We start from the raw sequence: 72,089 nt of genomic DNA, 5'->3' as shown, positions 1-72,089 counted from the left end.
GAAATGAGGGGTGGGGAGATATAAGATAAAACACTTGGCCTGCATATCTGATATTATCTCCAGCTAGGTGATATTCTCTCCGGATAATTTGCAATAGAATTAAGTTAACTTGAATGATACTACAGGATACAAAGCTAATGTCTCAAGAATTGTTTGTTGACTATGTGTGGGAAACCACTCCTATCTTAAAAACTTGTTTCACAATAGCACTGTAACACTGTCCTCCTGTTGTTCGATTTGCTCGAGTGGGTCCGGTAACATCTCCATTGTGAGACTTGTTACTGTGTTTGGCATATAGAATACACCACAAGGAGCTTGCCAGGCTCTGCAGTGCGGGCGGGACACTCTCTGTAGTTTGCCGGGCTCTTCAAGAGGGACGGAGGAATCAAACTCAGGTTGGCCAGGTCGGCCACATGCAAGGCAAACGCCCTACCCACTGTGCTATCGCTCCAGCCCAGTTTCACAATACCTATTCTATTTCATACCACACAACTGTGGAGGGTTGTGGCATGCAGCACCATGAAGCAGTGAAATATAGAGGTGGATTAATATATATATATATATAAATATATATATATATATATGGGCTGGAGCGATAGCACAGCAGTAGGGCGTGTTTGCCTTACAAGCAGCCAACATGGCCGACCCAAGTTCAATTCCTCTGCCCCTCTCGGAGAGCCCAGCAAGCTGCCAAGAGTATCTCACCCAAACGGCAGAGCCTGGCAAGCTACCCATGATGTATTTGATACGCCAAACACAGTAACAACAAGTCTCATGATGGAGACGTTACTGGGCCCGCTCGAGCAAATCAATGAACAACTGGAGGACTGTGACTGTGAGATATATATATATATATATATATATATATATATACATACATATATATACACACACACATATAGACAGAGATCTAATACTACCAATATAATTATGTAAATACCTATATAAATATTTTTAAATAAAAGTTTTGACTATGATGATGTGATCAATTCTGGTGCATGCAAAGCCATGTTTAAAAACATCAAAGAATAGAAGCAGGAAAGATAGGGCAGTGGGTAAGGCACTTGTCTTGCATGCAGCTGATCTAGATTCTATCCCTGGCATCTCATGTGGATTCCAGGAGGCATTGCCAAGAGTCATTCCTGAGTGCAGAACCAGAAGTAATCCCTGATCATTGTTGGGTGTGGCCCGAAAACAAAAAACAAAAATCACAGAATAAAAGATAATCTATTTCCTTTGTTTTTATCCCAAACTTGATAGATATCAAAAAACCCTCTTTCACAGAGAATTGCTTGCTCAATAGAAGCATACAATCTACAAAAGCAAAGCATCCATTCACATTTGCCTGCTGTAGAAATTCCTAATTAAGAATGGATCATTTCATTTCATGAAAATATGTCCTCTTATGCATGCTGAAAGTAGATAAAGAACCAAACATGATAGCCTCTCAGTATCTGTATTTCAAACCATAATACCCCAAAGTAGAAAAAGAGTATGGGAGGAACTGTCTGCCATAGAGGCAGGGGGAAGGTTGGGAAGGGGGGGTGGATACTGGGGACATTGGTGCTAAAATATGTGCACTGGTGGAGGGATGAGTGTTTTATCATTGTAAGACTGAAACTCAAACATGAAAGCTTTGTAACTGCATCTTACAGAAATTCAATAAAAAAAGAAAAGGAATAAAATAGGCCCTCTTAAACAAGTTAGAAAAATTTACACTAACTCAATAACCTAGACTTGGGACATTCGACAACAATACTTAACTCCATGTTCAAGCAAGAGACTACAAGAGGATTGACCCTGCTGCTGTAACCTGGAAGGAGTCATGCTAATCCGCAGCCTGAGAACAGAAAGAGAAAAATCACTAAAGCAGGTCCTCTCTCAAGGTGGTGGCAAAGCTACTGTTCTAAAAAGGTCCCAGGGGGATTTGAGTGGATGATTCCTTCCACATGCAAATGAGTGAGCGCATTGATGGCTCTCTGTGTCACCAGGTCCTAGTTTTCCTCTCATATGCCTCTGGTGTCCAGTTGGTAAGTCTCCTGTGGAAGCCTAAGAAGCTTAGGGCAGCTTTAAAATAATGAAACATTTCATCTATTAAGCAACACCTGAAAAGAAAAAAATGAAGCCATGGGTACACAGAGAGCACATGAATGTTGCACAAAGCCTCCAGCTTCCCCATATTTTTATTGTTGTTGTTGTTGTTGTTGGAGCCGGTGTGGGGAAAACCCTACACATCATACAATGCCTTCTTTTGACACCCAGGTGATGCAATAATGATTCTAAAATAAGTCAAGACTACTTCAATTTAGAGCCAAGACCTTGACTCTTGACTTATCAATAAGAATTGTCAGGAAATAGATGTTGAAGGTCACTGGCTTTCTAAGTACAAGTTTTGAAGCAATTGATTTACTTGAGGCGGAAAGCTTTACCTTTCTTAAGCAACTGGCAAGGTCCATTCTCAGACTGATTTGACACAGATGGATTCATTCATGACTTGAGTGAATTGATTGGCATCATTGGCATTCTGAATGAACTATCACTTCCGACTCAAGGTCTAGAAGATCCCATTATAGATGCTGCTGAAAATTTTAAAGTCTCCTGATCAGTCTTCCATTGTAGGTGTTTGAAGAAGACAGCTGTGTGCTCTTGTATTATTGGAGAAAGGGCACCTGGAAGCCAGAACCAAGAATGGAAATAGTTTGCTGGCTCTTATACACATACAAAGAAGCAAAGCAAACCTTGAAGATTACTTTTTTTCTCTCTGTACCAGTCTCCTGCATGTAAGGTGGCACTTTACCACTGTGCCACATCCCTGACCCTACTTCTGTTAAACGTCCTTAAAACTGAAGTGTATGGGGACAGAGCAATAATATAACAGACAGGCAGCTTTACTTGCTCGTGGCTGACCCAGGTTCAATCCCTAGCATCCTATGTGGTTGCCCGAACACTGCCAGAATTTAATTCTTGAGTACAATGCCATGAGTTATCCCTGAGAAGTGCTGGAGTAAACAAACATACAAAAAAAATAAAATAGATGGTACAGATTATGTTGTTTTCTTGTCACATTGGTAGTATACAAGGACTACTCCCATATCTGTGCTTGGGAGTATCTCCTGATGGTACTGGGGGACCATAGGTTGCAGGCATTAAAACCAGGCCGACTGCATGCAAAGCATGTGCAACATCCCCTTTTGCTCTCTGCTCCCTCAGATAGATTCTCAATGACAAAGACAACACTTAAGATTAAGATATTGATAAAGCTGACCCCATTAAGTGAATGACAAATAAATTAAAATTGCATGAATAAACATAAGTGTTTTAAAGAACTCTCTGTTCTTTGACATAAGCTTCCTCTCATCTTTGGAAACAGTTTTGATAACAAATACCACTGTAAATTAGAATTTGCTTTCTTTATCACCACTATAATGAAAAGTCTAGCCTCCACATCCTGTGCCAGGCTGAGTCTCACCCAGAGGCACACCAGAGTGGGGTGAACCCACCATCTGCCCAAAGAGAGCCTCAGCAGCCAAAAACCCTCCAGAATCTAATCACCTCCATGTTCCTGGCCAATCTCCACAGACTCTGGATGAGACTCAATAGTGAGTGAATCTATTTTTTTAAAAAAAAAAAAAAAACAACCCTCAGCCGTGAGGGTTTGGTGACCAAAATCTTCAGCTCTTATTGGATCAGGAATGGGTGACCTCCCCCCTTCACTGTTCTTCCAGGAACCTGACAGTCATGTCCATGAACTGCCTCTAGCACCATATAAACTCATTAATGTCCATAATTTGAGAGTCTCTGGATTATGGCACTTTATAAACTCATTAATGACCATAATCCAGAGACTCACAAATAAATCTTGGAAGAGATCAACAAGCTGCAGAAATGCCTTAGACTCAAAGTCATCATCCAGTTAAAAATTTAACTCTGGTTGTATCACCCTGTTTTAAATTTTAGGATTTCTGAAATGACATCTCCTACTCTACACCACTGATTTACCAGGAGTAGCACATCACATTGGATGGGGTGTAAAGTAGAAGGCAACCGATCTAATATACATATATATATATATATATGCACACAAGGCTCAACCTATAATAATATGCCAATAATCTCTATACAACAAGCTTAATGGCTCCAGGGTGAGATACAATGGTCTTCACACACTTTCTTTAAGAAAACTTTTTTTGTTCATTTTTACTTCACGCCCGACCGAGGTCACCAGCTGCCCCCCACAAGCGGCTCTCCGGCACGGCCACGGCCCCGGAGGCACAAGGACTTAGTACAGAGAGCTACCTGCTTGGAGCAGAAAAGCAAATGGACTATGTGTTAAACCGCGCCACCATGCCTGCCCGGAGGGGAAAGGGTGCTGGCCCACTCGCCAGCTCCTCTCTGGAAAGAAAGATGGCGGCCGCACGGGAGCCTTGTGGACAGCAGGTTTGAGCCGGGCTCGGCGGGAGCAGCGGGGACCTCATGGGAAGGGGGGCTTTGTGGGCCGTCCCCCACGCCCCACCGAGGTCCCCAGCTGCCCCCCACGAGCGGCTCTCCGGCACGGCCATGGCCCCGGAGGCACAAGGACTTAGCACAGAGTACCAGCCGCTTGGAGCAGAAAAGCAAATGGACTATGTGTGAAACCGCGCCACCAAGCCTGCCCGGAGGGGAAAGGGTGTTGACTGGCCCGCCCGCTCCTCTCTGGAAAGAAAGATGGCGGCCGCACGGGAGCCTTGTGGACAGCAGGTTTGAGCCGGGGGTGGTGGGAGCGGCAGGGACCTCATGGGAAGGGGGGCGTAATGGGCCGTCCTTCACGCCCGACCGAGGTCGCCAGCTGCCCCCACGAGCGGCTCTCCAGCACGGCCACGACTCCAGAGCACAGAAACCAATCTCTTTTTTTTTTTTGTTTTCCCTTTATTTTATTTTATTTTTTTTTAAAGTTGTAGATTTACAATTTTTTGTGCTTTGATTTCAATTATACAATGATCAGATACCCATCCCTCCACCAGTACCCATTTTCCACCACCATGGATAATATCCCTCCCACCCCCATCCCCCCATCCCCCCTGTCTCTGTGGCAGGGCAACCCCCTGTGTTCTCTCTCTCCTTTTGGGTGTTGTGGTCTGCAAAAGAGGCATTGAGTGGCAAACATGTTCAGTCCATAGTCTACTTTCGACATGCATCTCCCCTCCTGGGAGGATCCTCCAAACATCCTTTATTTGGTGCTCCCTTCTCTATCTGAACAGCCCTTTCCTCTAGGATACCCTGATGGCCTCTAAGTTATGGAGTAATCCTCCTGGTGCTGATCTCAGCTATTCTTGGGTATTAATCTCATACTTTGTTACTTTATATCCCCCAGATGAATGCAATCTTTCTATGTCTATCCCTCTCTTTCTGACTCATTTCGCTTAGCATGATACTTTCCATATTGTACCACTTGTATGTAAATTTCATGACTTCATCTTTTCTAACAGCTACATAGTACTCCATTGTGTAGATGTACCAAAGAGAAACCAATCTCTTAACTATCTAACTTCTAATAGAAATACTTCCAGGGTTAATAAGTAAAATAGCAGAAATCCAAAACTGCGCGGACATCATTTTATTCTTAAACCAAGTTGTAGAAAGCAAATCATTTCACAACGCTGTTTCAGCATGTCTGATTGGGGGGGGGGGGGGGGTCGTAAACTCTAAACAATAATTGTGCATCTTCTATCGAAACAATGTATCTAGTCAAAGTAGATAGAGTATTAACTAGAACTCATCTGCCTCACAGAAATTGGGAGGGGTAGGAGGTGGGGTTCTATTGGGGTTTGCCGTTATAAATAAGTATTGGTAAAGGGAAATGTGTTTGATATTTACATGACTGAGACCTAAACCCGAAAGCTCTGTAACTTTTCCCACAGTGATTCAATAAAGAAATAAATTATTAAAAAAAAACTTTTTTTGTTCATTTTTAGTGAATTATTCATAACAAGCAATACTAAATAAATTATTTAAGGCCTGCTCTTAGGAAATACTTGAGTGGTGGTTTGGGAAAATTGAAAATAGTGGTGGTGGGAAAGTATAATGGCGGTAGGATTGTTAGAATATTAAATGTGATAAATTGTTGTGAACAACTTTTTTTAAGAAAATAAGAAGTCTAAACTGATTGGATGTGAAAGGTATCTGTATTATTTTTGCTTATCAAATTGATGTATAATTTAAACATCTTGTTTTTCAAAAAAACAGAAATTTTCTTACAAAAGTTACTTTGCAGTTCAATTATTTTTACACTGTTTTGGCTGTTTTGGACATTTTGACCTACTAAAGATTTTCAGGAAATACTATTCAGATTCAGCACATCATAAGTCTTGTTTTATTTTTTTATTTTTTTCTTCTTATATTTATTTATTGAATCACTGTGGAAAAAGTTACAAAGCTTTCAGGTTTACGTCTCAGTCATACAATGATCAAATACCTTTCCCTTCACCAGTACTCATTTTTCACCACCAAGAACTCCAATATGCCCCCCAACCCCTCCCAATGCCTGTGAAGCAGATGATTTCTTCTTAACTCTTTTCTACATTGATTACATTCATTATTTCGACAAAAGATGCACCATTATTGTTTAGAATTTCCCCCCCCCCAACAATCAGAACTGCTGAAAGGGCATTGTGGAATTCTTTGTTTTCTATAGCTGATTATGAGAATCATATAATGTCATGCAGCCGCGATAACAGCTGCATGATTTTGGATTCCTGCAAAGAGCCAGATAATTACGAGATTGGTTTCTGTGCGTCTGGTGTTATGGCCGTGACAGAGAGCCACTCGTGGGGGGGCAACTCGTGACCTCAGTAGGGCGTGAAGGACGAACCGGTACCGCCCCCCTTCCCGTGAGACTGCTGTCGCCCCATCACAGCCGGCTCATACCTGGCTTTCATAAAAGCTCTGAGGCGGTGGCCACCTTGCTGCAGTAGGGGGGAAAGGCAGAAGGGAGCAACACCCTTTCCCTCCCGGGGAGGCATGGCGCCATAATTTAACTCATGGTCCATTCACTTTTCTGCTCCAAGCTGCCAGGTTCTGGATTAAGTTCTTTTACTTCTGGAGCCATGGCCATGCCAGAGAGCTGCTTGTGGGGGGCAACTTGTGACCTCAGTAGGCCGTGAAGGATGAGCCAGTACCGCCCCCATTCCCATGAGACTACAGTTGCCCCATCACTTCTGGCTCATACCTGGCTTTCCTATAAGCTCTGAGTTGGCGGACATCTTGTAGGCGGTCTAGATGCATTTCTGCCAAAAGCTGCTGGGTTTCAAGATTTGTTTCTGGGTCTCTGGGATCATGGCCATTAATTAACTTGATCAGGAGTCAGAGAGGCCGTTTGTAGGTGGTGACTTGGGGTATCTCTGGGATGGGGAGGAAAGGGCTGGTTCCACCCTCATCTGGTGAGGCCCCACGTGTCTCGTCACTGCAGGCCCAAACCTAACTGTCCAGTGGCCTCTGGAGGATGGCGGTCACCGGGCCGCCAGGGGGAACAGGCCAAGACACGAAACCTATTCCCACCTGGAGTGGCCCAGCGCTGGTAACATACTGCAGGGACCAGATGCATTTCTGCCAAAAGCCTTTGGGTTCCGAGATTCATTTCTGAATCTCTGGGATCATGGCCATTAAGCAGTTCGATCAGGAACCAGAGAGGCCATGCCTCCAATTATATAGCTGAGCTGGAGGTGGTTTGTGGGTGTGTCTCCCACATACCTAACTTTTGGCCGTTTACTTTCTTGGTAAACTTTGGCCCAAGTTTTTGGAGTCTGGCCAAAGGCACAGCAGTGATTTTGGGGTATCTGAAAGTCTGACGGTGCCATCAGGCTGCTGATGCACTTGCCTCACAGGTACAGAGTGACCTGCTCACGGCACCATACCCCCCGAGTCTTGTTTTAAAGCATTGTTTTAGCCTAACTATGTCAAAACTAGGTTTGACGTACCTACACACAAAACAAACTGTGTAATGTATTTATATGCATTTTTCTGAAGAAGTCATATATATCTTTGATCAGATTATTAAAAATCACCCACTCCTTCATACCTATCTAAGAAAGATTTAGAATCACTCACCTTGTTAGGAATGGGCTTTGTGATAGTTTCTAAATTACCAAAAGGAGCAATACCAAATTCATGTTGTTTTGTCATAATGAAATGGACAATCTTTGGTCAAATGTCAGATTAAAATTAAATTCTTATTCATTTATTTTCCTTCATTGCCCTCAAATGTATCTTTGAGGTACTTTGAGGTTCAATACCTTTCAGTAGTTTTACCCTCAAATAAAACATACGTAAATGGATTAGACCTGAAACCAAACAGTGGAGTGTGATAATATACCATCTTTCCCCTCTCCAGAAAACTCATCACTGAATAAAGAAAAAGAAAAATACTTGAAGAAAATAAAGACAGACAAAATAAGGCACAAGAGAAGACCTTGGCTAGGACAACTTTCCCAGGGGAACAAGCACAAGTGCAATCATATTTGGGACAGACCATGTACATGAGTGTGTGGATTTATTTGTATGAGCATGCGAAATAAGCAAACAGCAGTGATTTCTTGCAACTAAAAGTGTATCTTTGAAAGTGGAGAGTCAGCCCTGGTGATGCTAATGGAATGGATCATAAATATTGGATAGCTAGTTGTCAAATAGGGACTTTTAAAGGTTGGAATTTTTCATGGAAAATGTTAACTGCAATTAAAGGGCCAAAGCAGTCTTAACCAGATCTCAGAATCTAGAATTCCACTTCAAGTTCTAAATTCACAGGGCTTGGGCTATATTTAAACTTCCCAGCTCCGACACTGGCATTTTGGAACATTTGGTCCATAATGATAAATCAGCACACTTGCTGAATACAGGGTAAAAAGGAGACTAGCAGACATACCCAATTAATACATCAATCTCCCTCCAGGCAGCTGGAGAGCAGACCAATAATGAAGTGTTTTGCCACACTGCAAATGGCAAGTACACTGGCCCTGACCAGACCTCCCTGATCCCACACATGTGGCACGTTTGCTTCTCACCAGTTTACGAAAAGTACTACGATCATCCCAAGTTCCAGTTCACTACTTACCTTCTTAGGGCTTCCTTCACCAACTCCCATAATGACCTCAGTCTCCATTTTCGTTCAACTCCTTTCCATTCCACTCATTTGCTACCCCAGGTTACTATCTCTCCTATGATACAGCTAACACTGAAGTTTTGCTACTTACCATACACTATGCTAACTTTTTTCCAGGAGTGACCTAATTTAATCCTCATTTCTATCCTCAACTACATCCATATTTTTATTATCATTCACAGAAGAGAAATATTCACATGAGGAAACTAAACCTTAGAGAGGGAAAGCAACTTTCCCAGGGTCAACATCTAATAGTCAGCCATCAATCAACCTGGTTATCTGGCTCCAACACCACTACCCCCATACCCCACCTCTGCTAAATGGCAAATACACAACTGCTCATATCTGCTGTGCATGCACTCTCTACCCAACCTGATTGTATACTCTCAGGGCAATGAGATCACATTTCCTGCGTGGGATTCTCAAGGCTGACATTACGGTATATCCACAACCAATCAATTCTTTTTTTTAATTTTATTGATTCATCATGAGATATAGTTACAAGTTTTCATGTCTGAGTTGCAATCACACAATGATCAAACACCCATCCTTCCACCAGCGCACATTCCCCACCACCATTATTCCCAATGTACCCCCACCTTTCCCACCCTCCCACTGCCTCCATGGCAGACAATACTCCCCACACTCTCTCTCTACTATTGGGCATTAACCAATCAATTCTTATCGAATTAATTAGTAAATAGAAATCAATATACCTTCTGTAAAGCTAAAAATATTATTTATTCGAGCTTCCAAACATTACACAGAAGTTGCACAAAACGTTGCTGTTTACTCCATTTGGCAAATAAATCGCAGACTTGATGCCCTTGTGGTGAGCCTAGTTGGAGCCAGGAAATAAGGCTCTAGGAACAACCATGACATCTTTCAGTTCTGTTCTTGGAAGCCCTCCAAACTCCTACTTCCAAGTCTATACTGATTTCCAAAATTCACAAGACTCGTCACAAGGTGAGGGAGAAGAGCATACACCTCTCTCTCTCTCTCTCTCTCTCTCTCTCTCTTTCTCTCTCTCTCTCTCACAAACACACACACAAACACACACACCTACACTTCAATAAATGAATAAATGTTTATTAAATGTCTAGCCAAGAGAGTCACAAACTTGGCTGCACAACACAATGATCTGTGGATTTGTGAAATTGCCAAAATGTGGAACCCTCCCCAGTGCAACTGTCTCAGAGCCCAGCACTAGATCTATTTGCAATCACATGTGTGAATCTAATGTGAGGGTGGGATTTTTAAAAAAGGTTCTAACATCCATACCCAGAACTGTGTGTCATTTGAGTCATAGAAATCTAGGTGTAAAGGGGAGAATCACAGGTCCATGAGAGAACCACCAAGTCAGTTACAACAAAACCCCCCTGGGGAATTGATCAGAACCAAGACACCAGAAATTTCTCAGACAGGGCACACAAGGGTCCAGCAGAGGAGTACCTACAGTCTCTGGGGATTGCTGGCAGGAGGAAAGGAAGAGTGCACATGGATGAGGAAAGTGTGTTTTTCTTGGATGAGGCAGAAGGGTCTAGTGGAAATCCTAGGCTTCCCCAGAGTTGAAGGTCAGAGCCCTGTAACCTCCACTGAGACGGCACCTCTGCTTACTCCCTGGAAGCAGCCATGGCTGCCTCTCAGAAATCACTGATCCCTCTGAACTTCTCTGAACTCATATACCTATACAAGACAGAAATTATAATTTGGTCCTTGTGATTTAATGTTAATTAATTTCTTTTAATTTTGGAGTCTTTAAAAAAATTTTCAGGCCACATCTAGCTATACTCCGAGATGATTCCTGGCTCTGAGCTCAGGGGATTCTGGCATTGCACAGAGAACCATATGTAGTGAATATCAAAACTGGGTCGGCTGCAAACAAAGCCAGTGCCTTATCCTCTATACTATTTCCCTGGGCCCCATTTTTGAAACTTTTAAACAGCCACCAATGAAGGTAAAAGGGTTTTATCCTTAATGTGTTTGTTTTATAAAACAAGTCAATAGCTATAGGCTGTCAGTATGAAGATTTAGGTATTCATTCAATAAATTTATGGAGTCCCCTCTGTGTTTGGGGATGGTGAAAACTACACAGATGCAATGAGAAACACAGAGATTGACTGAGGTGCCATGTACTTAAGGAACTCCTGGTGGAGTAAGATATTGAGGAACTAATCACACAACTAATATGCTGTTACCTAGACATAAGTCTTGAGATGAAAACAAATCCCTAAATGCAAGGGAGTCTCAAATTGAGGAACCTGGCCTAATATGGGAGGTCAGGGAAGGACTCCTTGAAAAAGCAGCAGAGGTTAAGAGCAAACTAGATGAAGAAAGAGACAGTGTAACTCATCAAGGAGGACCAAGGGAAAAGACTGTAGCACAAGTTAACCTACCACAGAAATTACCCAAACACAGTTGAAGGTGGCTGAAACATAGAACTAGAGGGAGGGCATATACCCACATCATTGATGAAGGCAGGCCCATTAGACACATCTTCATCCTCAAAGCACAGGGAGGTTTGGGGAGGCTTTCAGCCTGTTTCGTGATCAAACATGAAGTTTACCAAGTCTCTCTCGCTGCCAAGTGGAGACTAGATTGGAGGGATGAGAGTGGATCTGGATAGACCAGTTAAGTGCTTATTGAAATAGTCCAGACCAGATGTGACCAACTTGAAGTACCAGGTATCAAAGAGATTGGGATTTCAGAGAGCATATGATTCATTTGTAGTTACTAATTAGCTAATGTTATATAGATATTACAGCATTTAGAGACAAGACTACTGTTTAAAAAGGGGCAATTTTGAAACTTTAACTTCTACCAACTTTAATTTCCACCTTCCTCAGACATTTTGAGTGAGACTATCAGTGCTAGAAATTTGAGCCCTGATCCTGGGTGCCCCTCCAGAATGACTCAGGAAGCAGTTTGACTCATGGGAAGCAGTCAAGGAAGCTTCTCATCTGGGGTCTGCTGCAGGCATGCTTCCCTTGAGCAGAAATTTGGAAGAGAAAGAAATTTGCCTCTGTGTGGTTATTACCATTCCAAACCGACTACGAAATAAATATTTGATATTCAGAAATTCCTGACTGATCTGACTGAAAGAGATGAGAAGGACAGAGGTTATCATGCCTGGTCTAGATAGATTTGGGTGAGAAAGAATTAATAATCATCAAGATCTTTGAGACCTGCCACATGATCAAACAGGAGTGTTCCAGAAGACCTGAGCAGAACCCATTTCTCTTACTAACTTGTCAGTCTTCTCATAACAAACTTTATGTTCTTGGAAAGGTGATTCCATAAGGTTGTGAATTGAGGCACCCACACCCCACAGGGGGTTTATTACACAGGAGCTGTCAGCAGAGGAAGATAGAGAGCCCAGAGGCTCCTGATACAGTCACCATGGCAACCAACCAGATCTGGTCCATTTTATTCACAGACAAAAAACCCAGTTGAGTGAACACTGTAGGGAAGTAGGAGCAGCTTAGATTAACCAGGCTATCTGCTGGCCCCAAGCAATCTGCAGGATAAGACCTTGCATTAGGCAAAGGTCTTCACTGTGACAAAGCAGAGGATTTGTTAAGCTCTTTGGATCTCACTGGGCCCATTTAACTTCTAGTGTGGGATAAAAAAAAAATTACTCTTCTCCAGATAGGAAACCTGAAGTTTCACATGAACTCCGTTTGAAGAGGCAACGGTCACGCCACAATAAACAGTCGTTTAGAGCCATCTGCTTTCTCATCATCTGGAAGGTCAAGAGACAGTACAATTAACAACTTCAGATCCCTGGTGTATCAAGGAAGAAAATGGGTCATGTTTTATAAGTAGAGCACTGTACTCTTGTTGTTCATCGATTTTATCGAACAGGCACCAGTAATGTCTCCATTGTGAGACTTGTTGTTTCTGTTTTTTTGGCATATGGAATATGTCACGGGTAGCTTGCCAGGCTTTGCCGTGTGGGTGGAATACTCTCAGTAGCTTCCGGGGCTCTCCAAGAGGGGCAGAAGAATCGAACCCAGGTCAGCCACATGCAAGGCAAATGCTCTACCCGCTATGCTATCACTCTGGCCAATAAGTAGAGATATATAAAAATATATGTATAATAATATTAGCATGTAATTCATGGAGGTGGAGCTTTAGTACAGTGGATAGGACGTTTGCCTTGCATGTGGCGGACACAGGTTCAATTCCCAGCATCCCATATGGTCTCCCGAGTACCACCAGGAGTAATTCCTGAGTGCAGAGCCAGGAGTACCCCTGTGCATCACCGGGTGTGACCCAAAAAGCAAAAATAAAATTTTTTTTAAAAAATTATGTAATTCACATGTCCGGCTTCCCTTTTCTTTTAATCTCCTTAGTAATGCGAAGTCTTTCTAAGACTTGAGCTAGGAGATGCAGTAAGGCTGTCTTTAGATAAACTTGCAACTCATTCATTCATTTCATTTATGTTTCTTATAAAACTCATTCCTACCAAAGGGCTACATTGGTAACTAATCACCAAGGGATCTGCCCAAAGTTCAGTCAGAGAGAACTTATTATAAAGAAGCAACGACTTCACTATGTTAGAGCTGTATAAGGTAAGCTGCAGTTATTCAAGCAAAATGGAGGCTAAATATTTCTCCCTAGTCCAGGGAAGTTGGTCCTCCATCACACTGACAGAGGGGTGCACTATCTTCATTATGTCTGTCACATCACTCCCTTAGCTCTTCAGTGGCAGGCCTCATGGCCAGTAGCACACATTATCACTGGAGAGACTGGAATGGCCACCTATTCAGAAAGAATCTGGGAAAGGTAGTAGACTTGGGCATTCATACACAGTGCTATGGTCCTATTGTCGAGGAAAAGGAAGAGAGTGGAATTTGAAGAAAACTTAGCCACCTATATGTACAAGATTTTCTGGAAAAAGAGAAGAAAACCTAACAATACTTATCATACTCAACTTTTTTAAATATCTGTGAAATAAACATTTAACATTATTAGTAATTCAACAAATGCAAATTATGACAATAATCAAATCTCATTTTCCATATTTAATACAGATATGCAAGCACTCACTGTGAAGAAAGCACCAATCAAAGCAGTATTTCTAGAGGGCAATTTGGAAGTGTGCATGTAGCAAATATTGTTAAAGATGCAGCAATAAAGAAAATTGCATACATAATTATACAACATTCTCTATTCGCCTATATACATATGGGGGATTCAATAGTGTTTGGTTATCTTAGAATATTCACAGATATTTATGAATATCATCAAAATCAATTGTCACAAACTCTTCAAAATGCTTTTTCAAAGAAAATTTTGATAGTGGCATTATTGCTGGAACATAGTATGTCTAAAACCCAACTATAAAAACTTTTTAAATCATCACACTTTAATTTAAAAAATGAAGACACTTTTATCATATTTAATTTTTAAACTTTTTATTTGAAGTAGGGCTGGAGCAACAGCACTGCAGGTAGGGCGTTTGCCTTGCATGCAGCGACCCGTGTTCAATTCCTCCATCCCTCTCAGAGAGCCCGGCAAGCTACCGAGAGTAACCTCCCTGCATGGCAGAGCCTGGCAAGCTCCCCGTGGCGTATCTGATATGCCAAAAACAGTCTTATGATGGAGGCATTATTGGTACCGGCTCAAGCAAACCAGTGAACAGTGGGAAGACAGTGCTACAGTGCAATAGTGTTTTATTTGAAGTGACATTGATTTATAACATTTGATGGGTTTTAAAGTACCTAGTTTTATATTTTCATCTAGCTTATGAACTCCCATTTTACTAAGAAGGAAAATTACACTAGTTTATTCAAACTAACAGTGATTCGCAATTAAAACTCAACTCTTTCAGTGTACGAAAATTAGCTAAATTCAGAGATGCTCTATAGGTGGTCTCTATAAACTAGAAGTAGCTTCTCCCCTGAAGCCTCCAGAGAGGTTTTAAGACCTAACAATATGTTTGATATCCTCCAGAACTCTAAGAGATTAGATACTTGTGGTTTTAAGCCACTAAGTTTGTGGAAATTTGTCATAGCAGCATTAGGAAACCAATGCATATTTCAGTACCTGAAAGTAGGATTCTGCTATAATAAATACATAAAAATAAGGAAGCAACTTTGGAGTTAGGTTGTGGGCAGAAAATTGAAGAATTTTGAGAATTTGGTAGAAAGAGCCTTGATTTTTTTTTCTTGAAGAGGGGAGGTGGGAATTTTAAAATTTTCATTATAATATCACTTAATCACTTAATCCCCGTTATTCATCGATTTATTCGAGCGGGTGCCAGTAACGTCTCCATTCATCCCGGTTGCGTGCTAGCGTAGCCCAATGGTATCTGTTCGTTTTAGGAACATGTAGAGCCTCAAACCGATCATTTAGGGTCTTGACGAAGAAGTCTGACCATCTTATAGGTGGGCGTCCACGTGATCTTTTGATGTCTCGTGGAATCCAATCAGTAATGGCTCTAGTCCAGCGGTTGTCTGTAAACCTCATTACGTGTCCAGCCCATCTGATTTTTGATGTCTTGGCAAATGAGACAGCGTCCCTGATTCTTGAGCGTTGACGAAGATCAGAACTCCGGATTCTATCTCTCACTTGAGTGAATCGTGATATTCCAAGCATAGTTCTTTCGATTCCTCTTTGAGAGACCCGAATAGTGTTCTCATCCTGTTTTCGTAGGGTCCAGGTCTCTGAGGCATATGTTAATGCAGGAAGAATAGTGGAATCAAAGAGATGTGCTCGTAGCTGGAGGTTCTTTGTCCTTTTAGTTATTTCTTCAATGCTCTTGAAGGCATTCCAAGCCGCTCTCTGCCTCCTGCACAACTCAGGTGCCAGGTCATTCATCATGTTGATTTCTCGACCTAAGTATATATAACTGTTGCATTCGGAGATGGTGGTTCCGTTGAGAGTGAATGGAGCGTCAGGAACAAGGCTGTTTCTCATAAACATTGTCTTCGTAAGATTCAGCTGTAGTCCGACCTTTCCACACTCACGGTCAAAGTCCGCCAGCATTTGTGCCGCTTGGCTGATGTTTGGTGTTATTAGAACGATGTCATCAGCAAAGCGGAGGTGGTGTAGTTGCCGACCATCTATCTTCACTCCCATGTTTTCCCATTCTAGTCGTCGCATGATGTTCTCGAGGGTGGCACTGAAGAGTTTTGGTGAAATGGTATCACCCTGCCGAACCCCTCTCTTGATATGGATGATTACTTCTTTGTAGAATGGTGAGATCTTGGTAGTGAATCCGCAATAGAGCTCACGAAGGATCCTGATGTATTGAGTTTGTACGCCCTGATTGGCTAGGGCTTCCATGACCCCTTCCGTCTCAACAGAATCAAAGGCCTTCTTTAAATCAATGAACGTTAGACAGAGCAGCATCTTGAACTCCCGAGATACCTCAATGAGCTTGGTTATTGTGTGGATATGGTCAATGGTACTGAATCCTTTTCGGAATCCAGCTTGTTCACATGGTTGTCCTTCATCTAGTGTTCTGCTAATTCTATTCAGGATGACTCGAGTGAAGAGTTTGTAGATGACAGACAATAGGCAGATTGGGCGATAGTTGCCAATGTCGTGGATGTCTCCTTTCTTGTATAGTAGTACAGTCTTGCTGGTTTTCCATTGGGATGGAACCTTGCATTCAGACAGGTAGCGTGTGAAGAGTCGAGCTAATGTATTGATGAGTACTGATGGTAAGTTCTTCAGGTGTTCAGGTCTGATCTTGTCTGGACCAGGTGCTTTTTGTTTCTTTACCGACGAGATGGCATGTTGGATTTCGGAAGGGAGAACATTGGGAACGACATATCCATCATGTGGTATGTGGTATGTGGGTAAGTGGATGTGGCTATTAAAGAGATCTGAGTAGAAGTCATGAATAATCTTCTCCATTGCCCTTCTGGAAGATGTGATAGATCCATCATGATGTCGGAGGGCAGTCATCTTGGTTTTGTAGTTGGTGAAGGACAGGCGGGCATTACGAATGTTTTTCCCAGCTTCTGCTGCATCTACCAGTACTGCTGCTCTCCTGTTTTTGAGGTCATCCTTGATGGCTTTTCTGCACTGTTTTGCCAGTTCGGACGTTTGCTTGTGGTTGCCTGAGGCACGTGCCACGCCACGTTGGCGAATAAGTTCAAGAGTGTTCAAAGAAAGACGGTTTTTTGTGGTTATCTCTCTCTTGGCATTCCTTGCACAATCATGGAGGTGCTGAATCATTCGATCGTATTCCTCATCAATGTTGTCAATGACGGCATCTTCCCATGTTGCTGCAACAGAGCCGAAGAGTTCCCAGTTGGTGGTTGTTCTGGGAGTCCTCTTCTTAAACCTTGCATTCTTTTCTCCTCATTCTGTGAGGTAGAATTTTGCACGAAGAAGACGGTGGTCTGATCCCGTTTGGAATTTTGGGACAACAGCAACATCGGTTAGGCAAAACCGCCGATTGAATATGATGTGGTCTATTTCATTATAATATATTTTAATTAATGTTGGAGTACAAGGAGCTTAGGTTTATCAGGTTACACCCATCACAGTGCTCCCGAGTCATTCCCATTACTTTGTCTATAACTACTTCTTTGTGCTCTCTTCCCCAACCAATTTGTAAGGTCAGATCCTTCTAGGACACTGAACTTGTACTGTAAGTTAATATTGTCTTAACAATATTAAGAAATATTGTTAATATTTCTCCTCTCCTTATGTCTTTTGAATAGTTTACTTTAATAGTTTAATTTAATGCAATGTCCTTTTTGTATAGATACAGGAAGACAATATTATGCTTTATAACTTAGGATTTTATTGGCCTTGAATATTATTCACTCCTGGGCACCTGCTTTCTCAACTTAAGCCTCAGCTGCCCTCACTTCCTAGCACCCCAAGGGTAGGGTCCCGACGAAGGACTGGATGGAACCAAGGCAAACTGGTAAGTTATGTGCTATTCTGGCATCGAGATGGGCCACGCCAAGGTGCCATGATTCTTAACTATAGGTTAAGAGTTTGATCATAAGCAAATGCTGTCATGATCCAAAAGTAACAATGAGACTAGCACCCTGCTAGGAATAGGAAAGATATCTGGCCTGAGCACTGCAGTCTGAGATCAAGATGGCCCTAGGAGAGCAATTCTATAAGCTTAAAGTATTTCTTACTATCACGATCATGATCACGATCATCCTGTTGTTCTTCGATTGCCTTGAGCAGGCCCCAGTAAAGTCTTCTTCGTTCTAGCCCTAAAATTTTTTAAAGTGCCATATTCAAGGCTCTTTTAGGGTTAGGAGAATAAGACCCATCATTGTTACTGGTATTTGGCATATTGGGTATGCCACGGGGAGTTTGCCAGACTCTGCTGTGTGGGCAGGTTACATTCGGTAGCCTGCCAGTTTGTTGAAAGTAAGAATGAGACAATAAGATGTCGCACGGCCGCATTCCCGCTTCCAGCAGCTGGGTTTTACAGTCTCTGGGTCTTGGCTGTTGATGGGATTACATGGCGCAAGGGGGCCAGTTGGTGGGTGTGACCCCTGCCTACTGGAAAATGGAGGCTCTGGCTGTGTCCCTACAAAATGATTTATATTATGTATGCTTATATGTTGGTGGGACAAGGAGAGGAGAAACACACCCAGGGAATTCTGTTCTAGGGTGGGTTGATCTGCTAAATAAGAATCTGTCCTAGAAGCAGCTTTCCCATGTGTACTGACTAGCTTGGATGAGACTGAACATTTCTCCCCTTCAAACTGCCTTCAGTAAATAATTTCAGTATATTGTAAGAGGCAGCTTCCCTTTTCTCTCAGTAATCTCAGGTGCTAGCCAGGCCTGATCTTTGGGATGTAGATTCCCAGCTCTAGGCAGGCTGGTCTTTGGGATGCAAAGCTCAGATACTTGTCTTTGGGATATAGATTCCAAGTTCTAGCAGACTGGTCTTTGGGATGCAAATCCAAGTGCTTGTAGCTTGTGAAAGTGCTTGTGAAAGGTTTCAGTCTTGGTTTTGTATCTTCTTTCTGGAAGCCAAATTTACTGGCCTGCAGATAACAATATATGTATAGAAACAATGTATGTTTTGCCACCTCTATGTTCTTTCTGTAACTCCTTTTGATGACATCACTGTATTGCGCCCTTTAGAGGTACCATGATCTATATAAGGGAGATTTCAGGGCTCTCTGGAGAACATGTGCGTTAGAGAACCTGGGAAGATGGGGACAGAAGCTGAGAGAACAAGGAATCACATGCTTGAGAGATCCTGGGGCCTCTATGACATATACTTCTTTCATGTAATAAACTGCTGCTAAGACCAACCAGCCTGGCCCTCGTTTCCTTCCTTCACCTGACCATCGCCATCGACCTCCCTGGAGTGAGGAAATGGCCTGAGACTACCAAACACGGGCGGCGGGAGAGATAGGCCGCTGCTGTCCCTTTGCCCGTCTTTTTGTGTGTTTACACAAAATAAGGCATCGTGGTTTACCAAGCTATTCATAATAGTTTCAACAGACAACGTTTCAGCACCAACCTGTCACCTGAGTGACTTTTCCTCCACCAGTGTTCCCAGGCATATTTCTAAATTTAGCTATTATAGTTTTATATGTCTGAATTTCAGAACTGTCAAATAATAAATGTGCTTTAAGCCACAAAGATTGTGTTTAGTTTTTTTTAACCATAAAATTATGGCAAAAGTTTGTTACAGCATCAAAAGAAAACTAACATAACTTTTCCCCTCTTTTCCTTCCTTCTGATGTAGGCAGGTAGATAGGGAAAGGCCCTTTGCAATGAAACAAAGTTTCATGGAAGAAGAATTCTAGGAATGACCCACCTTGTGGATACAGAAAACAGACCATCCACAGACCCAGAGGACATAAGCTTCCTCTCCCGAAGTTTCTCTTTTTGGACCTCCCTGGTAACCTCCTTAGCAACAGACTTTTACCTGGAAAGAGGCCCCACGTAGGGTCAGGCTGGAGAAACCCTATAAAGGCCACCTTGAACAAAGGAAGGGCATGCATATGCTGTCTGAGCCCATGTGTGCTTATGCCCACGTGGCTGAGCACATGTGGTGCTTGAGCACATGTGTCGCCGGCATCTCCCCTCTTGAAATGTGTACTTTCATGCTTTCATGTCTAATGCTAGGATGCGTGTAGGGGCTCTCTCTCTCTCTCCACCCTTGGAGAAGCCCATGTTCTCTCTAGTACGTCTCTCTCTCTCGTACCTCTCTCTCTCTCTCTCTCTCTCTCTCTCTCTCTCTCTCTCTCTCTCTCTCTCTCTCCCCCTCTCCCTCTGCACCTAAAAAGCCTCCAAATAAAACCTATTTATTTCACTGCTTGTCTACTCCTGAAATCCCTTTCTGCGAGGCGAGACAAGAACCCAGTAACCTGGGTCCCGGATGGCAGAGGTGGGTGGGGAAATAGTGACCGTCTTTGTCCTCCCCACTTCACATAAGTCACCCGTGGGGCCCACCGACATAACTTCTATAGGAATGACCAAAGTTTTAATAGCCCCAGCAGGAGATGAGATAATCTTACAACTGGATCCTGATACTCGCTGCTCCCCCATGCAGTGGTGCAGATCTTTTGGCCACACCAGGGAATTGGTCTCAGTTGTTGTTCTTGCTACACCCACTTCTAGTCACCCACAGGCTTTCTTCACAGGACCATGTCCACCATAATACTCCAACAGGTGCAGACTCATGTTCTGTTCCATATGGGAATGTAAAACCACACAAATAGAATTCTATATAGAAATTATATAGAATTCATATAATTTCTATGTAAGGAAATAATTTAAAATACACAAAAGGACGAGGGATGTAGCTCCCCAATTGAGCACTGTCTTTGCTTGTGTGAAGTCTCAGTCTGATCATGCAGGAATCCGCCATTTTGGAATATGCACAGATATCTAATTATAAAGTTAATCATAACACTGTGGATTCTAATTGACAAATTAGAAGAGGTAGGAAATAATATGTCCCTAAATGAGGTAGGAGGAATAATAGGAGACAAGGAGGTGAATTATTCTGTGGTACAAGGGGATGTAGGTTCCATAGGAAAAGGTAGGTAGAGTCTCAGCTACTTTGCCATTAGTTCTATCTCGTTCTTCTCTTCCTTTCAATTGGCAGGAGGAGGCAAATAAGAAAAACCCACTTAAGCAGTTTTTCTTCTCAACTCGTTTGATTGTTTCCACCAGGGTGGTGTTTCCATCAGTAGTTGCTAAATAGGTGTTGATTTGTTGTTGATTTCTTTTTCAGTCTTTTTTTCAATTGTTAACATTTTGTCATATTTCCTTTAATAGAAAGTTTTAGACACAAAACACTACACAGTATACTACAGATCTTTCCTTTCTAAGTAATGATCACGATCATCCTGTTGTTCGTCGATTGCCTCAAGCAGGCACGAGTAACGTCTCCTTCGTTCTAGCCCTGAGATTTTTTAAAAAGTGCCATATTCAAGGCTCTTCCAGGGTCAGGAGAATGAGACCCATCATTGTTACTGGTATTTGGCATATTGGGTACGCCATGAGGAGTGTGCCAGACTCTACTGTGTGGGCAGATTACATTCGGTAGCCTGCCAGGTTGTTCAAAGTAAGAACGAGATAATAAGATGTCGCTTCCGGGAGCAGGGTTTTATAGTCTCTGGGTCTTGACCATTGATGTGGTTACATGGCGCCGTGGGCGGTTGGTGGGTGTGACCCCTGCCTACTGGAAGATGGAGGATCTCAGTGAAAGATGCTCAGCCCCGATCCGAGCAGGCGTGGAGATCTCAGCCCCGGGACCCGCATGTCTGTGTTCCGTCCTCTGACGGTTCCTTTATGCGTATGGAGAGTGGTCTCAGCATGGTTGTGGTTGGTTCTGGAGGTCTTTGGCTGCCAGGGCTCTGCTCGGGGCAGGGAAAGAAACGCAAGCTGCCCCCCTCCAAGGGGCCCCGGCGAGGACAGCCAGGCACAGGGGCAGGAGACTCTGCGCTGTTCTCCTCTGGGAGCTGGGTTTTATAGTCTCTGGGTCTTGGCCGTTGATAGGATTACCTGGTGCCAGGGACAGTTGGTGGCTGTGACCCCTGCCTATTGGGGTAAGTAAGCACTTCAGAAATCAGCACTGTAGCACTGTCCTCCCATTCATTGATTTACTCTAGCAGGCCCAGTAACATTGTGAAACTTGTTGATACTGTGTTTGGCATAGCGAATACTTCACGGGTAGCTTGCCAGGCTTTGCTGCATGTGCGAGACACTCTCAGTAGCTTGCCAGGCTCTCCGAGAGGGGTGGAGGAATCGAACTCAGGTCGGCCACGTCGGCAGCATGCAAGGCAAATGCCCTACCCGCTGTGCTATCGCTCCAGCCCTCAGAAATTAGCATGACTTAGAAATCAATACTTCTATATAATTATACTATCATCATGCCTCGAGAAAATAATTTGTTAATCTAATCTAATTTAAACTATGTATTCAGACTTCCCTAATTGTCCCCAGTATGAATTTTTATTTTTTCCCTTTTTTATTTTAATGAATCATTGTGAGAAACATTTACAGACTTACAGACTTTCATGATTGCATTTCAGCCAAACAATGTTCAAGTACCCATTCCTCCACCAGTGCCCATTCTCCACTCCCAATGTTCCCAGTATCCCGACCCCAACCCCGACCCCTTCCTACCTCCTGCCTCTGTGGCAGGCACAGTCCCTCTTTTCCTCTTACTCTCTGTCTAAACAGTGCTGTTTAAAATTTTAAATCCTTTACCATCTATAGACCTGTTCATGAGAAGCTGCTTATGTGATAAACTCTTCCTAAAATCTTACATGAAGTATCTGTATCTCTTTCCATGCATGGACTGTTTAGTCTCCAACTGTTTAGTTTCACCATAGATTTTTTTCAGTGTTAATGTTAAGTGTCATCTCTCACAGTGGTACATCTTTGTGAGTGCAGGACAGAAATTGGGGACAGGGTGGGGGGTGGGGTTTGCCACTGAAATGTCCCAAGGGCCAAAAGACACAGAGCTGTGTTAGTTCACTTGCTGGGATTCACTTCTGCTTGAAGGCAAACAGAAAGTTTTGTTGTTGTTGTTGTTGTTTTTTTAATGACAGACGATAGCACCTGAGGAAAGTGTCCTGGGATAGAGTGAATGGGACAAATGAGGAAGGAGCTATTCTCTTCAGACTCAAGTTAATAAAGTTAATTCTTCCAAAGCATTCAGGATCTGGAAAAGCGCAAAGCTGAAGATCCTGAGAGGTAACTGCAATACACAAATGTCAACCAGGTCAGATGCTCCCTGGAGCACGACTCACCAGAGCACAAGGAGAGTGCTGGGTTCAGGCAAGGTGAGCTCCCGGAGACTGGAAAGGAGCCTTTGGAAAATGAGCAGTCTTGAAGGAAACGATTCAGAATCCTCCAGGGAAGCCTTCAGAGTGGAGATAATTGCCTTTTTCCTCTAAAGAGGCAAGGAAAAAAGGGCAAAAATCTTAGAAGAGCAACATACCTAGGTTTTTGGTCCAATTTCACTGCAAACATGGAATGGGTAGTTTAACTATCTAAGCCAGATTCCAGAGCTCTAAGCCAGGACAAAGAACAGAGTCCATAGCGCCCAAGTCTGGCACACAAGTACTCATAAGTATTTACTATTTATTTTCTCATTGCCATTATCATTGCTATTTCTGTTGCTATTATTATAATAATGAGAGGACAGTGCCATTTCTCATCACCATTTGATCTCTAGTGCTGATTACAGAGCTTGGATAAAGAATTTTTTTTAAAGAAATGGTATAAAATGATTGTCGGCAGGGTTGAATTCACATACTTGCAACCTAAAGAGTCATAAAGGGACCAGAATTGAAAAGGACCCTCCTCTTACTTTAATGCTCTATTGTGGCCATCTTGAAATTCTTAATTTTTAAACAGAAATATCTAAGTTGCACTTTGCATAGGGTCCCACTCATTATGTAGCTAGTTCTGAGTGAAGATAAGGATTTAAGGAAAAAATTCAAGCATGAATAATTTGAGGAGACAAGAAATATGCCGATAAGCTATTAACAACTGTGGTGCTCCAAGAATCTCCTCTCCAAATATAAAGATCTTTAGTGGAGTGGGCAGTTCTCACCTTCTGAGCTTCGTTGGTATCCAAATTTGGCAAAACACTGGAGAGACATTTAACCAAAATTTTATGGGACCTAACTGCTCCTGATCAACAATACCCCCAGAATTTGTCTGTTTTAATTCTAAGAGGCTAAATAGGGAAGAGATCCCACTTCAGTCCCAACATTTTCAGGATGCTAACTGGTGCCTATTTTTGCTTTCTGATACAGTAGTACCACCATATCCATAAGGGATATGTTTTAAGATTCACAGAGGCTTCCAGAAACCACAGGTAACCCTGGGGAGTCACCTGATTCATTTATACAAAGACCAAAGGCAGTGAGTGGCCATAAAAATAGAATGAAGGAGCAGAAATGAATGATATCAAAGAAATGCAATCAATGGATTTTTGTTGTTAGCTGAATTAAAACTTAAGGGAGCAGGAATTAAAGATACATGCAGATTTAGGGAACCCAAAAGATGAAGGTCCTCCACTGAGACAGGAAACAGAAAACAAGGTAATTTCAAGGAAGAGTCTTGCTTTGAAACATAGTGAATTTGAATTATGCAAGAAACACTCAAGTGAATGTTTGATAGAAGTTTGATAGAAGAACTATCAAGTGGATAGTTCAAAAAGCTATCAAATGAATAGCTGGACAAATCATTAGCAAATTGATATAGAAATAGGTATATAAATATATATAGGTGCTATATTTTTCTACTTAGAAAGTAGTTTTCTGGGGGCTGGAGCAATTGTACAGCAGGTAGGGCATTTGCCTTGCACGTGGCCAACCCGGGTTCTATTCCCAGCATCCCATATGGCCCCCTGAGCACCCCTCATCATTGCTGGGAGTGACCTCCCCAAAAATTAATTCATTAAAAATTTTAAAAATAGAAAGCAGTGTTTTGTTTTATGATTTCTTTACATTTTGTTGAGGTATCATGGCTTACAGTACTATTAAGTATACTTTTCAAGCATCTATAATTCCAGCACCAAACCCATCACCAGAGTATTTATTTCCATTCACCAGCATCTCAAGGATCTATCACACCCACACTTGCCAAAAGAAAGTTCAGTTCTGTAGATAAAATCTCTATTTCTAATGACTTGACAATTTATTGTTCCCTTATTAAGTTTCTTTACATCTCACCTGTGAAAAAGATTTTTTTTTCACTGTGGATGTGGTGATAGTTTCACACATATAGATGAATAAAGCTGAACACATAAAATGTCTCAAAATTGTAAATTACTGAAAAGTTGATTAAAATTTGATAAGAAGGGAGTAGAATTTAAAGTACATTTTATATTATGCTAAGCGAAATGAGTCAGAAAGAGAGGGACAGACATAGAAAGATTGCATTCATCTGGGTAACATAAAGTAACAAAATAAGAGACTAACACCCAAGAACAGCTGCGATAAATCCCAGGTTGTTCACTCCATGGCATAGAGGCCAGCTGCACACTCTAGGGGTAAAGGCAGCTCAGATAGAGAAGGGAGCACCAAATAAAGGGTGCTGGGAAGATCTGCCCAGAATGGGAGATACCTGCTGAAAGTAGTCTATGGACCGAACATGATTGCCACCCAATGTCTCTTCTGCAGACCACAGCACCCAAAACCAGAGATAGAACAAAAGGGAGTGCCCTGCCACAGAGGCAGGGTGGGATGGGGGATGGGGGTGGGAGGGATACTGGTAATGGTGGGGGTGGAGAATGGGCACTGGTGGTGGGATGGATACTGTGTAAACTCACACAAAAGGGGGCACGACACACAGTGGCGGTGCCTCTATCTCTCCCGCCACCTGCGTTCAGTAGTCTCACCATTCTTCCACCCTGGGGAGGTCGATGGTGATGGTCAGGCGTAGGAAGGAAACAAGGGCCAGGCTGGTTGGTATTAGTCGCAGTTTATTCCGATCCTCTCTCCATCTATACCAGTCTCCCTTCTCTGCCTCTGCTCTCTCCTCTCCTTCCTCCCCAACGCTACTTCACTCTCCTTCTCCATCCCCCTTCATCCTCCTTCTCTTCCTTCTGATCTCTGCTTCTTCCTTCTGAACCCCTTCTGAAAACCCCAGCCCACTCTTACAGTCTCATTATATCTCTCTCCATGAGGAATTGGGGGAACCATTACACATAGGTGCGGTCACAATCAATAGGGATAGAAATCTTAGCCTCAGAGAAAGCCGCTCCTAGGACAGATCCTCATTATCAGATCAATCCACCCTAGAGCGGATTCTCCTGGGTGTGTTTATCCTCTCCTCATCTAGCAAACATATAAGCATATATAATATAAATTATTTTGTATGGATACAGTAAGAAATATCTTAAACTTATAGAATTGCTCTCCTAGGGCCCTCTCGATCTCAGACTACAGTGCTCAGGCCAGATAGTCTTTCCCACCCCTAGCAGGATCCTAGTCCTGTCGTTACTTTTGGATCATGACAGCATCTGTCTATGATCAAACTCTTAACTTATAGTTAAGAATCATGGCACTTTGGCCTGGCCCATTTCGATGCCAGGGTAGCTCACCGCTTGCCCTGGGTCCATTCATTCCCTCGTCGGGATGCTGCTTTTGGGATGTTAGGAACTAAGGGCAACTGAGGCTTAAGTTGAGAAAGCAGATGCCCGGGAGTGAATAATATTCAAAGTCAATCAAATCCTAAGTTACAAAGCATAATGTTAACGGTCTTCCTGTATCTATACAAAAAGGGCATTGCTTTAAAGTAAACTGTTCATAAGGCATAAGGAGAGGAGAAAGGCAATATTTCATTCGTACATATAAATCATAGATTTCTGGGAATCTGACCTTACAAATTAACAGAGTCTGATTAGGGGGAAAGCTGATTAACTGGGTGGGGAGAAGAGCATAGGGAAGACTGTTTACAGATAAACACAATGGAATGGAAGTGCCTCAGGAGCACTGTGATGGGTGTAACCAGATAAACCTAAGCTTCTTGTGGAAGAAGGACAAAGCAATGTTATCCTACAGGGTACTCGATCATTGTATAACTGAAACCCAAGCACAACAACTTGTAAGCCTACAACTGTACCTCATGGTGTTTCACTAATAAAAAATAAATAAATAAATAAATAATAAAGTACATTTTATTCTAAAAAAAGAACATTGGCTTTAAGTTTAGAAAAAACTATGTTACAGATAATTCTTAAGAGACTCCACATTAATAAGTAAAATATTTTAATAAAATATCTCCAGATGTAAAAAAATCACCTGTATAGACATAGAAAAAGAATATTCAATATAGTAAAATATTAAATTGAAAAAGTATAAAGCACTATAAAGCCCTTAGTAAGCTAGAAGTAAACAGACCATCTTTCTTGTCTTTTTTTTTCTTTTTTTTTTTAGTTTAGGCACTGTGGTTTATAGCATTGGTAAGGTAATGGCAGTGTCTTGTCTTTTAAAGAAGTTTCGAGGCTGGAGCAGTAGCACAGCGGGTAGGACCTTGCACACGGCCAACCCGGGTTCAATTCCAGCATCCCATGGTCCCCTGAGTACCGCCAGGAGTAATTCCTGAGTGCGGAGCCAGGAGTAACCTCTATACTCTCTGGGTGTGACCGAAAAAGCAAAAGAAAAAAAAAAATAAAGAAGTTTCCTTAACACTTCTTGCAAAATTTGTTTCAAGGCTATAGATTTTCTAAACTTGCCTTTCCACTAGATTATGTGTTGTTCCTTTAATCCTAATGATAATCTAATTGGATAGACTATTCTTGGTGAGGTATTCACTTCACTGAGGTTTTTTTTTTTTTTCTCTACCCCACCATTCTCTTCTGGCTTAGAGCATCTCAATTGATAGATCTGCTGTGAATATTTTTTTCTTGCTGTTTTCATATTCCCTCTCTGTCTTTGGCCTTTATCATTTTGAGTATAATGTGTGTGGGAGTTTTTCTTTTTGGGTTTAATTTTCTCTAAAACCCTCAGAGTTTCTTAGATCCAAGTGACTACACTCCTCAACTCGGGACATTCTTGTGATGTCTTAAACTAGTGGTTATTCATTAAACTTGTATTATTTGTATTATTTTTCTTATATTATTCTCATATTCTGAGTCTCCTGCTCCTGCTCCTGGCCGTCCTCACCGGGGCTCCTTGGAGGGGGCGGCTTGAGTTTCCCTCTCTGCCATGAGCAGAGCCCCAGCAGCTGAAGACCTCCGGGACCCAACCACAGTCATACTGAGACCACTCTCAACATGCTAGGACAATCCTCACACATGAAGGAACCAGCAGAGGAACCCAGGTGTGCAAGACCAGGGGTTGAGATCTCCAAGCCTGCTCAGATAGGGATTGGGCCTCCTCCACCCAGATCCCCCATCTTCCAGTGGCTAGACAGTTACACTCACCAACTGCCTTGTAACCCTATCAATGGCCAGGATCCAGAGACTATAAAACCAAGCTCCTGGAAGCTATTGTCTAGTTCTTGCTCTTAGAGAACCCAGCAGGCAGGCTACTGAGAGTATCTTGCCCACCTATATGCCTGACTGGGAACACCTGTAAAGGTGATTAGAGGCTGTCCCAAAAGCCTCCATCCTTCTTGGAGAGCCCGGCAAGCTACTGAGAGTATCCCCCTCACCCGCACATTGCAGAGCCTGGCAAGCTACCCGTGGCATACTCAATATGCCAAAAACAGTAACAATGATGGTCCTCATTCCCCTGACCCTGAAAGAGCCCCCAACATGACATTAGGCACATTACAGGGACGAATGGAGACATTACTGGCACCTGCTCGAGCAAATTAATGAACAACGGGATGATAGTGATAGTGATTCTCATATTATTCCTCAAGGTCATCTCACAGTTTTCTGAATGCTTTCTTTTCATAGTTCTTTCATTTCCTTCTATTTTTTTCCATCTTCTGATGGTCTCTAAAGGTTTCCTGCATTTTGCCTTGGAGTTCCTTGATTTTTTTTTCCTCTGCTACTTTTATTCTGCTGTTCAGGACTTCTTTTGCGTTTTTTATGTCACTCCCCATACTCTTCATCTCTGTCACTTCTGAATGTAGTTTTCTCATTTCCACTTTCATAGCCTCTGTGCTTTGCCTGTGTTCTTTCTTTGAGATCACTAAACATTTTCATCATGGTGTCACAAAAATCACTACCTTTTTTTTACAGAACTGATTGGTACTGGTAGAGCCTTCCACATTATTACTTTCACTCAATGGTGGGGTTCTACACATTGTCCCCATTGTGTTTGCTGTGTTCGTGTGACTCTAAAGGTGAATCTTTGTAGTAAGCCCCCCAAAATTAGGCTAGGTGTTGTTCTGTTCCATCTCTACCTGTCTTCACCCAATGACAGGAAGTATTAATGTGAGCTGTGTGAGGTGTGATGAATAGAGCATACAAAGCCACATGAGTTAAGGGATATGGAGGTGAGCCGGCTGAAAAGATGGCAGAGGATGATGAGCACGGAGGCTTCTGGGACCCAGCAAAAAGGGAGAAGAATCCACTTTGGTATTCAAAAAGGCCCTGGGGATGTTAGCCAGGAAGTTAACGTCATCTGGAGGATGGAGGAGCAAGTAGAAGTTAAAAAGATATGGAAGTGAGCCTGGTGATCATTCTTATTGTCCTTTCCTACCTGTTCCAGTGTTTAAGTTCACTAAGTATCCTCAACAAGGTGTCATAAAAGGCATCCTCCAAGAGTTTACATAGCTGTTTAGTATACTAGTAGAGCTCTCTGTTATTCTTTGCAGCCCTTGAGCTTACTGGGCTTCTATAAGGCTTCCCCCATTTCAATTGCTGTGATCCTGCTGTACTGAGGGTGAATCTTTGTAATTAGCCTCACTGAAAGTCTCTGAGAAAGTAGACCTGATGTTCCTTTCCTTTCCCTCCTAGTCTCCAACCAGTGACAGGAGTATAAGTGTGTTCAGAATAAACTGCCAGTGTGGCCTTATGCAGCTGTGTGGTTTAGGACATTAACAACATTGAAGAGTTACGGGTGCAAGGGTTGGATGATGCCCTATGAGACTGAATGAGCAAGAAGAGGACCTAAGATATGGAAGCAGGTTTGCTAAGATAGGAGAGGTCAGGCAATGGAGGCTGCTGACACTCCATCAGAAGGGAGAAGACTCCACTTCTGCTTCCAAAAAGGCCCTGGAATGTCTGCAGTCAGCGAGATTAGCCTACCTCACATAGGTTGAATGAGCAAGCAGAGGGTCTTTATAATTTAATTTTTATAAAAATTCTGAGACAGACAGTGAATATATTTTTAAAAACCTTTCTCTTGAGAGAGAGGAAAGCTCATAATGCCCAAGACCTATGGCAGAAGGCCAGAAGCCCCTTCCCATGTATTTGGAGTTACTTTCTATCAATTTGTTTATTGCTCTTTCACTCTGAGCTTCAGAATCTTCTTTTGTAAATGGGGCATCATTCATTGCCAAAGACAATGAAGCCTACTGACAGAAGAATTGTCTTAGGGAAATACTGCGGCAGATGAGATAAGGGTGTCTTCATGCTGATGGCAATGCATGAGACCACTGCATCTCTTCTCATCAGACAGAGCAAGGTGAGGCATATAAAAGGGCCTCAGTTGCTGCAATCCAGGTCACCTGAAATGCCCGGTAAGATCTGAGGCTTCACCACCCACGGATTCTCTTTATGCATCTCCAACTTCTCATAAGCTCTTCCAAAGGTAACAATGATAAAATCTTACACATTTTCTCCCCAGCAATGAAATGTGTTTATACTCCTGAAGTTAAGGTTTGTAATGGGTTTTGCTCACGGGAACGATTATTTTAGTGCTGACTTTTTAAAAAGCAATTGATAACAAGTTTACCCAGCCAAGAGAGCTCTGGCTATTATCTACAAATTCAAACTCCATTTAGAGTCAAACCAGATCATTTAAGACCCCCTGAATCTATTCTGAGGCCAAGATTATCTAAATTGACAAGCGACAAATGAGATCATTTTATGCTAAAATAGTGGTTAGGAAATCAAGATGCTACTCTGTGTGGCTGCCTGCAGGAGCTGCCACCAACTCTTCTTCCTTTATTTGTATGCTTCATGAGTTTTATCCTTTCCCATCCGTTTCCAGTTAAAGACAAGAAAGGAGGGTATTTAGTGTTTCTAGAATTGTTTTTTTAAGGTTTCTTCTCTTTTTTTATAGTTGAGAGGAAAATTTAAACTTTATTTTATATAATTATTTTCCACTATGTTACTACTATCTGGGTCTTTATATTAATATTTTTTCACTGTATTTGCTTAAAATATTTTTAATTAACTTAGGTAGCATTGGTTTTGAGGAATGTAAATATTTATATGTTTTAGGAATACAATGTTACTATAACATATCCCACCAACCACCAAAATGCCAATATCCCACCACTACAATCAATAAGAACCTTCCATTCAATAACACCAATCCCACCACCAGAGTTAACCTCCTCTACCAGTGTTCCCATATTCCCTCCCCCCCCACCAACTTCTCCCCAATCCCCACCCCACAAGAAATTGTCTCAACTTTATACTCTAAGGGTGCCTGCTAATTGGCCATATGAGATATCCCAGCCTCTTCTTTTAATGTAACAGTTAAATTTTGATACATTTCTTACTGTCCTTAATGCTTCTGTCAGCTGAAATAATGGCTTCGTGCTGGGAGCCAGAGTTAGGGGCATAGTGTGTGGAATAAAGGGTCAGTATGTGAGCTTTCCCATGGCCACTCAGGTGAGCCTAAGAAAAGAAAAGAATGTCTTTTCAATGGACATTGTTTATTCACTTGCGTTGTAGCACTGTAGCACTGTCCTCCCATTGTTCATGAATTTGCTTGAGAGGGCACCAGTAAGTCTCCATTGTGAGACTTGTTGTTACTGTTTCTGGCATATCAAATACTGCATGGGGAGCTTGCCAGGCTCTGCTGTGTGGGCGGGATACTCTCGGTAGCTTGCGTGGCTCTCCGAGAGGGATGGAGAAATTGAACCCAGGTTGATAGGGCAAGGCAAATATCCTACCCACTGTTCTCTTGCATTATTTCTTAATATACTACATATGATTGAGATCATCTAGTATTTGTCTTTCTCCTTATCACTTGTTTTGGTTAGCAAGACACCATCCAATTCCATCCATATTCTAGAAGGAAGTAAGATTTCATCTTTCATCTTTTTTTTAATAGCTGAGTAGACTTCTTTATCCATACCTCTGTTGATCTGTTGTTGGGATACATCTATTGTCACCAGCTCTTGGTTATTGTAATATAGTAAATAGTCACCAGTTCACTTAGGTTGCATATGTGTTCTTGTATTGTTGGGATAGATACTTAGGAGTGAAATTGCTTGATCATATTTTTAATTTTTTTAAATGCTCATACTCTTTCCCATAGAGGCTGAACCACTTTGCATCCCCAACAACAATAAGAGTGTTTCTTTTTCTCTACATCTTTGTTGATACTTGTTGTTTCTAACCTTTTAAATTTATCCAATTCTCAGATGTGTGAGGTTATACCTCAGTGTTATTTTAATTTATATTCCACTTATAACCAGTAATGCTGAGCATTTTTCATATGTTTGTTTACCATCTATGTCTTTTTTTTTGAAAAAGTGTGTATCAACTTTTGTACCCTATCACTTTACTGTATTGGTTTACTGTTTCCCATAGGGTTTTTGTGAGGTCTTTAGGTTTTTCTATGCATACTACTTTTTAAAAAAAAAATTTAAATCACCACAAGATACAGCTACAAAGTTTTCGTGATCGGAGTTTCAGTCACACAATGTTCCAACAGCCATCCCTCCACCAATATCCCCTGTACCCCTTCTGCCACCATCACTAGCCTGGCTCTATAGCAGGCACTTTTCTTCTCTCTCTCTGTCTCTCTTTCTCTCTCTCTCTCTCTCTCTCTCTCTCTCTCTCTCTCTCCTTTTGGGAATTATGATTTGCAATACAGATATGTATACTATTATGTGGTCTGAAACAGTAATATTTTGACTTCTTTTATAATTTAGATATCTTTGATTTCTTTTTTGTCCTAAATTGTTATGACTAAAATTTCCAATATTATTGTTGAGTAATAGCAGTACCAATGGACATTGTTATCTTGTGTTTGATCTTGAAGGAAAAGCTTTCAGATTTTTTTGCCTCTAATATATGTGACATGATAAGATATTTGATGGAACTTCAATCTTCATGTCTTTATTGACTCCTATTTTGTGACCAGCAAAATATCCTGGAGAATGTTCCATGTGTAGTGGAGAAGAATGTGTATTTGCTTTTGGGGGGGGGGGGGGGAGGAATGAAGAAGACTGTAAAAAAAAATCTATTAGGCCCAGCTCTTCCAACACCTCATTTTAGGAAGCTTTTTCCTTATTGATTTTCTGTCTACTTGTTCTATCCAATGGTGAGAGTAGTGTTAAAGTCTCATACTAATGTTATATTGCTGTTTATATCTCTCTTCAGGCTTGTTAGCGGTTGCTTTATATATTTCTCTAGCTCTTTATTGGATACATATGTGAGTATTCAGTCCTCTTGACACATTGATCCTTTAATCATTTTATGTCTACTCTATCCCTTACAACTTTTTTTAGTTTGAAATCTCTTTTGCCTGATATAGGTATGGCCACTTCTGCTTATTTTAGGCTACATTTTCTTTTAAGACTGTTTTCCAGTATTTTCTTTGAGCCTGGAGCGGTAGCACAGCAGCAGGGTGTTTGTCTTGTACGTGGCCAGCCTGGCCGACTTGAGTTCGATTCCTCCGCCCCTCTCGGAGAGCCCGGCAAGCTACCAAGAGTATCTCACCTGCACGGCAAAGCCTGACAAGCTACCCATGATGTATTCATTGAACAACGGAAGGACAGTGTTACAGTGCTCTGAGCCTAGGCTTAGAGTTAAAGTTCAAATGTTTCCTCATATACTCATCCACACTATGTCTTTTCATTGATTAGTTCAGGCCTTTGAAATTTACTAAATTCATTCACTGTCACTGTCCTCCCGTTTTTCATCAAGTTGCTCCAGTGGGTCCAGTAACGTCTCCATCGTGAGATTTGTTGTTACTGTGTTTGACATATTGAATATGTCACGGGTAGCTTGCCAGGCTTTGCCGTCTGGGCGAGATACTCTCGGTAGCTTGCCAGGCCCTCTGAGAGGGGTGGAGGAATCGAACTCCGGTCGGCCATGTTGGCCGCTTGCAAGGCAAATGCCCTACCCGCTGTGCTATTGCTCCAGCCCACTAAATTCATTAATAGAATTTATTGTCACTTCTTTCTATTAGAACTTTGGACATTTGTGAAGTCCATGTGTCCCTGTTCTTTCATTTTCTCCCCATGCACTTTATTATTTGCTTGTTATATGATAAAGTTCCATTACCTTTTCTTGTTTCTTCTAAACAGTGTTGCTTTTGAGATTACCATAAAGTTTACCTCAAGTTCTAAGTTTATATTCCTTTTACAACTTAAGCAAGTAAATCTCAACTTCTTTCAAATACATTACTCTCTTTTTCCACATTTTGTTTTTAAATATCTCTTTACTTCCCAATGAGATTCACTTATGTTTTATCGAATAGAATATATTATTTCTTGAAGAGTTGGTTTATTAGTACTAATGTTTTCAAGTATTGTTTGCCTGAAAAGCTATATCACTCATTTAAATGTAACTGATAAACTAGCTATAAAACTAGTTTGAAAACTTTCATTCAACACTCTAGCTACATTATACCATTCCCTTTTAGCATGTAGAGTGTGATTTAATAAATCTACTCTAAGACTACATTCCCTTAGATGTGAATTTTTGCGTTTCTCATGCTGCTCTCAGGATTTTCTATCATTGTCTTTTTCCATTTTAATTATAATGTGTCTTTTAATTATAATATTTGCATTTGTTTATAACTCTTTGAGCTTCCTAGCTCTGGAGTTATATGTCTTCTTCTTCAAATTGGGTAAGTTCTCAGCTATTATTTCTTCAACAAATAATTCTTCCTCTTTCTGTTTCTTCTCCTTCTAATATTTTTATGATGCAAATATCATTCTTCTAGATGTGGCCCCATATGATTCAAATATTGTTTATTTTAAGAATTAGTTTTTTTTTAATTTTCTTTTAACACTTTATTCTACCTTATTCTGAAGCATACTGGGTTTAGGGGGCTTTTGGGGAACAAGGGCATAACCGGTGGTGCTGAGGATTTATTTACTCCTGACTTTCTGCTCAGAGATAAGTCCTGGTAGTGCTAAGTGGACCATATGCCATACTAAGAATTGAGCCAGGGTCAGCTTCATGAAAGCCAAATATCTTAACTCCTGTAAACTTTCTCCAGCCCTGGAGCTTATCGATGTAAACCTTGATTTCAGATATTCTCTCGCTGAGCCACTCTATTGAGTTTTCTAATTCACTTATAACAGTCTTTTCTTCATAATTTCTGCTTGGATTTTTCTCATGTTTTTTTCTGTCTTTGTTTTTCTGTCTTTAAACTTTTATTACATGAGGGGAATTGGTAAGGGTTGTATTTGAGCAGACCTCAGGGGTTCACACTTATTCTCAAAGACTAGGGATATGACTGTTTGTCTATCTGGAATTTGTGTCCTACAGAAGCTACACAACCAAGGTCTGATTTGGGCCTTGACCTAGAGTTCACAATTGCTGTTACCAAATGGTGGCTGAGATGACCATGTCAAGCAGGGATAGACAGGGACTAAAGGCTGTCATGAATGTTCAATAGTGACTGTGAAGCAAAATGATCTGCATAGCCACCAAGGTATCTACATTTGCTAGCTCCTGTACTCAATCGGTGTGACCTGAAAAGCAGCCTGTGGTCAGTCAAACCGTGATTTTGGAGAGTCTTCTGGAACTAAATTTAAGCAGATCTAGCTGAAGTCAGAGGTTCAAATTCATGAGTAGGGTGCTTACCCTGTATGTGGTCAACTCAGTTTTGACCCCTAGAACCATAAATGGTCTCCTGAGCCCAGTCAGGAGTGATCCCTGAGCACAGAACCAGGAATAAGCCCTGAGAATCACCAAGTGTAGAGAGAAAAAATGTTCCAAAGCCACGGATATATCAGATGACCAGTATCTGGAAAATATGACTGTGGTCATAGAGGACTGAAGATCACTCAGCAAGGCAAGCATGTATGGGCTGGTTCGGGGAAAGAGGCAGGGGAAATGGAGGAAACTTACAGGATTTCCATCACAGAGCTCGTCCTCTGGGGATGAACAGCTGAGTGTGGGTACAGTATGCAATGGGGTCCTCCTGTAATGAGCTATGTTTCAGATTGCCTCAAGGGCACTTTCATCTATAGGTTTTTATTTGGGTTCTCTGCTAGCATTTAAACATAGGTTGGCAGGAGATGAGTCTGGCTCGACTTTAGCAAATGTCACTCACTCCTCTGTTACTCAATCTAAAGCTTGGGATGACTAGAACTCACTTCAGGCATTTACCCTCAGGATGTTTCTGTTTCTAGGAGATATCAGAGACAAACTGTTCATATCAGAGATAAACTCTTCCCACAAGACTGCACGAGGCCAGTGAGATGAAGTTTGTCACTGACCCAGGCCCCTATACCACCCATGGTCTCTTATCTTCCATAGCTCTCTTCATAGCAGTGTTGTAAGAGTAGAATTATAGGATTAGGATGCTGGCTTTTCCAAGCACATGGGTGCCTCAGAGGTCTTTGCACAGCACCAGCCTGCCACCAATCCCGGTAGGTGCACTACACACTTAACATTCCATGGTGGTCTGCCACTCATTGGTTCTCTATAGCAAAATTCTCCTGGGGAAGAAGCCATAGTTTCCCATGTCAATTCAGTGAGGTCACAGACAGACTTCTGAATTTAATCCAATTTTTAGGTACATCCTGCCACTGTCCTGGGAGAATGCTGCACAGATTCTCCCTTTTCAGCCAAGTTGATTCCCCTTAAATTTTTCATGTGAAGTTTTGAATAATTTGTAGAGAATTAATAGTATTCTATGTTAAAATTTGTTGCTGTTACTTTGTTTTTAAACAGGAAGGGGCATGGGCTGTGGTAAACACACATACAACAACAACAATGAAAAGGAAAATAAAGTTTGAAATTGCTTATCTCTGCCAAGTTCTTTATTTAATCCTAAAATATTCTGCTGAGTGATCTTGACCTTAAACCTGAGACAAGCAGTAGAAGAGAAAGCGGCTGATTCACCAGGCAGCATGACTTGCTCTAAGGCAGCTATCCTTCTTGAAGATTCTTTCTGCTCAGAGCATTGGGAGACCCTCATAAATTCAGACACCTGAGTTCTCACCCACCCACAGTCTGGTGAGAAGCAAACTGCAGCACAGATCTACGAGAAAATTATTAGTCTAGACTCTGCACTGTATTTGAATTAATCATACACACTGATTTCCTCACCCTCCAGCCTTCAGCTAAATGAAAATAAGTTACTGTTACTGTCCTCCCGTTGTTCGTCGATTTGCTTGAGCAGGCACCAGTAAGTAACGTCTCCATTGTGACTTGTTGTTACTGTGTTTGGCATATCAAATATGCCACGGGGGAGCTTGCCAGGCTCTGCTCTGTGGGCAGGATACTCTCAGTAGCTTGCAGGGCTCTCCGAGAGGGACGGAGGAATGGAACCTGGGTTGGCCGTGTGCAAGGCAAATGCCCTACCCGCTGTGCTATCGCTCCAGCCCAATGAAAATAAAAGAACCAAAAAAAGGATCAACCAACAAAAAAACAGAAGAATTGGAAAGTAGAAGATAGTGAATCCATTTTGCAGGGGGGAGGGGGAGAGGGCCAGGACAGAAAACAAAAGGACGGGAGACAGCTGTTCTAGAGGAACAAAGGAGTAAAATCTTTTATTAAAAAAATTTAAACTCTGCAGGGATGAAACACAGATGGGAAGCAAACCACCTTGCCCTGCAGAATCTGATACAGGGCCTTAGGCATCAGTAAAAAATACTCCAAGTCAAAAATATCAAGTAAAAACCACCAAGTGAGAAAGCTTGTTTGAAATGGGACTGAAAAACCATGGATGTTATTGAAAAGCTATATAAAAAGCAGTTGGATCTTCAAGCCCCCCAGCCATCCCTGACAGCTGGGGTGTCGTGCAGACCCCTCCCCTCTGCAGGAGACAGGAGGAGGTTTATTCCCTGAAGAAGATAAAGCGGAGGCTTCGCTCAGAGGTCAGGGATTAGGTGTAAAGCTGAAAACAGAGGATTAGGTAGAGGCCTATATACTGAACTATGGGGCCTTCCTATCTCAATATCAGGAAAAGGTGTCCTGGCAAGAAATAGGAAGATTATTCTCTAGAGGAAATCAACAACTCCAGAGAAAGAGCTCTAGTTATTGATGTTTGGGGCTCAACTGTCAGGAGGCTGGCTCACCCTCTGATTATACCACAGGAAGGACAACCAGTGGAAAACTGTGCCCCCACCCACACAGTGCTTCTAATTGCTGTTAGTCCTATACACCAGTCCAAAAAGATAGACCAAGACAAGCAGAAAGAAAGAAAACAAAAAGAAAGAGGTGGAAAAGAACTCACGGAAAATCAAAATACTAGCAGTATGCATACAAAAGGAAACTTGAGGTTATTAACAGACAAAAGTCTAGAAAGATATTTTTTGGAAAACGAAAGAAAACATGACAAGCAATTTTTTTTAATCAGCAACAAGAACTGATATAAAAATCAAGAAGCCGTCCCAGAAAATAAGGCAAAAGAGGAAGCACTTAAGAGAACATTAATGGAAAAATTAGAGCAAAAGCATTGGATATTCAGAAATAAAAAAAAGGAATGGAATATATTCTCAGAGAATATATGAGCTAAAGTCTTAAACTTGGGTTTCCAAATTTTAAAAGAACGTTGAATATTTAGCATGACAAGGAAATTAAAAAGCACACTTTATTTTAGAATATTGGATTTTTAAGATCATACCCTAAGAGCCAGAGCAATTTTACAGCAAGTAGGACACTCACCTGACCTGTATAGAATCCCTGGCACCCCATAAGGTACCTTCAGTCCACCAGGATTATCCTTGAGTAAGCCCTAAGTACAGCACAAGAACCAAAGAAAAAAAAAAGAAGGAAGGAAGGAAGGAAGGAAGGAAGGAAGGAAGGAAGGAAGGAAGGAAGGAAGGAGGGAGGGAGGGAGGGAGGGAGGGAGGGGAGAGAGACATAAAAGAGAGCAAGACTATACTTCTGCAAGTCTGAGGGAAAAGGATTTTCAACCTACAAATCTATGAATATCTAAACTAATAATGAATCAGATGGATAAAGTAAAATTAACAGAAGCAGAGCTCAATATGCTTTCATCCCCAGATGCCTTCTTGTCTTCGGAGTCTCTTTAGTCGCTTCCAAAGACAAGAAGGCATAAATACAGGAAGACAGGATGATGAGTGAAGGAAATCCAGGCTTCAGGCTTCAGGTATGAAGGGAGAAAAATCTAGAATCTTCTTTGCAACCTGGAAAGCAGTGGGTCTTGGTGGTACTTCATAGAGGATAGAGAAACTGACAGCAATGTTAGCCCGTGTTACTCAACTGAGAACAATATCTGCGTATTTATCATAATGTAAACACAAGTGAAAATGATATAACCATTTTTGGAAGGCTGAGAGGTGGTGATGCAGGAAACAAAGGAGAGCCCAATATTCAGCTATCAAACAGGAGTCATTTTTATAGACATTACTTTATAAACTGGATCAGTGAAGACAGGAAAGAATAATCACAGCATTTATGTACTTGGAAGAAAATATTTGAGAAACAGCATCAAAGAGAGGGGGAACTAGGAATGTGTAGGAGACTTCTGTTTTCAACATTTACTAATATGTCACTACATTACGTAGATAAAATAAAATTTACCGAAACTTATAACATTTATTAAAATTCATTAAATTTAATTTAAACTTATAAATTCAAACATGCTTCCATATGCATAAGAATTATTAAAAGTTCATTTCATTTGGTTATTAATCCTGAAGATCATAAAAGGGGAGAAGGTACTCTTTTCCACAATTTTCTGATAGGATACTTTATTAATTTCCAGAAAGTACTTCTCTTTTACATTATCTTCAGTGGTAATAATTAAAGGACTAATAGTGGAAAATAAATGAATTCTAAAGCAAAAGCAAAATAGCCCACCATCCTACTTCACAGATGGCAAAGGAGGGGAGAGGGAGAGGGGAGGGAAGTAGAGGGGAGGGGAGGGGGGACGTGGGGGGGGGAAATCAATAGGAAGCTAGTCTCCAATCCTTCCAAGAGTAGACTATATTTCTGCCTTAACAATACATTGCCAGCTGGAGTGATAGCACAGCGGTAGGGCGTTTGCCTTGCACTCAGGCAACATGGCCGACCCGAGTTCGATTCTTCCACCCCTCTCGGAGAGCCTGGCAAGCTACCGAGAGTATCTCGCCCAAACGGCAGAGCCTGGCAAGCTCCCTGTGACGTATTCTATATGCCAAACACAGTAACAACAAAGTCTCCAATGGAGACGTTACTGGGCCTGCTCGAGCAAATAGATGATCAACGGGAGGGCCTTTACTTTACTTTTACTTTAACGATACATGAGCATCAGAGTGAATGGACCTGGAAGTATAAAAACAAAACAAGAAATTACACTTCACGTCCCTCCTCTTCACCTTTGCCCTGCTCAGGTATGTCACCATTCCTCACTTCACTTTGGTGATGCCCAATGTAGCCAAAATCTTGTGTCATAGATGGGCTGACCCTTCTTTGGGCTCCAGAGGACCAGAAAGACATGCCATAACCTTCCAAAACTAGGAAGGAGAAAACTAAAGGACACTGCATTGAATTTTGATGAGAAATCAACATGGAGACCTAAATGATGGCAAATTATGATGAGGAGAAAATGGCAGAAGAACATTCTAGCAAGCCAGCAAGCAATGCATCTGCCAATTTAAACCCCAACAGCCCTGAGTGGTAGAAGATACTGAATTAGAGTAAATGAGACCACTAGAATATGCAACAAAAGGGGTTGGGAAACACTTGTGTAGTGTGGAGGCCAATCCAGGGCTCTGCCACTCCCAATGGTGCCAGAGACAGAGCAAAAGCTCCAGCCCTCAAGCAATAATCCCTGTTAATGAGGTATTATATTCTGATTCTTTTTTTTCTTTTTTTTCTCTTCCTAAACCCTAAAACCTTATCTCAAGTCTTTGTCCTCTGCTTTATGAGAATGGGAAAGAGTATGTTGATTTGCACAGCTAAAGAAAGAAGCCTAAAAGAAAGAAAAAAAGGAAATAAAAATAAATTACAAGGTGAACCCATTAAAGACCCTCCAAAAGGATGAAACGATTTCAATTTTACTGTCTCACTCACTTCACAATATTTTCTCTTCCTACCTGTATATCTATATATTTATACAGTTTTTTTTTATTATTCAGTTAATATGAATTACAGGCCTCATGTTTCCTCCCTTCTAAATCCAAAATGAGGAAGCTTTCTCTTTTTTCTTGCTCCTTTTTTTCTCTACTCCCCCTCACCAACACGATTTACATTCTCAATGTAATGTATTAAAAAGTTGACAGGGACGAAAGGATTCACACGATGTCTGCTAAGAAACCCAATTTCCATGATGAATTGCCCGAAGCCCCTGAATCACAAACCATTTTTTCCGCTGCTCAGAAGTTGGGTTTTTTTTTTTAAATCTTCTTAAAGCCTCTCTCCTAATCTTCAGCTAGAAGAGATGGGTGAAAGGATTTTTTTTCCTAAACTAAGGAAAGTATTAGCATCTTGGTTGTTGTGCATCAAATTTGAAAATGCAAGGTTAGTAATATTTCAAATCGGCCATGGTCCAAACCTCTCAATAAGTGAGTATGCTCTTATGCTCTCTCACTTGCTCTCTCTCCCCTCCCCTCTCTCTGTCTGCTCTCTTTTTCTCTCTCCTCTCTCTTCCTCACCTCCATTCCATGCCACCCCCCAGTATTATAGCCAGCAATCAGGAGGAGCTTCCAGAGAAAAGGAAAATCGAGTGTGGTCCCTGAGATATCCACCTAACCCATTCTGGAAGGTTATAGAATTAAAAAAAAAAAAGTTGCTGCCCACTTCCCTAGGGTTGTTGGAACTAGGGGAAGATTTCAGCAGCTAAACCCTAACAGCCCTCATGATCACCTGTCAACTGAGGAGCAGAGGCTGTGCTCTGAGTCACATTTGTATCTGGATGAGCAAGCTTAGGATTTCATTTACACAGAAGAATTCACCGAGAGCTACCAGAGAAATGATGAGAGACAGCATCTGTCTGAGCTCTGGCTAAGGGCTCCACAACTTGGGAAAACAAAAAATGACACTCTCTCCCAGACAATCAGAAAATCTAGGGTTCTCCTGATTATCTGAGATTTTCGCTTCATTTTCCTGTGTTCTATAAGGAGATCAGTCAGGGAGATGGGGCAGGTGCTAGAACTGAACTCTCCTTGCTGCCCAGTATTCTCTCATATGTCTTATCCTAGGACCCAATTTCCCAGATAACTCATCCATAAAAGAATTAAATGACAATGAAAACACTATATACTGAAACTTGTAGGATATATTAGCTTTAAGACGCACAAATTAGTAAATAAAATAAAATAATTGATGAATTATGCACCCAAATAAGTTAGAAATGAAAATTAGTTAGAAAAGGAAAATCTGGAAAAGAGGGAATATCAGAAATCAGTGAAAGAGAAATGAAAGGAAAAAAGTGAGAAGCAGAAAGAAAGCCCAAGCTGATGGAATGATGCCACCATCAAAAACTACAGAAATGAAAAAATATCAGTTTGGATTCCAAAGACATTAAGTAGATATGATAAAAATTATTATCACCTTAATACTCATAAATTTTAATATACAAATTAAATAAATATGCTCATGTAACTGGCATATTTGATATTCAGTATAGATCATTCTTAACACCTTCATTGTCTATTGAACAAAATTGTTTTCAGGAATACTTGTATTACTGTATCACTGTCATCCTGTTGTTCATTGATTGCCTTGAGCAGGCCCCAGTAACATCTCCTTCGTCCTAGCACTGAGATTTTAAAAAGTGCCACATTCGAGGCTCTTTCAGGGTCAGGAGAATGAGACCCATCATTGTTACTGGTTTTGGGCATATTGAATATGCCATGGGGAGTTTGCCAGACTCTGCCGTGGTAACTACTTTTGGTAGCCTGCCCGGTTCTCCAGAACTAGATGTAAAAAGTATTCAGGAATACTTGTGTAATCAAAAAATAATAATAGGGGCTGGAGCAATAGCACAGCGGGTAGGGCATTTGCCTTGCACGCGGCTGACCCAGGTTTGATTCCCAGCATTCCATATGGTTCCCCGAGCACCGCCAGGAGTGATTCCTGAGTTCAAAGCCAGGAGTAACCCCTGAGCATCACCAGGTGTGACCCAAAAAGCAAAATAATAATAATAATAATAATAATAATAATAATAATAATAAGGGGTATGAGCAATAGTACTGTGGTAGGAAGTTTGCCTTGCATGAAGCAGACCTGGGTTCGATCCCTGGCATTCCACATGGTTTTCTGACCCTGCAGAAGTGATCCCTAAGTACAGAGCCAGGGGTAATTCTTGAGCATAGCTGAGTGTGGCCCCCAAACCGAATTAATAAAAATAATGATAATAATGACGAAAAAAGAAACACAAACTGAAATTTTCTTTTATTGAAGCTTTTATGTTAGTAACCACACACAGAAACAAGATAAGGTAAAGGCCCTCCCGTTGTTCGTTGATTTGCTCGAGCGGGCCCAGTAACATCTCCATTGGAGACTTTGTTGTTACTGTGTCTGGCATATCGAATACATCACAGGGAGCTTGCCAGGCTCTGCCATGCGGGCGAGATACTCTCGGTAGCTTGCCGGGCTCTCCGAGAGGGGCGGAGGAATCGAACTCGGGTCGGCCATGTTGGCTGCATGCAAGGCGATCTGGCTGCGACACAGAAACAAACCAAAATTTATTTCTAATAGAATTAATATCTGGGGGAAAAGTATGGAAAAAAATTTTTGAATATCACTTTTAACTACTTTAATGTATTTTAAAGGAGAAGTATATACACGGAAATATACATCTGTCACAGCAATAAATTCAAATACTATTTTTAGCCTAATAATCTACCACTTTATCAATGACTTTCTCTAAATTTATCTCTTCACATAGTCATGCCCATTGCAATCCAGTCATATTTTTGAATCTTTTCTCAGAGTTGAACAAAAACATTTTTTAATTTTAATTTTGAAAACTTTCCTTTGAAGGAATACACAAGCAGTTAGGAAAAGTCTCAAACACAGTGTAAACATCACCACGATTTGTAAAATAGCACTTCACAATATACTCCTGAAATAGCAGTAATTAGTTTCTGCTCTAAATTTTATTTTTTCCTACTTCTGCTTGCTTTAGGTTTTCTTTGGCTATTTCTAGCTACTTAAATTATACTGTTAGGTTATTTATTTGTGCCCTTTTTTGCTTTCTAATGAACATTTACATTGTTAGAAACTTTTTCTTAACATTGCTTTTGCTCTATCCCGTATATTCTGGTTAACTTGTATCTCTGTTCTCATTTGTTTTCAGGAAGGTTTTTATTTCCTCTCTTATTTCCTCTTGACCTACTGGTTGTTCAGAAGTAAATTGCTTAATTTCCAATTGGTTGAGGAAAATTTTCCAATTTTTCCTGCCTATGTGATTAATTTCTATTTTCAACATATTGTGCTACGAAAAGCACTGTTGAGACAATATCTATCTTCCTGATTTCATAGGGTTGTTTTGTGACCCAGTATGTGGTCTATCTTGGATAATGTCTCATAGTCAGTGGAGAAGAATGAGTACTCAACTTTTGGCAGACGAAGTGCTCTATAGTTATCAGCTAGGCTCATTTCTTTCTTCAAGACCAGTATTTTCTTGTTGAGTTTTTGCCTCAATGATCTATCCAGTAGTGACAGAGGAGTTGGAAGACTCCTACTACTATTGTGCTATTGTCCTTGTTTTCCTCCACATATATTAGCAACTTTTGTATTTTGTTTGAAAATCATTAAGATCATGGATGTTTAGAAACGTGAGGTTTTTTTTTATATTGACCTGCTGATCACTAAGAAATGACCATCCATGTCCCTCATGGCCTTTATTAATTTGAAGTCTATATAAATATGGTCTCCCCGGCTGTTTTAAGGAAATTGTTTTCCTGTAAACAATTTTCAGCCTTTGGCTCTGAGCCTGTGTTTACCCTGACTGCTTATGTTTGTCTCTTGCAGACAGCAGAAAGTTGGATACTCAATCAATCTTCTTATCCATCTGCTTATCTCTCTCTCTTTTTTTTAATATCGCTATCTCTTGATTGGTATGTTTGATCAATTGACATTGAGTGAGATTATTGAGATAAAGGAATTTATTAACACCATTCTGTAGAAGTTATGTGTGATTGTGAGACTTGTCCTGCATTTTTTTCATTTTTTTACCCATTTTTTTAAGTGTTACTTACAGAGTGTTTTTATTGTTGAGTTTTAGACATACAATACTGCATCACTGACCTATCACAGGGAAGTGCTAACTTTCCTCCACCTATGTTCCCAGTTTCCCTCCCCTATCTCCCACAAAGCTCCCCCATAACTTGTCTTACCTTTTAAAGACTATCTTTAATGACTCTTGCAAAATTGGTTTCAAGGATATAAACCTTTTTTTTTCTTTTCTTTTTTTTTTGACCACACTCAGATGTGCTCAAGGCTTACTCCTGGCTTTGCAATCAGGTATCATTCCTGGTGAAACTTAGGGTGCCATATAGGATTCCAGGGATCAAAGCTGGGTCTGCCAAACATGCAAGGCAAGAGCACTACCTGCTGTAATATTGCTCCAGCTCCAAGGTTATGAAGTTGTTTTTTATTGAATCACTGTGAGCTACAGTTACAAAACTTTCATGTTTGAGGTTCAGTCATACAACGATCAAACACCCGTCCCTCCACCAGTGTACATTATCCACCACCAATGTCCCCAGTATGACCCTCCTCAACCCATCCCTCCCCCTGCCTCTATGACAGACAATTTCCCTCTTATTTTCTCTCTACTTACGTGATTTATGGTTTGCAATACAAATACTGAGAGGCCATCATGTTTGGCCCTTTACCTACTTTCAGCACATATCTCTTATCCCAAGTGATCCCTCCAACCATCGTTGACTTAGTGATCCCTTCTCTATCCCAACTATCTTCTCCCCCAGCTCATGAGACAAGCTTCCAACCATGGAGCAATCTTCCTGGCCCTTGTCTCTACTGTCCTTGGATGTTATTCTCATATTATGATATTTTATATTCCACAAATGAGTACAGTCATTCAATGTCTGTCCCTCTCTGATTCATTTCACTTAGCATGAATTTCTTAAGCTATTGTTTATCTGTGAAAATTAATATCATTCCTTCAATTCTGAATGATAATATAGCTGGGATAGAGTATTCTTGGTGAGGCATAGGCTTCATTCAGCTCTTTTATTATATCCCACCATTCTTTTCTGGAGTCTCATTTGATAGATCTGCTGTGAATCTTACGGGTTTTCCTTTATATGTGATTTTCTTTTTTGATCTTGCTGCTTGCAATATTCTGTCTCTGTCTGTGGCTTTTGTCATTTTGACTACAATGTGTCTTGGAATTTTTCTATTTGGATCTATTTTTGCTGGGACCCTTAGGGCCTCTTGAATCTGGGTGCATCACTTCTAAATTCTGGGAAATTCTTTTCTCTGATTTTATTGACTAATAGTCCTTCATTGATCTCACCTTCCTATTTCTCACAGACTCCTATAATTCTTATATTGTTCCTCTTGAACTCATCTCATAGTTCTCTGGAGTGCAATTCATTTCTGTTCAGACTTTCTTATATCTTCTACAGACTACTAAAGATTTCTTGCAACCCACCTTGAAGCGCACCAATTTTTATCCTCAGTGATTGTTACTTTGCTGTTGAGGTCTTTCATTGAGTTTTTTATTTAACCTACCATACTCTTCAGCTCTGTCATTTCTGTTTGTAGTTTTCTCAGTTCTACTCTCATCCCTTACTGAATAACTGACCTATTGTTTCTCTGAGTTCATTAATTGTGTTGCTAAAGTCATTCTCTGAGAGGTTATCAAGATGTTTGCTACTCATAGTGCCTTCTGGGCTATTATGGTCACTACTTGAGTTTAGTAAGTTTTTATTCCCCTATCCCATTGTGCCTTCTGTGCTGTCTAATAAATCTTAGTAGCTCACTCCTGTGAGCTCACACTCTGAGAGATGCATACCCTAAGAGCAATGAAGGATACCCAGAACTGTGCAATTTCACTGGGGATATTGGTGTCTTCAGTGTGAGGACGGAGGAAAAGAAGTTTCACTCGGTCACTTACACATATGTGATCTCATGGTTCAGTATCCCAACAGAGAAGGGAGAAGTAAGGGCTCTGTTTGATCCCTGTCAGGTCTCTGTTAATTATCTGAGATAAGAAGCCACTGCAAATCAGTAGGCAACAGGAGTTCTACTGGAGAGGAGACTACGACCAGGCTTCAGACTGGAGTCTCATCGCAGTCTCCTTGCTCTCACTCCTTGCACATTTCCTCTACTGGTTGGTAAATTCCAATGAAGACTGTACCAAGTTTCAATTTACAGTTAGCACCATGCCTGATACCTAAGACATAGCAGTTCACAGAAGTCAATTCCTGCATAAAGGAGTGAATGAATAAATGATTACAACTGACTCCTGCTTACCTGGAAACCATTCTGAGGTGACCATTCAGAAAAACAATGGGTCACTTTGAGATTACTTTGTTGTGATCTGTCATGCATTTATCTTTTTGTTTCATACACAAAGCAAAATTTTATTTTTTCCATTTCTAAAATTCTGATGGGTTTCACTGTATGACCAAAACACTGATAATACAATCAGTGGTTCCTGTGGAATTTATTTACCCTGAGGATATAGAATGTCTAATACAAGACAATAAATAAATTAAATAATTATTAGAATTATTGAAGTCATTTCCACACTCATGGTTGAAGTTGGCCAGCATTTGTGCCGCTTGGCTAATGTCTGGTGTATTAGATTGATGTCATCAGCAAAGCAGAGGTGGTGTAGTTGTCAACTGTCTATCTTCACTCCCATTCCTTCCCATTCCAGTCGTCACATGATATTCTCAAGGGTGGCACTGAAGAGTTTTGGTGAAATGGTATCAACCTGCCAAACAACTCTCTTTACATCAATGATCACTTCCTTGTAGAATGGTGAGATCCTGGTGGTGAGTCCGTAGTACAGCTCATGGAGGATCCTGATGTACTGAGTTTGAACGCCCTGTTTGGCTAGGGCTTCAATGACCACTTCAGTCTCAATAGAATCAAAGGCCTTCTTTAAATCAATGAACGTTAGATAGAGCGGCACCTTGAACTCCCAAGAAACCTCAATGAGCTTGGTCACCATGTGGATATGATCAATCGTGATGAATCCTTTTCGGAACCCGACTTGCTCACATGGTTGTCCTTCATCTAGTGTTTTGCCATTCCTATTCAGGATGACTCGAGTGAACAGCTTGTAGATGATGGACAACAGACAGATCAGGTGATAGTGGCCAATGTCATGGATGTCTCCCTTCTTGTACAGTAGAATGGTACTGCTGGTTTTCCACTAACTGGGATGGAATCTTGCATTCGGACAGGTAGCATGTGAAGAACCGAGCCAGTGTATCGGACTGCAGCTGAATATCACAAAGACAATGTTTATGAAAACAGACTAGTTCCTGATGTTCCATTTGCTTTCAATGGAATGAACATCTCCAAATGCAGCAGTTATGTGTACCTAGGTTGAGAACTCAACATGACAAACGACCTTGCACCTGAGCTGCAATGGAGGAAAGGAGCAGTGTGGAACACCTTCATGAGCCTCGAAGAAATAGCTAAGACGATGAAGAACCTCAGGCAAATCTCTTTGACTCTACCGTTCTCCCTGCACTAACATACGTGTCAGAGACCTGGGCCCTATGAAAACAGGATGAGAACACTATTCAGGTCACCCAAAGAGTAATCAAAAGAGCTATACTTGGAGTATCACACTTCACCAAATGAGAGAAAGAATTCGAAGTTCTGACCTCTGTCGATGATCAAGAATCAGGGACCCTGTCTCATTTGCCAAGCCATCAAAAATCAGATGGGTTGGACACATAATTAGATTTGAAGACGACTGCTGGACTAGAGCTGTTACTGAATGAATTCCACATGACATCAAAAGAATGCATGGCTGCCTACCTATGAGATAGTCAGACTTCTTTGTCAAGACCCTGAGCAAACAGTTTGAGGCTTTTTGTGTTCCTGTGGTGAGTGTAGTGAGCAGATGCCATTGGGTTACACTAGTACATGACAGGGACAAATGGAGATGTTACTGGCACCTGCTCGAGCAAATCAATGAGAAACGGGATATCAAGTGATCAAGTGATTAAAATCATAATACTAAGTGAGTATTAAAATGTAAACCTTTCAATAGTCATAGAAATCATATGAGATAGGTATTGGTGGTTTGAAGATGGGGAAACTGAAGCAGAGTACTATTCAAAGCTCATAGGACTGGGAATGTGCTAGCACAGGCTTAAAACCCAACAGGTCACATTGTGCCATGTTGTTTTAAATATTCAAGGTTGAAACTAAGCAGACTATTACTTCCAACTCCCACTGCAAATTGCTTTACAGATTTAGCAGTCTGGTTTGTGCGCTAAAGAAAAGACCAAAATGATGAGCACCACAGGGGTCCGTGAATCTGGCACCAGAAAGTCAGTGTTCATAAGCTCTTCCATTAAAGCACCCTTCAGATCCTACCTTTTTTCATTGCTGGGTAATCATAGGATTTACCTGGAGGAACCAGGATTGTGTGTCTTGTGATCCTGGCTGGGGGCTTGGGACCTGTTGCTACCAGAATCATCTATAATTAAAAGATTAAACCACCTCACATTTGGGCTAACTGCAGGCATCCTTGACAAGCATCAGTCTTACTGATGGGTACAACTCTGTTTGTGGTTTATGGCTCTACATAGAAATAGATTGAACTTCAGGAAAATAAACTGCAGAAACCCTTTCAAGTTCTCATTTCTGCCTACTCATATTTGATTCCTTTTCCTGAACACTTCATTCACCAGTCACCACACCTCTTCTCCCTTCTGCCACCCTGCAGATTAGTCACAGCACAGTGTCTACACAATTCTTACCATGCTGTCCTACATTCTCTAGTCTAGTAGTAGCATCACCACAGGTAAAAGTAATAGAGATCTCTTCCAAAACTAATCTTGCTTTCATGGCTCACTTCTATACCCCAGCTCACGAATTGACTCTGGTGCTCCATACTCTGCTCATGGGCCCATCCATCAGATCCCTAGAAGTATTTGTCCTTTACCCCTCAGTTCCCTATTTTTCTGGTATTTTTGTAACGTGTTTGTGATAGAAACATCAAGTGGCATGAAAGCATATTAAGAAGAGTGTTTAAGTCCATGATCATTCTGTTCACATCCTAAGAATGGCCAGTTATTAGCTTGGCACTTATATTCACAAAGCATAGATAAATGTATAGATAATAGGTAGCATTGTAGCACTGTCCTCCCATTGTTCATCGATTTTCTTGAGCGGGCACAAGAAATTGTGAGAATTGTTGTTACTTTTTTTTTTTCTGACATATCGAGTACATCATGGCCAGGCATTGCCATGCGGGCGATATACTCTCAGTAGCTTGCCAGGCTCTCCGAGAGGGGCAGAGGAATCGAACCTGGGTCAGCTGCATGCAAGGCGAACGCCCTACCCGCTGTGCTATTGCTCCAGCCCAGATAATAGGTAGGTGGATATTAAAAGACAAAGTTATTCCTATTGTTTTATCATCTTTATTTTTTACTCATAACATTATGGAAATTTGTCTACAGTAATTTGATACATTGAAGAAAACATTGGCAGAATTCTTTAGGAAATTGACCACAGAGGTGTCTTCCTTGAGATGAACAGAGAGGCAAAGACAACAACAACAACAACAAAAATGGGACTACATAAAATTAAAATGCTCCTACACAGCAAAAGAAACTCGCTTTTCCTCTTCGTCCCTCAAGTTGAGCTGGCGCGGATGTGGCGAGAAAGGGACCCTCCTTCACTGTGGTGGGAATGCAGACTGGTTCGGCCCTTTTGGAAAACAGTATGGACGATTCTCAAAAAAATTAGAAAATTGAGCTCCTGTTTTACCCAGCAATACCACTCCTGGGAATATATCCCAGAGAGACAAAAAAAGTATAGTCGAAGTGACATCTGCACTTGTTCGTTAACTGCAGCACTCTACAATAGCCAGAATCTGGAAAAAACCTGAGTGCTGACAACAGATGACTGGTTAAAGAAACTTTGGTACATTTACACAATGAAGTACTATGTAGCGGTTAGAAAAGATAGATATAGATTGCATTCACCTGGGGAACATAAAGTAACAAAATAGGAGACTAACACCCAAGAATGGCTGAGATTAGTACCAGGAATTTTGCTGCATGGCTTGGAGGTCAGCCACACATGCTAGGGGAAACGGCAGCTCAGATAGAGAAGGGAGCACCAAATAAAGGGTGTTGGGAAGATCCTCCCAGGATGGGAGATGCATGTCGAAAGTAGACTATGGACTGAACATGTTTGCCACTCAATGCCTCTTTTGCAAGACACAACACCCAAAAGGAGAGAGAGAACAAAAGGGAATGCCCTGTCACAGAGGCAGGGTGGCATGGGTGGTATGAGGAGTGGGACGGATACTGGGATCCCTGGTGGTGGGAAATGGGCACTGGTGGAGGGATGGGTATTTGATCATTGTATAATTGAAACTCAAGCACAAAATTTGTAAGTCTACAACTGTACTTCATGGTGTCTCACTAATAAAAATTTAAAAAAAAAGAAACTCAAGGTATAACAAAAAAGACACTGTACTGAAGGAGACAAATATTTGCTCACAATATATCAGGTTGATATTGAAGATCTATGAAGCACTCAAAAAAATCAAGAAAATCAGGCCAAAGTCACAGCAAGTAGGGAATTTGCTTTGCATACAGATAGCCCAAGTTCAATCCCTAGCACCCCATATGGTCTTCTGAGCCCCACCAGGAGTGATCCCTGAGCACAGACCAGGAGTAAACCCTGAGCACAGTGGGTGTGGCACAAAAAATTTTTTTAAAACTCAACAATATATTTAATGAACTCATACAAAAGTGGGGAGAAGAGCCAAACAGACACTTTCCCATAGAAGACATACACATGACACACAACTAGTAGGTATATGAAATAGTGCTCATCATTATTCATGATTAGGGCAATACAAATCAAAACAATACTAAGATATCTTGTGCCAGTGATAATGGAACATATCAAAAGAGCCTGTGTTGGTGTAGCTATGGTGATACAAAAACCCTCATTCACTGTTGCTGGGATAGTTATCTGGTTCAGCCTTTAAAGGAAACAATATGAAAGTATCTCCAGAAAAGATTATGGGCCAGAGAGAGTACAGCTGGCAGGCTTTCCTTCATGTTGCTGAACTGGGTTTGATCTCCAGCACCACAGATGGTTCCCCAAGACTGGCCAAGAGTGATCCCTGAGTACAGACCACGAAAAAGCCCTGAGTATCACTAGGTGTGGCCAAAAAATAAGTAAACCACAGCTCAATAAATAACAAAATATAGAATGAGAGCTCCCATATTACCCAGCAATATTGCTTCTTGGCATCTATCCCAAAACATAGAATTAATAGTTGTTAGGGATATGCACATACCTATCACAGCTTTTAGTACAATAGCTAATCAATATACAGAAACAACCCAAATGTCCAAGTATTGCTGAATAGATCAAGAAGTTGTGGTATATATCTATGATACTATGCATAACAAAGAAAGAACAAAATTATGCAATTTGCTGTAACATGAAGAATATTATGCTGAGTGAATTCAGTCATAAGGAAAGCAATATGTAAAAAATTATCTCAATCATGTATGGAACTTAAAGACACACAGCAAGATAGCAGCAGAGGGCCAAGTTAACATAAGAGAAACGATCCATGAAACTGAGTTGTGGGTGCGGGAAGTGTTGAAAGGGAAGGGCTTTGGGATCCTTGGAGGAGGGAGATGGGAATGGTGTGATGATGCGTGTGGTGTTGGAATTATGTACAGGAAACAATCATTAACAATATCATAAATCACAGTACCTCAATCATTAAAGAGATAAACCAAAATAATTAATTTGAATATTTTGAAATATTATCTGATTAATGACTAAATAATATTTCATAATCCAGAAGCAAACCCATCTCTGGGGCTGGAGTGATAGTACAGTGGGTAGGGTGTTTTCTTTGCATGTGGGCAATGTGGATTTGATCCCCAGAATTCCATATGGTCCCCTGAGCACTGCCAGGAGTAGTTCCTGAGTGCAGAACCAGGAGTAACCCCTGAGCAACATCAGTTGTGACCCAAAAGAAAAAATATAAAAAGTAAACAATCTCGGACGAGAGCAGTGCAGTCTCTGCCCCCGCGCCTGGGTGTTCCTTCCCGGAGTCCCTTGGAGGGGAGCGGGTTGAGCTTTCCTCCCCGCCCCGACCAGGGCTACGGCAGCCGAAGACCTCCAGGACCAGCCACCACCATGCTGAGACCACTCTCCGCACACATGAAGGTACTGGCAGAGGGACAAAGCCACGCGGGTTCCGGGGCCGAGACCTCCAAGCCTACTCGAATTGGAGTCGAGCATCTTCCACCCAGATCCTCCAAATTCCAGTAGGCGGGGGTCACACCCACCACCTGGCCCCCTGGCGCCGTGTAATCCCATCAGCGGCAAAGACTCAGAGACTATAAAATCCAGATCCCAGAACCGCGCTGCCGCATTCGCGGCCGCGCGACATCTTATTACCTCATTTCTACTTTGGACAAACTTGCAGGCTATCCGAATGTAGCCTGCCCACAGGGCAGAGTCTGGCAAACTCCCCGTGGCCTACCAAATATGCCAAATACCAGTAACAATGTTGGGTCTCATTCTCCTAAAGAGCCGTGAATATAATCTCAGGGCTAGGATGAAAGAGACGTTACTGGGGCCTGCTCGAGGCAATCGACGATTAACAGGATGATGAAATGAAATGAAATGAAAATGAATGAAACAATCTCCATGAAAAAAATACCATCTATCCAGATGAAAATTATATTTTCTTGACATTGCTTTTCCCTAGGACATTTTTCCAGATCCTGTCATTTACCAAGCCCTAGTAAATTTGCTTTTTGGATTCATTCAAACCCTTTCTCTCATCTTTATCATCAACACTTGAGTACCTCTTCAAATTATAAAAAATCTGCTCATATAATCAACCCTAACATCTAGTCCCCTCTAGTTTAAAAGAATCATAAGTGATTCCCTTTGCTCTTGTGATATGGAAAAAATTCTTTAATAGAGCCACAGCCCTCGCAAAGAGGGTCTTAGTTAATTTAAAAAATCATACACATTTAAAACTTGCTATTCATCGTAAACCTGCTCTCTAAAAAGTTAAGTGATGCGACATCACCACCAATGCTATTTGAAAGTGCAAAAAATAGATACAGGTGTTTTTAAATCCCTTCACCTCCACCCTGCTCCCACCACCATCCTATACCAAAAAAAAGCTCTAAGAGCCTAAGTGTTGATTTAACCGGCATTATGTCTGTACATCCATAAAATAATACGCCTGGAGGCAATTTCAAATTAATACAGAAAATGCTGCAGTAGCTTCAGCTCTGCCAGCTATGTAACCACACAAAGGCTCAGTTGGGAGGTAATTACAAACCATAGAATCCTGGGCCACCCGCAGACCTGAAAGAGGGAAGGTCCTCTTGGCTCCTGAACGCTTCCAATTTCAGTATCTCCCAGGCAGCCAGCTGGAAGCTGCCATCTGGCTTGTGAAGGGAAGTTCCTGGATGGTTATTTCTTCAATCTGGAAAAGAGTTTGCTGTCTTTAGTGTCCTTTTAACTCTTCTCTGAAGCAATCTGAGGTGACACATACCACACATATTTTCTCTGGGATTAATTCTTGATTAATGCTCAGCAAATTGTGGTCTCTGAACTATGAATGGATTCAGATTTTGAAATCATGTTTACACTGAATCCTGATTTAGCACCAACCTACTACTACTCAATTACTCAGATTTTTAATACAAGCTACAGGGGAAAAAAATCAATGGCTTTTATTTTCCTACAAATGTATTCTATATCTATCCCTCATTTACTAATTACTCATTCATTCACTAAAAAAACTGCGTGACACTTGTCATGTACCAAACATTCAGTAAACTGCCCAAAAAATATCAAGGCAAAATACAAAAATAAACTCTGTTCTGGGGATTGCAACCTAGAAAAGAGTTTGTGAGATGATCAGGGTTCAAGGCAATAGGTCATTTCTTGACTTTGATTCCAGGCCACATTTCTGTCTTCATTTAACAACATTCTCTAGCAGAGTCTCTGAATTACGGAATCTGTACTATGCCTTCCAAGATTGAATCTCCCCAAACAATCAGGACTATTCTCAAGCTAATGCCTCTGGATTTCAGTTTTAGTACTGTTTTTCTCTGCTTTTAAAAAGAAATGTCCACTACAAATTAGAATGGGTGATTTGGATCCCTGTGGATCCATAACAAATTTTCTCAGTGCCTGCTGGCCACCAAGTTCCTCTTCCCATAATGGAAATGAATATGAACAGAGGGGTAATTGTACTGGCCCATCGACAGTCCCGACCCTGCCATGGTAGTTCCCCAGGGAACTACCAGTATAGGAAATTCAATGATGTCAGATAATGAGACAGTAGACAAACAGATTTCTTCACCTATGGGAAGTAGGAATGGTTCTGAAAGTCAAGAACCAATGAGTAGCGTAGATCCTTTTAGCAGTGCTCCTACTGGTCTTGGTAGAGGAAACAGAGAGAACTATGAAGGTCCTTAAAAAGCATCACAGATATTAAGTACTCCTTCATTCCTGGATATCTAGAGAAAAATATTTAATTATATGGCTGCTCCTTGTGAGAAATGGTTTCACTATAAATTCAAGTGTATTAGGATTTTCTTTTATAAAACTGAAGACTTTTTTCACGTTTCTCTTTTGACTAGCTCAAAAGATTTTGATTTGAATGATAATGCTTAACAGCATTCTGAACGCTAAGATGCCATTGTGACTAAACATAAGTACCCCACAGTACAGTAAGCCTATGTAGTCACTTAATCTCAATAATTACTCAGTCTTGGTTAGAAAATTATTTTGGATTTTTTAAGAAATGTTCCGGGATCTGGATTTTATAGTCTCTGAGTCTTGGCCGCTGATGGGATTACACGGCGCCAGGGGGCCAGGTGGTGGGTGTGACCCCCGCCTACTGGAATTTGGAGGATCTGGGTGGAAGATGCTCGACTCCAATTCGAGTAGGCTTGGAAGTCTCGGCCCCGGAACCCGCGTGGCTTTGTCCCTCTGCCAGTACCTTCATGTGTGCGGAGAGTGGTCTCAGCATGGTGGTGGCTGGTCCTGGAGGTCTCCGGCTGCCGTAGCCCTGGCCGGGGCGGGGAGGAAAGCTCAACCCGCTCCCCTCCAAGGGACTCCGGGAAGGAACACCGAGGCGCGGGGGCAGAGACTGCACTGCTCTCGTCCGGGATCTGGATTTTATAGTCTCTGAGTCTTGGCCGCTGATGGGATTACACGGCGCCAGGGGGCCAGGTGGTGGGTGTGACCCCCGCCTACTGGAATTTGGAGGATCTGGGTGGAAGATGCTCGACTCCAATTCGAGTAGGCTTGGAGGTCTCGGCCCCGGAACCCGCGTGGCTTTGTCCCGGACGAGAGCAGTGCAGTCTCTGCCCCCGCGCCTCGGTGTTCCTTCCCGGAGTCCCTTGGAGGGGAGCGGGTTGAGCTTTCCTCCCCGCCCCGGCCAGGGCTACGGCAGCCGGAGACCTCCAGGACCAGCCACCACCATGCTGAGACCACTCTCCGCACACATGAAGGTACTGGCAGAGGGACAAAGCCACGCGGGTTCCGGGGCCGAGACCTCCAAGCCTACTCGAATTGGAGTCGAGCATCTTCCACCCAGATCCTCCAAATTCCAGTAGGCGGGGGTCACACCCACCACCTGGCCCCCTGGCGCCGTGTAATCCCATCAGCGGCCAAGACTCAGAGACTATAAAATCCAGATGCCGGAACCGCGCGGCCGCATTCGCGGCCGCGCGACATCTTATTATCTCATTCCTACTTTGGACAAACTTGCAGGCTGTCGAATGTAGCCTGCCCACAGGGCAGAGTCTGGCAAACTCCCCATGGCCTACCAAATATGCCAAATACCAGTAACAATGATGGGTCTCATTCTCCTAAAGAGCCCTGAATATAATCTCAGGGCTAGGATGAAAGAGACGTTACTGGGGCCTGCTCGAGGCAATCGACGATTAACAGGATGATGAAATGAAAATGAAATGAAAGAAATGTTCCAACTTTCATGCCCTGCCTCAGAGGCAGAGGGGGATGGGAGGGATGGGGGGTGGGAGGGATACTGGGATCCCTGGTGGTGGGAAATGGGCACTGGTGGAGGGATGGGTATTTGATCATTGTATAATTGAAACCCAAGCACAAAAATTTGTAAGTCTACAACTGTACCTCATGATGTCTCACTAATAAAAATTAAAAAAGAAATAAAAAAGAAATAAAAAAAGAAATGTTCCAACTTTCTATGATAGATGAAATTTTTTATGTAAATTCTTTACCTCTCTTCATATTTATCCCATATGTTGACACTTTGCTGGTCCTACCCTTGAAGACCTAGACTCAGTCATGTGATTTATTTTGACCAATAAGTATCACAACATGACACAAGAAAAATCTTAACAACGTGTTTGCTCATATAGGAATGCCTTATTACATGAATGTTCCTGAAAAGACCATACTTGACTATATCAAGATGAATAAGACTTACATTAAAGAAGAAAAAAAGAGAAAAAAGGATAAAAACCCTATTCAAAGAAAATAGCTAGCACTTTCCTATTTGAGAGTTGAAACTAAACATTCAAATAGAGGCCCACGTAATCCCAAAATAAATCCAAACAGATAGACATATGCACATAATTAAAGTGTAATTAGTTAGTAAGATTAGATTTCAACAAGGATTTCAAGAAAAATGACATATATAAGGGAACGCACCTATAAGAACTTACAGACAGAAACCCAACAGAATGACATGGGATATTGAATGTTATGAAAGAGAAATATTTTCAACTAAGAATACTCTACTCTACTTTGCTATATCATTTAGAAGGAGAGAGAATATTACAGAAGAACAAAAAATAAAGTAATTCATCACTATCAAACAAGTCTTTCAAAAAAAATAATAAAGAGTATAATAATGTAAAAAAGCAATTTCACCTAGATGTTGCATGGTAGCACTGTACTCCCGTTGTTCATTGATTTGCTCGAGTGGGCCCAGTAACATATCCATTGTGAGACCTGTTGTTACTGTGTTTGGCATATTGACTGTGTTTGGCATATTGAGTAAGTCACAGGTAGCTTGCCAGGCTTTGCCGTGCGGGCGAGATACTCTCGGTGACTTGCTGGGCTCTCCTAGAGGGGCAGAGGAATCAAACCTGGCTCAGCCAGGCTCGGCCACATGCAAGGCAAACGCTCTACCGCTGTGCTATTGCTCCAGCCCTAAATGTAGAACAAAAATCTAGGCAATGAAATAATACAAAATGCAATGGGAGGAGGAAAAAGTAAGTAGAAATTATGTTTAAAAAAATAAATGACAATCAACTAATAGTCCACAACTACAGAACTGTTTTTTTTTTTTTTGCTTTTTGGGTCACACCCGGCAATGCACAGGGGTCACTCCTGTCTCTGCGCTCAGGAATTACCCCTGGCGGTGCTCAGGGGACCATATGGGATGCTGGGAATCGAATCCCGGTCGGCCGCGTGCAAGGCAAACGCCTGTGCTATTGCTCCAGCCCTACAGAACTATTTAAACCTTGGAAAATCTTCAAACAAAATCTACAGAAGTCCAAAGCAATAGGACAGCTAGAAGGGTGCTTACTTTGCATGTGGCCAAGCCAAGTTCGATTCCCGACATCACAGATGGTTCCCTGAATTCCTCCAGGAGTGATCCCTGAGTGCAGAGCCAGGAGTAATCCTTAAGCACTTCCAGGTCTGGCCCCAAAACAAAAACAAACCAAAAAAATCTACAAAAGAAAAACACAAAAAGCTGGAAAAGAAAGTCAAATGCAATGCAAAAGTATGATGTTAAAGTACCAGATATGAAAAGATGAGAGTGATAGTACAACGGGGAAGGTGTTTGCCTTGCATGAGGCCAATCCAGGTTCAATCCCCAGCATCCCATATGGTTCCCCAAGCACCGCCATGAGTAATTCCTGAGCACAAAGCCAGGAATTACTCCTGAGCATCACTGGGTATGACCCAAAAAGCAAAATAAATAAATAAATAAAGTGCCACAGATGAAAAGAGGAGAAAAAAGAACAACAAACCAATACTTAAAAGACAAATGAAGGGGCTGGAGCAATAGCTCAGCAGGTATGGTGTTTGCCTTGCATGCAGCCGACCTGGGTTCGATTCCAAGCATCCTATATGGTCCCCTGAGCACCGCCAGGAGTAATTCCTGAGTGCAGAGCCAGGAATATCCCCTGTGCACTGCCGGGTGTGACCCAAAAAGAAAAAAAAAATTAAGACAAATGAAAAGACATCAAGAATGGCTCTAAAAAGCTCATAGAACTTTCTTGTAAGTGTGCTTCCTACATGTATCAAGAAAATGTTCCTACATATTCTGGTGTCTGTGCTATACAAGAGCTCTAGGATACAATGGTGTTTGAACTTCTGTGCATATCAGCCAATTATGTGTGAGCACTGTAATTTAAATGCCTGGTTTGAATTTTAATCTCAGTGAGCTTCTCAACTAAAAGAGTACTGATACCAAGCAGGTGACAACCACCACTACCCCCCACCCACCCAGCAAGTATACATTTAAGCATCACAATAAACCCCATAGAAAAAACAATGTGCACGCGTACAAAAATTATAGTATTACTCCCTGTTGAGCAAATGTACAAACACTGCAACTAATAGTATGTGACCCCTGGTGAGCATTGTGGTCAAGTATGGAAACACCACGACCAAGTGTGTGACAACCTAAATTATAATGAGGGAAGGTGTGGGTTAAAATGTTAAATGTCACATATTACGATAAAATATTACACTTATTTACATACATGCGTGAAACGAAGGAATACTAAAATACATTAGGAATTATTGGGGCTGAGCTATATACTACAGCAGGTAGGGCATTTCCCTTGCACGCAACTGACCCGGGTTCGATCCCCAATATCCCAGATGGTCTCCCAAGCACCACCAGGAGTATTTCCTGAGTACAGAGCCAGGAGTAACCCCTGAGCACCACCAGGTTTGACCCAAAAAGCAAAAAAAAAAAAAAGTATTAATAAAGCAAGAGTGATAATAGTATAATACATTAATAGGACAGAATTTTATATCCAACCTAGATTAGAGTCAACTAAATAGATAATAAGTAAATAGGCTTAAATGGTAAACTAGAAGATGAATAGGTATTTAAAAAACCAGAAGTTAGTAAGAAGAAATTATTAAAATGATGAAATGGAAACCAAAAATTTTTTCAGAAGATTGATAAAATTAAGAACTAGTTTTAAGGTGCTGGAGAAATAATACAGAGGGTTAGGCATTTGCTTCTCATGCAACCAAGCCAGGTTCAATCCCATGTAGTTCTTCTAGCTGCACCAGGAGTGATCCCTAAATGCAGAGCCAAGAGTAAGCCCTAAGTACATCTGAGTGCGCTTCCCCCAACCTGCCTGCTCCCCCTAGGTGGCTCAGTGGCCGCCATCCTCCAGAGGCCATTGGACAGTCAGGTTTGGACCCTCAGTCATGAGACATGCGGGGCCTCATGGGATAGGGGTGGAGCTGGCCCTTTCCTCCCCACCCCAATGAGACCCTGAGTCGCTGCCCATGAACGACCTCTCTGGCTCCTGATCACACTACTTAACGGCCGTGATCCAAGAGACTCAGGAACAAATCTCGGAACCCAGCAGGTTTTGGCAGAAATCCCTCCAGATTTAAGTGTTAACATTTCGGAATTTCAAAATCGTGTGGCCCCTGCATCCACGCAACATCATATGTTATTCTTAAGCAGCAATAGAAAACAAATTGTCCACTGTTGCCTTTTCAGCAGATCTGAGTTTTGGAATAAAATCCCAATAATAATGGTGGGTCTGGTGTCAAAATATTGAATGTGATCAAAGTAGAGAGAGAGAGAGTAATGTGGAAATCATCTGCCCCACAGGTAGTGGGAGGGTGTGAGATGGGGGTATACTGGGGCTTTTGGTGGTAGAGAATGGGCACTGGTGAAGGTGCGGATGTTTCATTGTATGACCGAGACTTAAACCCAAAAACTTTGTAACTGCTCTCATGGTGATTCAATAAATTAAATTATAGAAGAGGGGGGGAAAAGTAAGGTGGAGTTCATGTCCAATTCAATCAGCTGTACTTAGGGCTTACTCTTAGCTCTGCATTTAAGGATCACTCCTGGTGCAGCTAGGAGAACTACATGGGATTGAACCTGGCTTGGTTGCATGAGAAGCAAATGCCTAACCCTCTGTATTATCTCTCCAGCACCTTAAAACTAGTTCTTAATTTTATCAATCTTCTGAAAAAATTTTTGGTTTCCATTTCGTCATTTTAATAATTTCTTCTTACTAACTTCTGGTTTTATAAATACATATTTATCTTTTAGTTTACCATTTAAGCCTATTTACTTATTATCTATTTAGTTGACTCTAATCTAGGTTGGATATAAAATTCTGTCCTATTAATGTATTATTCTATTATCACTCTTGCTTTATTAATACTTTTTTTTCTTTTTTGGTCACACCTGGTGGTGCTTAGGGGTTACTCCTGGCTCTGTACTCAGGAAATACTCCTGGTGGCGCTTGGGAGACCATCTGGGATGTTGGGGATCGAACCCGGGTCAGTTGCGTGCAAGGGAAATGCCCTACCTGCTGTACTATATAGCTCAGCCCCAATACTACATAGTGGCTGAATAAATAGCAATACTCCTACATTAAAAAAAAAGAAGCAGGCTGTACGTGGGGAGGTGTAGGGTGATGGAAGTAAAACTGGTGAAAAATGTGCACTGTTGGAGGGATGGGTGTTGGAACAGTGTATAATGAAACCAAATCATGAACAATTTTGTAACTGTGTATCGCTGTGATTCAATTTAAAAAATATTAAAAATAAACCTTGCATGCAGTTCACTCCCCAGCACCTCCTATGGCTCCCCTGGGGCCTGTTAGGGGTGATCTCTGAGCACAGAGTCAGGAGTAATGCATGAGTACCACCAGGAGTGGCCACAAAACAAAACAGAACCAAAAAAATATCAACTCAAAGTTATATGTATTCTGAAGTATACTTCAGCTGTAAGTTTGTATCAGCTACAATAGGGGTACAACCAAGTATCTGTTCATAAAATATTTAATTTTTTAAATGTGGAATCACACAAGGGCTGGAGCAATAGCACAGCGGTAGGGCGTTCACCTTACAAGCGGCCAACATGGCCGACCCGAGTTCAATTCCTGCGCCCCTCTCGGAGAGCCTGGCAAGCTACCGAGAGTATCTCACCCGCACGGCAGAGCCTGGCAAGCTACCCATGACGTATTCGATATGCCAAACACAGTAACAACAAGTCTCATGATGGAGACGTTACTGGGCCCGTTCGAGCAAATCGATGAACAATGGGAGGACTGTGACTGTGACTGGAATCACACAAATATACCACATATAAATAAACATAGCATATTAATGTAATTTTAGGGAAAATCTGCAGATGATTTCAGCTTTAAAGAAAGTAACAACAAAGTCTCCAATGGAGACGTTACTGGACCCACTTGAGCAAATCGATGAACAACAGGAGGACAGTGACAGAGACAGTGAATAAAAACATGAAGTTAATAATCAAGATAATAAAGACAAAATTACAAGTGCAGTGAGGCCAAATGACAGCAGCACTAACATGAAGGGCAAAAATCACAATGTTAAAAATAAATAATGAAATAAATGTCAGAAATATTAATGAACCGTCCAGGCCTCACTGACTGAGGAATGACATGAGATCATCAAAACAAAATCTTGAGAGACAAAAATCAGAATATAGTTACAGATATTACAAAGGAAAGTCCCAAGTGAATATTAGTACTATGTACCAGAAAGCTACACTAAGTAATTGTCAACACACAACCTTCTTACATTATTGAGATTCAATGTTGATGAAAGAACTATTCAGACATACAGCACTCTCCAAACACTAATCTCTTTAAGCATGAAACCTTGCATAGTTTTTTGAAACATGGTATCTAAAATAAAATTATACAATTAAAATGAATAAACAAATAAAACTTATTTTAAGTTATTCATTAATAAAATAACACTAATTTTAAAAATTAACTCATCTATAATAGGCAAATACTAGACATACAGGTTACAGACAAATCTCAGTAGAGAAGATCTAAGAGGATCCTTCTTTAAAAATTAGTAATTAATTCAGCCAATCAGGAATGAAGAGGAGCAGCCACAAGGAGGAATAAAATAAAATGGATTATCCAGGCAGCAAAACAATGCTGAAAGTCTTATTGGAAAGAAATCAATACACCAAATTCTTGTTACACAGAAAGATCAATATGTAGAGGCAGGTAACAAAAATGCTCAAATATGTAAGAACTCAAAAGCAGACCAGAGAAGTAGTGAAGGAAGTAAGATGCTTCTCTTTCATGCAGCCAACTCTGGTTTGGTCTCCGGCACTGAATATGGTCCCCCAAAAACCACCAGGAGTTATCCCTGAGCACAGAACCAGAAGTAAGCCCGAACATAGCCAGGTATAACCCAAAACAAAACAAAACAAAAAAGCAAGTACTCTGAGTTGATCTGGAAAACAACTGGTAAGAAAATCTGGCAAACAAAGATGAGCCATAATTTAAAAAAATAAATTATACAAGAAAAATAAAAGTTGTACAAATACAGGGCAAGAGATGACCCAGCAAATTCATTTCATTATAGATGTAATACTAACCCACAATAATTATTGGATTGCAGAAATAAGCTATAGAATATTTCTGTGAGTTATACCCTGATATTTTAAAATAATGTTACGAAAAACTTGAGATGAGAGGAATGGGAAATGAGGCAAAAGGAAGATTAAAAGTTTTAATTTTCTTATCTCTCATAGAAGAATTAATCAATGTGTCTAAAATTAAACAAGAATTTTTCTTAGAATCGAGCTTTTTAAAATTTTTTTTAATAATCTTCCTTTGTAACCTTGGGGAGAACTTTTAGGATCTAATATCTCTGTGGTAACAAAAATTATCTGAAGTTCCATAATTCTTTTGGTTTCTTTTTGTTCTGTTAAATTTAAGAAAAATCAATTTAATGCTTCACTTTTCTAAAAATGAGTAAGATCCAATTTTTACAAAGCTATTCTGAATTTTTTTATTTCATTTACACATTTAAAGAGTTACTTGGAATGTTGTTCACCTGAAGTTACTGAGTTACTTAGTGACATAACTTGAGGAAATAACTTATTCCTCTTTTGCTACATATTTTATATTCAATAAACATTATAGGACAATAATGTTATTTAGTCACAAGTATACAAACATCACATTGACAAAATTGATCACAAAATTCTCTCATGACGTTTTGCAATATAATTTTGCAGCTTCCTCACCAAACAGTAGAATTTGTTCCCCGTCCCTTACATCTAAACTGGGCTTGTAATAGCTCACTGGATGTTCAACAGAATGTGGCAGAAATAGCACAATATTTCTTTATATATATATGTATATGTATACTACATTTTATTGAAGTAATGTAGATTATAATACTGTTAATGATAGTTTCATGCATACATTTTTCTAGCACCATATATACCACCAAAGTGCCCACTTCCCTCTACCAATATCCCAAAAGTTCCTCCTATCCAACACTTTCTGTGCCTGACTATATAAACCAGTTCTGTGGACCAACTTTCCAGTTCTGTAGCTTTTGGCCACCAGTTGTTCGCTTACTGCACATCTTTATATCCCACATATGATAAAGATCATTCTATATCTGTCCCATTTCTTCTGACTGACTTCACTCAGCATGATACTTTCTAGTTCCATCCATATAGTATGGGAAATTACTTGAACTTGTTGATCTTTTCCCAAAATTTTGTGCATATCTGAATCATAGCCAGTTAATGAGCTCTGTGGCACCAGAGGCAGTTTGTGGGTATGATTGCCAGGCTCCCAGAGGAACAGGGTGAAGGGGGGAGGTCGTCGCCAATAGCTTTTTTTTAATCTGCTACAAAGGGGAAGGTTTGATATCAGTAGTAGATAGCTGACACATATTTACATAGACTCTTCTAGTCAAACATAGACCCTCTATTTAAACAGAAGACTCAGTCCATGTATTCATCGCTCTTACCAAACAACTTCCACTAAATTGACATTAACGATATACAACTGGAAAAATCCCTAATAAAATCCAGTAGCCAGTTTTGAGTCTTGGTTCAAAAGTTATCTCTTCATACAATGAAAGATACCTTTATCATTCTTATCTCCTGGGGTATGCCCAGGACTTTAGAAGTTTTGTGCCAAGGAAGAGTCAAGAACCAAATATGTACTTATTATAAGTAGCAATATAACAGGACTTAATTATACGTGGAGAGAAGTGGCTAAGAATAGTATTTCTAACAAGCTCCCAGATGAGATAACATTGCTGACTGGAGACCACCTTTAAGAACTTCTAGCCCAGACCAGAGAAGGTCAGGAAGACATGCTATCATTCAGCTATCTATGACACTTTTTTTTTAATAGTAAGCATAAAAGGGTTGAAAATCACTGGTCAACCACAGTAGTTATTATTTGCCAGTCCTCAGAGCAGCATTTTGACTGGTGATGGTCCTCAGGTATATAAAAAAAATGTTTAAAACACTGAGTTAAAAAAACTGGTATGAAGGGCTGGAGCGATAGTACAGGGGGTAGGGCATTTGGCCTTGCAAGCCACCTACCCGGGTTGATTACTAGTATCTCATATGTTCTCTGAGCATCCCCAGGAGTAATTCCTGAGTGCAAGGCCAGGAGTAATCCCTATGCATCTCCAGGTGTCACCCAAAAAGAAAAAAAAAGAACTGGTGTGAGTCAGAAAAAAAAAAAAAGCTGATTGTTCTGCATGGCTCCAGAGTGCAGAATTTAAAAAGTTACCTGGAGGTAGATTTTGATTCAACTTTAGTATGCATTTTCTAACAAGTAGAGTACTGCAATCATGGAACAAGCTGATCCTCTCCACCCTCTAATGCCTCCTTTCCTAACTTCCCTTAACTTCTTCCCATCCCTGTGCTCCTATGACAAGTTTACAGTCCTGACCGATAGTATAGATCTCTCCTGTTACAATCAGAAACGTGTCTCTCCTAGGAACCAAATGTCAGCAGTTTTCTGAACACATCTTATGAGAGGAGAGAAAGAATCAGGCTTTAAAATGTCCATTTGTCTCATTTTGTGCTGTAATATTATGATAAGTTTTGGCATAGGTAAGCAAAGCAATCTACATTTGGCCATTTCTGTATGTTAATCCTATCCCACTAATTTCTAATAAAATATTTTCGACAAATCGAATCCCATTTTAACATGACACCATTTTGTTTCCCTGTGGAATTATATGAACATCCATAACAATTTCACTTTTGAACGTGGTGCCACAGAGGAAATGCTGATAGCACAATTTCTTAACATACACCAAGTACACAGGTTACACAAAAGCAGATTCTATTTTAGCTTTTTTGAGAGGCTGTTTAAAAGTTAAGTTCCCTTAATGAAACAGCAAGAAAAGGGGCTTTGCTTTTCTTCTCTCAGCATCCCGGCTTTCCCCTCTTTGTGGGCTTATGATGTTTTCCCTCTTCCTCTGTTATCTGTCTTTCCCTGCTCATCTCAATTTGATGACATGTTGCTGAGACAACTAAGTCGCTAACCTTCTTAACTTGGCTTTTGTTATGTGCTTGCATGTATTTAGGAGGATATTTTCATTTCCCTTAGAAGGCTCTACGTCTGCTCCAGGGAGGGCTATTAAACCTGAAGGTGGAGAACAAGGGAGTCTTTTTAAGTGCTTGCTATTCAAATCCCCTTTACTTCCCTTAAGCCCATCATTTGTAGAAGGTAGGGCACTGGGGGAGGCTTCCTTGCTCCCTGTGGTTAGGATTAAATTCCTCAGTGATGTCATGCCTGCTCCAGCAGATTCTTCCAGTAGAAAGGATGGTCCCAGGACAAGAAGCTCACAATTTCCATTCCTACATTTTCTCTTTATATACCTTTGCCAAAAGTAGGGAAGCAGTTTAATTGCAAGATGATCACTCTGTGTAATCCCTCTGCCTATTTGGTGATCTGACAATTTAAGATTCAGATGTATACAAACCCAGAATCCCTCACACAGGTCTGCTTTCACACAGAGCAGTCATATCTACTAAAAAATCTTTCTTGCTTGCTTGTGCACCCTCCCTAACCCCAGACACTCTTTACTTTGCTGCCTTTGAACTTCAGCTCCTATCTCTTCTCTCTTACTTCTAATAGTAATCTGAAAACAGAGTAAGAGGAAAAGAACTACAGGTCTGAGAAAGTCATTTCTTAAGGAACAATGAATTTCAGGTAGTTTTCTAAAGTTTTCCTGTCAATATAAGCTCACCTAACTAAATCTAAATCAAGGTGAAGAAAGGATATTGAATTTAAAAACAACTGTTGACACCCACCATCTTCAAAATATTTTATTTGTCCTGTTGTTTTTTCACTTTCTTTGGTCATCCCTTTGTTGTTTACATCTGTAATTCAACTGTCATCTTCATAAGTGCCCTCAGATTTCTGCCTCCTGGGGAAGGAGTACTGTACTATGCCCTAGGATCCCACTTAAACATGAGAACAGTATTCTCATGACTGACCAAGTCTGCCTCTCCCTGCCAGTACCACCCCCTGCCCAACTCTCCATGGCACTCCTTGCTCTTATCTTCTTACCCAAGCTCCCAGTGCATTTAAAGTAGAGTATGGAGGAGCTGGAGAGATAGTACGGCAGGTGGGAAGTTTACCTTGCACACCCAGGTTCAATTCCCAGCACTGCATATAGTTCCCCAAGCACTGCTAAAAATGACCTCTGAACACAGAACCAAGAGTAACTCATAAGCACCATTGGTTGTGATCCAAACACAAACAAACAATTAAAATAAAGGTGGATATGGGCCCTTAATCTTGACTTCCCTGACTCGAATGTTATGCAAGACTAGTGTGCATACATGTATTCTGGGTGTTTGCGCTTGAGCACTATCAGTCCCAGCAGGTACAACAAATTAATTTATTTTACTCTTTTACTTCCCAGGATCAAATCCTTATCCGCACCCCCATTGAGCAGCTCCAGCCTATAGCATGCACACAAGAGAAGAACTGAAAGACAAGATTATCTTCTGAGCAACTAAAGACAATCTTGAAGTTCCTAGAAAGGCTGAACTTACCAGGAAGGAAATGAAATTGTAATTTCTAAGATTCAGAACCTAGAGCAACTGAAATAAACTCAATAACAGAAACTCCCTAACAGGACACAATACTGTGATTGATATAACTCCATTCTCCTGCCTGCCAATATATCACACAGCGGGTAGGGCATTTGTTCAATTCCTCCGCCCCTCTTGGAGAGCCGGGCAAGTTACCGAGAGTATCTCACCCTCACAGCAAAGTCTGGCAAGCTACCCATGATGTATTCAATATGCCAAACACAGTAACAAGTCTCACAATGTTACTGGGCCCACTCGAGCAAATTGATGAACAACGGGAGGACAGTGTTACAGTGCTATTAAAAATAAAGTCTTGGGGCCCGGATTTAGCTCAGTGGCTAAAATCTTTGACATTGTAAGTGTAAGACTGTAAATTCAATCCCTAGTGCCACCCACAATTGCTGAGCAGTCTGGGTTCTGTTGTCTGGAATCCCCAGCGTATAGCCAGGTGTGTGCAAGAATCACCACAAAAACATGCAACCCCCTGCAAGCATACATGGGGCCAAAACAGTAAGCCTAGCCAGCAAGCACTACAAACAAAATATGTTCAAGCACCACAGCTAAAAGTTGCAACTCTCAGACATCACTGCAATCGAGTCTGTGAGCGCTGCAACCATATGTGTGACCCCAGCATGCACCACAATCATGCATGCTAGCCACCACTGCCAAATGAGTAACCTCCAGTCATGGCAACAACACAAGCACCAAAAGGGGGGAAACAGGGGTATAGAATTAAGAAAATAGTAATAAAAATAATACAAATAAATTAAAAACCTTCCTGGTTCTAGGGAAAGGAGCCAGGATAAAGAAAGAATCCAGAAATAGAAAGAGAGAGAAAGTACCAACTTCAGGAAAGAGATATTGCATCTAAAAGAACTTAGTACCACCAGAGAAATATACAGTGTGGAATATATCTCTCCGTGGGAAAAGAATCCAAAGCTATATAAGCACTCTTAAATGTTGACAGAACTGGTTGGTCCTGGTAGAGCCTTATTATTTTAATTCATGGAGCTTGGTGGAGTTCTATGTTTTCTCCATTGTGCTTGCAGTGTTATTCCTGGGCTGAGGATAAATCTATAGTTAGTCTACCTGTAGCCAAAGAGATAACAGCAAGCATCAGACATGGAGGCTGCCAGGACTCTGCTGTTTAATTCCTGAGTGTATACTTCCAGATTGAAAAAAGTCCCAGATGTCAGCTGATGTCAACCTCATCTCAGGAGGGGTATAAGAGCAAACAGAGGTTCAGGAGATATGGAGGTGGCCAGCTGAGATGATGGCAGACGAGTTGAGGCCATGACCTGGAACTTCTCAAAGGCACTCCACACACCTTTCTGGAGCCTACAACTGGGAACCGCATGAAACAGATATAAATGTTCACTGCAAAGGGCTATCTCCACGGTTCCTTAAGGAAACCAGTATAAGCAAGACTGCAGGCATTACCAAGGTTTTGAACCATTTTTATCAGACATTAGTGGCTACTTCTCTATCATTTCCTTCTAGTGTCCCAGAGAAATGAAGATTCTTAGAAGCACAAAATACTAATACTGAATTTTATTTACTAATATATACTTATCCTCGTAAGAGCTAATATACTTCACAAATATTCCTCTTCAAATCCTGTATGATAGACCTTTAGTTTCTCTTATAATAATACCATTCCAAAGCACAGACTCTGACCTGATTCATCACCCCTCTTCTAGGCAGTGTAGGACTGTAGCACTGTCCTCCCGCTGTTCATCGATTTGCTTGAGCGAGCCCAATAATGTCTCCATTGTGAGACTTGTTGTTACCGTGTTTGGCATATCAGGTAGCTTGCCAGGCTATGCCGTGCAGGCAAGATACTCTCAGTAGCTTGCCAGGCTCTCCAAGAGCGGTGAAGGAATCAAACTTACATCGGAGTTATCAGCTGCGTGCAAGGCAAATGCCCTACCCGCTGTGCTATCGCTCCAGCCTAGGCAGTGTATGAGTATGAGTGGGTTTTGTTCTTGTTGTTGTTGTTTTTATTATCATGCTACAGTAAAAAATAGTTTCTACATTTAGTAACTCTCAACATCAATTGATTCTTTCAACATGTACATATTCAGTTGATCGTGGTGGAACAGAAATATGGGAAAACAGTACAACCATCCCTTTATTTTTCCATGTTAGTGAGTCTTATTTCAATATTAGACTTTAAGTTCTTTGAAGGCAAGAATTCAAATGTACCAGCTCCTTGTGTTTCCCTCACTTTACCTGGTGTGTGTTTAATTAAATATTTGGTGAATTAATGAATAAATGAATCTATTGAGGAACTATGAATAGGTATGCGAGTTAATAGGCATGAGACTTTACATTAAGCTTTCTTGTAAAATGGCAATTAAATGCATTGACATTCATTATAGCTTGAATATATTGAAGCTCTAATTGCTCACATGTTGCTCATGCAATCTCCAGTTATTTCAATGACAACTTGATGTCTTCCTGGCATACTTATTGTACCTGGATCAATGGCAATTTAACTGCTAATTGATCTTTTATTAACATATAATAACTCTTATTAAATCTAAATTAAAGTCTTAATTGAGACACTTAATCTGCAGTGTTTCAACATACAATCCTCATAACATAATGGATAATCGACAGGAAAGCTAGTAACATATTATCTGCCACCTTTCTCATTGACCTGAGAACAGATCTTCAGCTTGAAGATTTTTTCACTTCATTAGGAGACCTGAGTGGCAACTATGCCAAGAATGGATTACCCATATTAAATTTCTAAGTTTTTACACATACAGCTAGTTCCTTAGCCTCTGTTTTCTTCCTTAGCCCTTCGGCTACAATAAAGAATACAACACTCTCCCATCTTCCCAGCAGCTCTCCCTTCTAGCACTTTCTAACACCTTCTAGAACTCTCTCTTCCAACCCAACCATCTCCTCCACACCTAACTTGCATCCTTGCTAAAGGGGCAAGTACTAACCCACTTGAAGGACTGATTCTGCCTCTTGTTCTGCCACATGGACAACAGTTCCTCTTCTTGACTCAATCCAATTTCCTCATGTATTCCTATCCTCATGCATTGATGCACCAAACTCCACTGCTTGCACCTGGCTACTATCATATCCTGACATCTGTTAGCTTATATTTGTGCTGATCTGAACCCACCTTTGATTACAGCGTTCCTTGACCTAACCCCCGGATATGTTTTTATCTAATCATCCTGTCTATGACCACAGTTTTAATATCCTACCTAGATCCTATCCCCTCAATAATTCTCACCTTTAAAATGCTACCTAGGACTTTTGAGCTTCTCTCAAACTTCCCTGATTCTTAGAATGCTGGAATATCTGAAGGTTACTTGTTTCTAAATTCCCTGTTGCTGTGGATAAAAGACAATGTACCTAAATGTCCTCCAGCTCATCAACAACAAGACGACCTTCTCTCAAACAGCTTGTATGCTGTTTGGGTAGAGACAACTACTCTAGTTCCAGTAACAGGTTTGAGAATC

The sequence above is a fragment of the Sorex fumeus genome, unplaced genomic scaffold, assembly GCF_029834395.1.
Source record: "Sorex fumeus unplaced genomic scaffold, SorFum_2.1 ptg000044l, whole genome shotgun sequence".
NCBI lineage: Eukaryota > Metazoa > Chordata > Mammalia > Eulipotyphla > Soricidae > Sorex > Sorex fumeus.
The sequence above is the reverse complement of the archived record's forward strand: the minus strand, read 5'-3'. Positions refer to the sequence as shown.